This window comes from Thamnophis sirtalis, unplaced genomic scaffold (genome assembly GCF_051295495.1).
Source record: "Thamnophis sirtalis isolate CommonGarterSnake01/CBP01778 unplaced genomic scaffold, rThaSir2_p1.2 scaffold_1, whole genome shotgun sequence".
Lineage (NCBI taxonomy): Eukaryota > Metazoa > Chordata > Lepidosauria > Squamata > Natricidae > Thamnophis > Thamnophis sirtalis.
In genome coordinates, this window is record NW_028261381.1 from 107,790,458 (window position 1) to 107,862,546 (window position 72,089).

General features: G+C 40.5%; 2 protein-coding genes across 13 annotated transcripts in view; both read left to right on the forward strand.

Moving 5' to 3' along the window:
- The first annotated feature begins 863 nt into the window (after positions 1-863).
- TMEM229B (transmembrane protein 229B) lies at positions 864-57,254 on the forward strand. 11 transcript variants are annotated; one of them, XM_087721272.1, is made up of 4 exons: positions 864-1,130; positions 45,846-45,894; positions 48,264-48,339; positions 56,091-57,254. In XM_087721272.1, exons 2-4 carry the CDS (start codon positions 45,875-45,877, stop codon positions 56,619-56,621), a joined length of 627 nt encoding a protein of 208 aa, XP_087577398.1. In that variant the 5' UTR covers positions 864-1,130; positions 45,846-45,874; the 3' UTR covers positions 56,622-57,254. The 11 variants fall into 11 exon arrangements, with proteins under 11 accessions (XP_087577398.1, XP_087577412.1, XP_087577423.1 ...); XM_087721286.1 differs by having other exon boundaries at positions 864-1,071; XM_087721288.1 differs by lacking the exon at positions 864-1,130 and adding an exon at positions 1,314-1,331.
- A 13,417-nt stretch (positions 57,255-70,671) lies between these two features.
- Positions 70,672-72,089, forward strand: part of RAD51B (RAD51 paralog B) — a 346,004-nt gene continuing 344,586 nt past the window's right edge. The window contains exon 1 of one of the 2 annotated variants that reach the window (XM_087721346.1): positions 70,672-70,833. The gene's annotated coding sequence lies outside the window, so the exon portion shown is untranslated. The remainder of the gene's footprint in view (positions 70,834-72,089) is intronic. The other variant, XM_014072496.2, reaches the window with a different exon arrangement.

Sequence of the window (72,089 nt, forward strand, 5' to 3'; positions counted from 1 at the left end):
GGTGGCTCAGGGAGCCAAGAGGGGACTTCCCATCTCCCACCCCCATAACAGGTGCAGGTAATGAGCAGTCAGGTCTATTTCAACTACAAACCTAGGCCAGGTGGAGAAGGAAGGTCTGCTTTTCTTCCACTTTACCTCCTACAGCAGGGGTCCCCAAACTTGGCAACTTTTAAGACTTAAGAGATGAGTCTAAAAGTTGCCAAGTTTGAAGACCTCTTGGATCTAGCCTTAACTGTGATCTTTGATCTTCCATCAAGGGACATTTTTGAAATGTTGATTTTGAAATCAAGGAGCTACCAAGGGGGGAAAAAAACCACAAACCTGTCAACGTTGGCAGCCACGCTAATGTATATAAGTAGGAAGCAAACCCTACATTCACTAACACTGGTGGCGTTAATCAATGGGGTAATGAAAGGTCTGCAAGCATATAACCCAGCTCAAAGGAGCACCACAGTTCGGCCCTGAGCGACAGATATTCCCTTCCAACCGACACATCTCTTGACTTCAAGGAGTCACGGGGGACCCGGGGCCTGGGCCAACTGCCGAAGAAAACACACGGGCTGCGCGCAAATTGCCAGGAGGTAAATTATTCAAACCAGGAAGGGAACGCAGCCAACCAAGGACCTGGACGGAGTAACTCTTCACTTGCTACGGCTCCTCAGTCCAGAGCGCGGAGCACGCAGGCGGGCTGAGAGGGAAGGCAACGTCGGGGATGGGGGTCTGCGGCAGCGCAGGGATGGCGGAACCGAGTTGAGGGAGTCGGCCTGGCCTTCCCTCCCGCCCTTTGACTTCCCCTCCGCCCAGCCTGCGCCTCCAGGGCGCAGCAGCGAAAGGGTTAAGCGATCGAAGGGCTGCGGGCGAGGGAGGCGGCCGGCTGTCAGGAAGGAGCATGTGCAGTTTGCATTGCAACTGCATCCACGCTATGGGTCCTCTTCATTGGCACAGTTGATCTTCGGCCGCGGCGGCGGCGGCGCAAGAGCGGCTACAAAAGGAACAGCTGCCGGCTCGGATCCATCCATGGAGTTGAGGCGGATGAAGCGCTGCTGAGCGGATCCCAGCCGAGGCGCTGCGGTGAGCAGGCACCTGCGCCGGCCACCCCTCCTTGTGTCCCGCTGCCCAGCGTCACCCGGGTAGGTGCAGCCGCAGAGGCCTCCTCCTCCTCCTCCTCCCTGCAACGTGTGCGCGCAGATGCTCGGAGTCGGAGGACCAGGGCGACCGCGATGAGCGCGCTCGGGCTTCCGCCTTTGACCCGCTGCAACTCGCAGCCCAGGGGCAATTCCGCGGGGATCCGCTCGAGAGGAAGAGCGCTCAGCCCGTAACAAAGCGAGGAGGTGCTTAAAAGAGAAGCGGAAGGCAAACGGGCGGTTTTCCCCGGCTGCCCTTCTTTAGCCGGATCCTGTTCCTTAATCGCTCCCCAACCTCCCATCTTCCTGCCTCGGTTCCCGGCTTCCAATCCGCCACGCCCCCGACGGCCTGGGAAGGATGCTGAGCCGCTGCATCCTGTGTGGTGGGCTTGGCCTTGGAGCGGGCTCGGAGAAGTTCGGCCCGAGGCTTTCTTGGCGCACTTTCTCTCTCTTTTTTTGGCTCCCGCGGGAGCCCTGAACTCCCCCGCGCGTCCTCTGCGCTCACCGTGTGTAAGGGGGGGGGAGCGGGGAATCCTCTTGCTCGGACGCTGGCTTAGCTACTTGCGAGCTTCGAGTCACGCCTGGGTATTTCTCGCTTCTCTCCCTCCTCTAAAAGAGTCTGCTTGAACGCGGTGCCCTCCAGTTGTTTAGCATCCTTCCCAGGCGGCGTGGTCACCTCCCGCTGCTGTAGGAGTGTACTCCCAATTGCTAAATCCTCGGGCTTCCTCAGATTGTCTGCGCCTCTATTTTCACTGACATGTATTCGACTTCAGGTCCCCAAATTCTGAAGAGCCCCAAATAGGGAGTATGTGCCTTCTGGCTCTCAAGATTGTTACTTCTGATCCTACTCTTATTGCTTCAGCGTGAATTTTTTTTTTTAAATCATGTTTATAAAACTTCTTATTTGTTAAAAAAAAGCATTGGGCTCACTGATTTTCATGCCAGACACTGAGATGGACTGGCAACTGGTTAGTCCCATTTTGTAAATGGGAAGCCGAGGCTAGAAGAGAAGATAGGTGACTCTTGAAGCAAATCTAAGCATTGTTCTCTCTTAAAACTTACAGGCTTTTGCCAGGTTTTTTTCCTCAGTATATAGCTCACAGCTCACATGGTGTATGTCTCCTATCTAGGCTGCCCATTTCCTTGGTTGTCTCCTATCTATAAAGACACATGTTGCCCACATAATTCAGTTAGTGGTCTCCAACATGCCATTATATTTTTAATGGATTTTGGTGTTACAGAACATGGAGCCTGTCCTCTGAAATCAGTCATGGTCCTTCTTGTTAGATCCTACAGCAAGTTTTATTAGATTGTTCAGAAACATCTATGAGTCCTTGCATTTTTAGGGGAAACTTTTCCAACATGATCCCACCAAAGTGTTGGATTATGCCTGGCACTCCATAACCAGCATGCTTTGGTAAGCTCTCCAGAGATTATATGAATGATAGTGTCACATATCTTGGGTGCCAGTTATAAGGAGGCTGCTGAAGACAGAGCATTCTGTACATCCAGTGAGTAGAAATTCTTGCCCCGGGGGTGATATAAATTAAGTGCAGTTGGTATGGGTGTATCGTGATGTGTAAGATGATAGGTTTGATCTAACATCTTGCACATCATTGTAACAATGTATATTCATGTAATCAGTAACAATATTTAATTATGTAATCAACAGGATCATTGCATTGAATATTGTGTTTAGGGGATGTAAAAATATGCCAGTACTGATCACTGTAGAAATCATTAAATAATATATGACACAGTCTCTGTAAGCTGTGTTTTTTTAATCATTAGCAATATATCATATGATACCAAAAGCCAGGAAGTTTTTCCTCATTTGCTATGATCAGTAAAACAAAAGTATATCTTCCTTTTAAAAGTTTAAACTGAAAAATATTTTTGCGGACTAAAGTTGAGTTTAACCGAGAAGTGTTACTTTTTCTATTTTTCCCAGTTAATTAATTCTAAAGGGGAAAACATCACTAAATGTACATCAGCATCCCACAGAAAAATGTATTGTATTCCGTGACCAAGAATCTTGTGCTGAAACCCGTTGGACTGTATTGATTGAAACAGCCAAGGTTTTAAAATAGTGATGATAATTTCCAGCACTGGGGAATAAGCAGAACCTTGGACGAGAGACTGAATGTCCTTCCAGTTGAAGTAACCTTCTAACCCTATGAAATTGTTGCATTTTTGTGAGCCATTAACTTAATAAATGTCCAATTCCAAGAACAAGTTATCTAAGTAAACTGGAAAACTTAAGTACAACAAATTACTACAGCATGATAATTTAATTTTCTTCAGAAAAATTTATTTATGCAAAAAGAAGAAACTTAATTAGGCCTTCGTATTTTCTTATTTGAAGCATAATTGATTCTGTTCCTATTTCTCATGGAGATATTGCAACTGAACACCCAACCTTAGGAAATTATTTTAAGTCATATAACTTAATTTATGAGGTCTAAGTAGGCATAGACCTATACAAGACATATTGAAATCTTTGTTATAGCTAGGAAATGCAGAATTTTTTTAAAATTAATATGAAATTTATGGAATACTGGATTAAGTAGTTATTGCCATATTCTGTTCTTTTTCTTTTAATTATTTGTTTTTTCGCTCATGATTCTAAACAGAAGCATGATCGTATTTAGTCACCTACGCAAGAGCAATTTTGATATTATATTGTACTGTACTTCTTTGGAAAAACTATTGACGATCAATGTTGCTTGAAATGTAGAAAAAAAATCCTTAACTTTAGAAATCTGCATGCCACAAGGCAATATTTTTCTACACTGAAAAGGAAGAAAGTGATATGGAGACTGGGTTAATTGCACAGAATCTATGATGTAGTTCTTGCTTTTCACATATTTTAAATAATAAAAGGACTGGTTATTATGTATGATAGAACCAACAAGCAGAATGGGTAATTAAAAATGTATGTTTGAAACAGGGGAATTTGGGGAGAAAATTATTAGACTCCAGGAACTGAGTAGTGTATAAAACACATGTAGGAGCTTATCCAGTCAAGCTGAAGCTTTTTTAGCAGAAGGTATTAATATATTTTTAGTTTCATTCTGGCTGGAGAGCACCTACTTTAATTTCTAGGACTAGCTCTAAAACGTTAGGTTATAACCGTAGGAGTTGAGAAATAACACAGTTTGAACTTCTTAATGTTTACACCCAGAAGTGTCATATTGTTAGTACAACTCACTTCCTACTAGAAGTACACATGATGTAATCCTAGAAGTAGGAGAGTTTTATAATGGCTGAATTGCAGAACTTCAGAAGTCTGTTTATAGACACACAGTAAATGTATTTTAAAGTTAAAAATATCAGGGATTTTTGTTGTTGTTCTTTATTGACAAAAGCTGGATGGAGGAGCAAAGTAATAAAAATTATAGACCTTCTTGAAAATATTGCTATAAACCAGTGGATAAATACATATTAAAACAAACCTACACAAAAGGACAAACTATCTGTGATCATAAAGCAAGTCCTGCAATGGAATCTACTGGATTCTAATTCTAATGGAATCCAGTAGCATCAGGCACTTCATTCAATGCAAACTCACCAGTTTTCCCTTTGAACAATAAGGAAACAACTATCCTCCATGAAAGGAAATAGTTTTTAAACTACTGCATGGTGTTTGTAAAAAAATATGCTATTAGCTTTTCAGTCAACAAAATTTCATGGTATACAAACTTACTGGAGTGAGTTTTAGAAGGGAATCAACATTTAACATTTCCGTTTTCTGAGTCGGCATATCAACAGTTTTAATTTCTAGCCAAATGCAAACTTTCTCTCCTATTGCTACTAAGCTGCTCATTCAAATTAAGAAAAGGAATTTGGTAAATAAAATGCTGTGTGAGAGGGCATATATTCTTATTTCATTGTGTCAGATAGTATATCTGGGAAACAATATAGTATTCCAACTAGTGCACAGGAAGCATTTTTATTTACATCTCACCTGATAGGTACAGCTTTAAATCTTCCAAATCCTAGAAACTGAGACTTGGTGCAACTTCTTCTTTTCTTGCTTATGTTTTACATAATTCTGACCGACCTGTCCTTTAGTGTCTGTTTAAGTTTGGACTATGGATTTGAACTGTGACTTTGGCCCCCAGTCATCAGCAATTTTCTGTACTGTAATGAATGGGGCTTTTTAAATTGGAAAACTATAGCTTAAGTCTCATATTTTACCTATAAGGGCTTTCATAAAGAAATGTAAATCATTGGTGCCAACTTCAGGTTCCAGAAAAGTTTTGATAAAAAAATCTCTTCCCATTGGTTTTTCATTTTCTTCTTCTTTGAGAATATGTTGGAGTGCAGCTTCTGTCATAGAAGGTGCTATGTTGGGAAAAGCAGGTTAAGGGATAGGACATAACAATGAACCCAGCTACAACATCTTCTCCTATTTATATCAGAAATGGGAAGCTGGATAATTACTTGGTGGGAGTAGAACAGTACTTTTTGTCCACTTCTGGCTGATGGAAGCACTCCCTTCCAATCTTTTGTCATCCTGTCTCCTGCGTAATAGTTAGATATAGTAGTGCTCTGCTTGTGGTTCTTCAGAATTGACTAATAACACAGCCACTAGTACCGTAAGTGCTTTCATCTATGTCCTAGAAAAAGGCTGCACTGGAGTAGCAAGCTGAAATGATGCAATATTGAAGGACTAATCTTGTTTTCTCCTCCCTATGTTTCCTTCTGAAACATCACTGTAGAATTTGGAAGCTGACAGAAGAAAAGGAAAGGAATCCCAGGTAGAAATACTGCCTGTAATTCAGCTCCTTTTGTGATTCAATCTTTTTACCCTTGACCGTTGAGTTGTACCAAAGTGGGGCATAGGAAGGGTGGGAGAAGAACAGGAAGGCATCTAGACCTACTTTATCCGATGCAGTCAATATCTTTTTCCACCAGCTGTTGACATATTGGTGAGGGAACACAGCAAAACTAGAGGGCTCTACCAGGCTCTGCACATGCATGATTAGGAAAGCACCAATAGGTGGACCAAATGCAGTAGAGGCTAGATAGCAAATTGCATACAAATATATCCCACAAACTCAAGGATGAATGGACAGCACTTTAACTGAAAAGTATGGAAAGGCCCTTAATCTGTAGATGGTGGTTATAGAGGTAAATCATTTTTTGCAGGTCAATATATGGTGTCAGGATTCAGCCTTCAAGATAAAGGAAAATGGTAATTTCTTGTAACTTGTAAGAGGGCATAGGGAATGGGTGGGAAGGACTGGAGGAAGTGCTGCTATCAAGGCATTGTTCAGACATGAACTCAGTAAAAAAACTGATTTGTTGACTGAGATATTGAGCAAATATCTCACACAGGCCCATCCAGTGGTGGGTTGCTAACCAGTTTACTACTGGTTTGCTCGTGCTTATGCGCGCATGCAACGCTTCTATGCATGCACAGAAGCGTCCGGGCAGGTTGGTGGAGCCTCCTGCCACTGCCACTACCGGTTTGACCAAACTGGGCCGAACTGGGAGCAACCCACCTCTGGACCCGTCCCTAATTTGTAGGAAGTTAAACTGAGGGAGACAGGGAGCAAATGGAGACTTGCCAGAATCTGTTGTTATAACTATACTATAAAAATAGTTCTAGACTTAGGTGACATTGATTTCTTAGACTGGCCTATCTAATACGGCTGGCACAATTCTGTAAATGGAAAGTTTATTATTGTTCATTCTGTTGCTTAGCAAATAAACTTCTAGCCTGACAGAATAGTAGTTACCGGTAAAGCTATATGCTAGTACAAGCTTTGTGATACTTAAGTTAGTGATATCCTAACTTCGTTTCCAATTTTGAAAATCATTAGAATAATATTCTGGAAAGAAAAAGTTTTTCTTGTCATCAAACCTGGCTGGGTTGGTTCGAGGAAAGTGTGATTAATCCTACCCCCATGTCTGCCCAGCATTAATTAGGACAGATTATAAGACTAAGCTCTTGGCAAAATCTCAAAAGAAAAAATTGGCCTACTTTTTAAACAAATGACTTTTGTCACATCAGCTTTGTTTCATAGGTAAGCATGGAAAGAACATTTCCTATTATGGAACTGGAAAGGGTTATTTAGGCTACTAAATTTCCACCTTTCTCCTTCACTCAGAGCAGGAATCCAAAGTGAAGCTTTTTAGAAAGGTGGTTGCCTATTCCTCTGCTTGAACGTGTCCCCTGAAAGGAAGCCCATCACCTCTCTAACTAACATTGTCCATTGGTCTTCTTGTCTTCCTTTCAGAAATTATTTTGTAACATTCAAGTCTACTTTTTTGTAACTGAAATCTGTACTTGGCTGGATCGAGAAAGAACAGAGTACTATAAACCAAGCTAGTTATCCTATACCTATCCATTTTTCTTGTTTTTTTTCGCATTCCATTTGGTCTCTCTTAAATTTCATCCTATTATTTTAGCCTACTTAAAATTTCATCCTACAGGTAATCTTGCTTAACGACCATTCATTCAGCGACTGTTTGTAGTTGCAACATTGGTTCTGGAAGTTATGGCCGTTACAGCATCACCATAGTCATGTCATTGTGTTTCGAACACTTGCCAGCCAGTTTGCAATTACACCGTTGTAGCATCTCACTTCCACAATTTCTGACCTTCCCTGCTGATTTCCCATGAGAAAAATCAATGGGAAACTGTCAGGAAAAGTCACAAGTCACTTTCTTCCTCAAGAAGCAGAAGTAGGCTCCAGAGTACAGGGTGGCCAAAAGGGCAGAGATGGGTGGTGGAAGTTGAAGCAGAGTCAGTTTGAAGTTGGTGGAAGTTGAAGCAGAGCAGGAGATCATGACCATGGGATACTGCACCTGGTTGTAAATGTGGGCTGGTCACCAAGTGCCCAAATTTTGAATACCATTGTAGTGTTGGCCATTACCATTCGTTTAGGACCATCATAATTTTGAACAATTGCTGAACAGGTAGTTGTAACCCAGGGACTACTTGAAGCTAAGTTGCTTTGCAGAAATGGAAAGATAGTATTCTGCTATGCAGAGAAAAGGCTCTTTAGAAAAATTGTGATATATCAGATCAAACTAAATGGGGAATCTCATTTAGAATGAACCAAAGAATATACAGTTGATGCATCAGTATGATAAATCATATTTTATTAGCCCGGTAGAAAATATGTCTTTCTTCTACTATCAAATGGCATCTTGTGGTATGAGAAGGTAGTAATTCTAGTTGTAACATGTTAACATGTAGCTTCTTATCTGTGTGCCCATATCTGAGTTTGCCTATTCTAATTTATTACTTAAAAGGGAAGGGATTAAGTCTGCTGAGGAATTCTTATAAATGGAACTCTTGAAATGGAAAAAAAAGCCTATAAATTTTATTTTGAGACATTATAAATGTAGCATTACGACTACATAAAAGTAACAATGAAATGAAAAATAAAAACAAAATCCAAATAAACAGTTCTGAAATAAACGGCACTGTAATTGCCATCAAATTACAGATTCAACAGAAACTCTGGGGAAAAAGAAGACCATGAAGATGGAAAAAAGCATAAGCCTATTATTATCTTAAAGGGCAATGATATCATGCATAATTATCTCAAGAATCAAAATCCTATGTGCTTGGGGAGGGGCTAGTGTGAAGGTAACAGGTGCTTCACTGTGACCAGGTAGGCATTTAGTCCCTTTCCCTGCGTGTTCCAAGCTGAGGTGCCTGCAGAACCTCCTCAAAGGAACTCGGAATCTCAGCCCTTCAAGGATTCTGTCCTGAGGGGGAGAATTGCTCTTTTCCCAGGCTCGGGCGTGCAGCTGGTATATAAGATCTTCTGGAAAGATGACAGAGAGCATAAGAGGCCACGGAGAGACTGTCCTCACAGTTTTATAGCACTTAGCAATAGCAACCGCACTTAGGTTTATATACATCTTCATTGTGCTTTACATCATTCTCTGGATGATTTACAGAGTCAGCATATTGCCCTCAACAATCTGAGTCCCCATTTAACTAACCTGAGAAGGATGGAAGGCTGAGTCAACCTTGAGCTGGTGAAGATCAAACTCTCGGCAGCGGGCAGAGTCAGACTGCAATACTGCACTCTAACCACTGTGCCACCATGGCTCCTTCCTGGCTCCTACAAGGGCTAGGGATAACAGTAGAGTGGCAGGCTACTGTACACCCTCCCTCCCCACAAGGGCCATTTTGCCTTTTTTTCTGCCAGAGAGGAAGAAAACAATGCAGAGATTGTTGACCACTTGGCATGGAGTCTTAACAACCAGATAGCTGCCTATGTCAGTGGACAGTGGGTTTCCTATGAAGACTGATTTTCCTGTCTGGGTGAGACTCAAAGGATGGGATGGGTGGGATTGACATGAATGGAAAGGGAGTCCTTGACGAGGTGGGTGAGAGTAGCAGGAGAAGGGTCCTGTGTGTGGAATTGTGTTTGTGGGTGGAATGTGGAGATGGCCACCTAATGGCACCCAGAATTAGTGAAACTAAAATGCCTCGGCATGTCTGGCTTCCCATTCATGGGATGTATGGAATTCAGGGTGATGAGGGGTTCTTGGTGTTGGGAATTGAGTGGGCTATATTTGTGCTTTGAGGGGATGGATGGGCTGAAATATTATGGTGGTCAGAGATACAAAGAGATATGGTAGAAGACAGGGAGCTGGCCATTCTTGGGGAATGTGGGACTGATGTCTTATATCAATTTCAAGTTCTAGCTCCTCGGTATCCAACTCTACTCAGCAGATCTTCAGAAATTTAGTCTTTTGGCTTCTGCTTCTAATTGTCAGGTCAGTCTGAAATAAGGCTTCCTTCAATTGTGATTTAATTGTTGATGAAAGGGCTAACCTGTCTGAACTCCTTGACTTCATTTCAGGGTTGGCAGTGGAGTTCCCCAGACGTATGGTCTTGGGGGACGTGGAGCTGTCTTATTTCAGAGTGGGCTCTGAGGGCTCTTAGGAGTTCATGGTTCTATCCCAGATCTTCCAGAATCCGACACACATAACAATATTTGGGAATGACCTTGGAAGACAGGAGGAACATATGCCAGATGCTCCTCAGGTTATATTGGCTTTGTGTTACATAATATAGTCCTGTCCCTTCATAATTCAACTTCTAAAATCAGATTTGTATTATCATAAGAGATATATTTATCCATCAAAGCGTAGGTCTTCAAAGTCAGACCATTCAAATTATATTTTGTAGCTTTTCCAGCTCTTACCACTTTTCTAAGTGCCAGGAGGCACTTTTATTGATGATCGATATAATGGAAAACACTGTGCAGAATACACACAGTGTAAAAATAGAGACATTTCCTTCCAAGGGTATCTAGAAAAGTCACATCAAACCTTGGGAGGGGATGATGTAATATAACACCTGCATTTCTGTCTCTCTGAGTACTGAACAGAAGGTAGACTGTATAGACCATTCTGATAGAACAGTTTTCTATACTTATCTCTTCTGTACGCTGCAGTCACAGTATGGAATGAAATAACTTGAAAAACGTATTCCATTTTTCACACTGAGTGCTTGTTTGTAACAGTTGTAAATTAAAGTTCTTTTGAAACACATCTTAGCAAACTATTCTTAAAATAATTTGGTAGGAAAGAAAAGAACAGGACGACATTGTGCTGTGACTACTGCTATTGAATTAACTCCACTGCAGTAATTGGGAACTTTTCCTAATAAATCCTCTCCATGTGCAATTTTGTCTTCAGAGTCTGTATGAGAAACACATTTGAGTAAAGAACCTCATTTGTTAAGCACGTTCCGTATTGCACCTTATTCTCTATATATGGCATAAAACTTGAGAAACTGGTGATGTTAGCTGAGAGTTAAGAAAGGCTTCTTTCACTTTAGTCTGTTGCTTGTTCCGTGCAACCTAGTATCTATGATCAGAATCAAGGGTCTGATATACGTTTCCATATCAGTGAAGAGAAATGTTTAGCTAATAATTATATGATCTATATAATCTTCAAGGGATTTGAGCAATGCAACCTGTTAAGAAGCCAGAAACAAAAGGTTCAACTGATAAGTGAGTTGAGTAATGTGTTTCTTTAATCAAAACTTTTTCCGCTCTCTGTTGTACTGATAGTTAACTTAAAATATAGTGCATTGTATCTCAAGGCATTGCCTTTCTCATCGATGCAGCAGTATTGTGTCTGTTCTGCAGTTTTATGCAACTGCTTTGTGGAATGAAATAAAAAGCAACAAACACGTTTAATTTTTTTAAAAAAATTAATGATAGTTGATTTAAAACATATTTAAAGTTCGTACCCATTCATCTGCTGACTTGGCTAATAAAATGAGACCGACTAATAGTGTAGTCCATGGGAGTCTCAACCTTTAGACTTGCCTGGGCCACATGTGGTCCATGGGCCATGGGTTGGATACCACTTGTGTCCACCTAGACATTTTATCTCAGAAGTGGAGTAAATCCCATTAAGCTGAAGTGTGTATAAAATAGCAGGTCCAATTCCCCGCTCAGAATAAAACCATAAAACAGTAGGGGAACCTGGAACTGAATTGAAGTGTCCCAGTAAATCACCCATTGCCTTCTACGGAGTAGGTAACAGTTGGGAAATGTTAATCTGCTAAGTTGCTAAGCAACTACATCCTGACCTTAATTCCTATTGGATCACTGTGAGTTTAACTAGTGAATTAAATGTTCTGCTTTAAAATGTGATAGAGATGATGTGATAGTTTTTATACAACTGGATCCTTTTTTTCCTTGTTCATAAGAGATCCAGTGCCCTATTTTGCTCACTCAGTGATTTTGGAACAGCATATATATAATAGCTTCTATCATTGTAGATTAAATCTTCAAAGCAAACTGATCCTACTAACTGGAAGTTGCACAAGTTACGGGACTGGGGATTCTGAATGAATGTTAGAAAAAAGCTTCCTAATACAAATAGCAGTTTGACAGCAAAGCCCATTATCCAGATAATAGCAGGAGGTTTTTCTTCACTGGATGTGTTCAAGAAGCTAGATAGAGACCTCTCTGGCATGTTTTGGATTCTTGCATTGATCAGAGAATTGAACTCGGGTATAAATGCAATAGCAACAGCACTTAGACTTATGTGCTGCTCCATAGTACTTTCTAGCATACTCTAAATCAGAGGTCCCCAAACTTGGCAACTTTAAGACTTGTGGACTTCAGCTCCCAGAATTCTCCAGTCAGCATAGCTGGCTGGAGTATTCTGGGAGTTGAAAGTCCACAAGTCTCAAAGTTGCCAAGTTTGGGAACCCCTGCTCTAAATGGTTTACAAATATCAACGACCCCCACCCAGCAACCTGGGTCCTCATTTTACTGACCTCAGAAGGATGGAAGGCTGAGTCAACCTTGAGTCCCATCAGGGTCAGACTCAAGTTGTGAGCAGAGTTTGCCTGCAATACTGTATTCTACTGCACCACCAGGATCATGGCTCCTTTCTATTCTATGATTCCGATTTTAGGATTCAAGCTGGAGACCATACTAAGCATTCTTGGTTCTCAAGGCTCCAGCACTATTTCGGGAACCAAGGAGATAGCAGAACTGACACCTTAAAGCCCAAAGGCATCCTTCTTACTAAAATTCCTCCTCAGGTTTGGAAAGTTCTCAAGCAAGGCTGTCTTAAAGCACATCATTCCTAAGTGTGAGTGCAAAGAGAAACATTAAAAAAACACACAATAAGCAATGTCACATTCTTTTCTTTTTCTTTACTATATTCTTTTTTCTTTCTTTTCTTTTTATGCATTTTTTGCACTTTTTTCTTTTTATTCTTTTAGGGTTTTTTATTTTGTAGTTTTTAGCTTATTGAATACAGTTTTAATATGATTACTATGAAAAATGAAAAGCTTCTGACTGTTCAGACCTTTGGTCATCTGTGTAAATATTTGATGAGTTTTTCTAATAATAAAAAAATAAAGAATAGACAGTGCTTGGTCATATTGTGGCATCAGATTTTCTGCTCCAAAAGATGGGAGCAGATAGAACTTCTTGAACATTGTTTTTCGCATGCTCTGTTGTGCTCTTTGGTGTACCTTCAAAAGACATATTGCTGGAGTCAATCATTTTTCAGCAATTGTTAAATGTCATTTTATTTTAGAGATACGTACAAGGACTGCAACTTCCCAAACTCAGACAATGCTTCCACCCACCATTTTTTAAAACACTATTTTAACAGCGTCAAGGCATCCTTCTTCTTTTCAAAACACAGGAGAGGCGTCCAAGACCTTCAGGCTTAACCTCGTTATAATAGAGTGAGCAAACTTAACATATGTCTGACCGACCTCCAACATCAGAGAAGTTTGGTGCTGCAGAACTGCTTGCTTGTAAGCTCATCTTGTTTTCCATGGGTCAGATTGGGGCCTGTGGGTGAAAAGTTTAGAGCTGCAGTTGGAGGATTGCTGCATATGCCTATCTGGCACGTGGACCTATAGCTTCATTAATGGAGCTGCCTCTGTGCAATCATATGGCTGTTGGAGGTCTGCCTGGGGCCAGCAAATTGGATGACCTTGTTCTGATTGTTTAGCAACTGGACAATTCTCCAATTTATTCCTGGGCTTAATTCAAAGTGCCTTTAAGCTCTAAACCGGGGATGGACAATCCTTTTGTGTACTATATTAAAAAAAAGGATTGAAGCAGCCGCTGATAATGTGGCACCACGCTAAAGGACAGGGAAAAAACATTGGGTGCTTTTCTGTGGTTTGGGACTTGTTTTAAGATAAAATGGATGTATAAAATAGACTCAAAGCTTGACATTCCTGTTCTAAGCAGAACTGTTTGGAAAGTTCCTTGCTGAAAATAAATTTTATGCTGAATTTGGAGCTGGGCAAGGGGGTTCCATGTAGCAAATTGATTGTGGGTTGCCTACCTCTTCATTAAAATATTGGCATTCAGAATACTTTGAGGTGCCTTCTCTTTTTTAAGCATCTCTGAGAACTTTGCTTCACTTTATATACCTTACTCGGGAGAGCAATCACTTTTTTAAATATATTTTTTTAAAATTAATTTAAAACAAATACATCATCCTTCTTTACATGCTATAGAAAGTGTATCAGTTGGTTACAAAAAAAACACTTTCATGCATCTCTTCCACAGTCAACAAACACAGTTCATATTAACTTAAGTATTTTAACTCAAATATTTATACATGTCACCAACATTATATCTCCATTTTCATTTGACTATAATTGTTTAAACGTCCTTCATCATAAAATATACCAAAATTTAATACATAACCACATACCTGCCTTTCAATTACTATTTCTAAAATCCTCCACTAACACTAAATCCTTATGTCCTGTTCTAGCTAAACATCCATAATATTTAATAACAAAGTTTTCTAATCCTCCTTTCCAAATCACTGTTTAAAGTTTACATCCAGTTTCCTTATGTTATACCAATATCTATATATGCATTGTTATTCTTATCCCTCCTTTATTTGGTTATATCCTGTATCATAACATTTTCCCCCTAATAATCAAAACTTTACTTGTATCTAACTTAGTTCTTTTTTCTTTTTTATTATTATTATTATGTGGTTAATTTTTGGTGAGATTCACAGCCTTTGGGGCTGGTTGGTAGCTCAACAGCTTGAGTCCTAACCAAGGACCTAGGAACTGTTAAGGTAACGTCAGAGGATATAAGCTGTTCCAAGTAGGGTGTTTTTTTATAGAATCAGAATGTTCAAGTCTGATAAATTTAAAATTTCCAAATAGCGAGGTAGCTCTTTAGGTATTGCTCCAAGGGCTCCAATTACAATCGGGACAACACACGATTTCTTTTTCCACAGTCGCTCAATTTCAATTTGCAAGTACCGGTACTTTGTGATTTTTTCTTGCTATTTATCTTCAATTCGTGCATCTCCAGTTATTGCAATGTCGATGAACCATACTTTTCTCCATAGTGAGGGGGGAGGAGTATCCAGAATGGGTGTTGACTTTGTCCTCTCATGATTGGATGAGTCAGATAAGCTCTTTGGGTAACGCCCCCTGGCCAGCAGGACTACCTATTCTTCTGACTCATCTCCTCAAGGAAAAGTTGCACTACTCAGTAACTCCAGTAATTTACAAAGGAGTAAGGAAAATAAACTTGGATCCGGCGAATCCTGCCTCCCTTCATCGCACACAGCCTCCACCTGCAAGGACTGGACTGCCACAAGCCTCCTGGGGCGGCACGCTGCCCTGGCCACTGAGTGAGACGGAGTCACTCAGGGAGGACAATTGCCGGGCAGGCAGGAGGAGAGGGCAATATGCTTCCTAGAAGCAGCCCTTGATGCAGAGGCTAATCAGGAGCAGAAGCGCTCCTCTGCTCCCCTCGGGTTGAGCCACGAAGCTGGCTAAAATACCCTGGAACACCTGTGCTGGCAGCCGACAAGGTGAGAGCCGGAAAGGCTTAGAAAGAGCTGCGGAAGACAGGGGAGAGAGCTGCAGCCATGGCAAGCCTGCAAAGGCAAAAGCCATTTCCATGTGCTCCAGCAAGGAGGAGCCGTTTGAATTTGGAGCCGGGGCCATCTTGAAACCACATGGTCCAAGATGGCTGCCCCCAGCAGCTCAGAGGAGGCAGGCAGAGCCTCAACTCTCAGCCCTCCAGCCACAACCGGAGGCTTGTGGAGCCCTTGAAAGGTGAGAAACCATCGCAGAGGCATTAGCCAAGGGCGGGGGATGCAGCAAAGGGCCAACAGGAGGCTTGTTAAGGGAGTTAGAGGCAGGCGGTGGATCTCCCCCCCTACTTCCTAGATGAATCAAGACTGCACGAAACCCCCCCCCCAACCTGAGAACTCCTCACCTCCCAGAGGAGGATTCCCTTCGGCTTGGTGCTTCAGAAATCCTGCCTAAAAGCCCGTTCTCTCCCTTTCTAACTGCATAGTAACAGGAAAAGCCCCCCCCCCCTTAAGGACACTCTCCTTTAAGGAGGAGAAAGAGACTTGGCGAGAATGCCATCAGAAAAAGGCTTCCAGCAAGAGCTGCGTTTTTTTGGGGGGGCTAAGTCTCCTTCACCCTTAAGAAAATTCTCCTTGAGTAGGAGAAGGAGGGGGGAGGGGCGGGAAGTCCCTGAGTAGGAGGCAAAACAAAAGCTGTTTTTTGTGGCTAAGTTCTGAGGGCGGGGCGATGGCAATTGCCTTGCAAAACCATTTGGAAAGAAGGGGGGAGGGGCCCCACGTGGCCAAGCCAAGGAAGAGTATTCAGCCCCCAGGGAGAGACAGAAGAACCTCCAATCAGGTTAGAGATTACCCCCCTCCCCCAAGGCTTTCCAAGGGTGGGGGTGAATAGGCAAAGAGCAAATGCTATACAATACAATACTATGCAATACAATAGCAGAGGGGGCAGGAACCTTGTAGGTCTTCTAGCCCAACCCCTTGCCTAAGCAGAAATTCCTACACCATTTCAGACAAATGGCTATCATTACTAGTCAGCCCTGTAGCTCAATGGTTAACAGCTGACTCTGTAAACCACTTAGAGAGGGCTGAAAGCCCTATGAAGCAGTATATAATTCTAACTGCTATTGCTATTACCATCCAACAGCTGCTTAAAAATCTTCCACTGTTGGGGCATTCACAACGTCCGGAGGCAGGTTGTTCCACTGATTAATTGTCTAACTGTCAGGAAATTTCTCCCCAGTTCTAAGTTGCTTCTCTCCTTATTAGATTCCACCCATTACTTCTAATTCTGCACTCAGATGCCTTGGAGGATAATCAGGTTGCCTCTTCCCTGTGGCAACCCCTGAGATATTGGAACACTGCTATCACGTCTCCACTAGTCTTTCCTTTCAGTAAACTAGACCTGCCCAATTCCTGCAACCGTTCTTCATAGGCTTTAGCCTCCAGCCTGATCCCTCTGTTGCTCTTCTCTGCACTCTCCCTAGAACCCCCACATCCTTTCTACATCATGGTGACCAAATTGAATGCAGAATTCCAATCTGGCCTTTCCAAGGCCTTATAAGGGGGATGAACACTTCACGGGAGCTTGATTCTATTCCTCTGTTTATGCAGCCAAAAACTGTGTTAGGTTTTCTGGCAGCTATTGCACACCGCTGGCTCATATTAAAGGGTGGTCCACCAGGACTCCAAGATCCCCTTCACAGTTACTACTGTGGAGCAAGGTATTCTGTACCTGTGCACTTCACCTTCGTTGCCTAAAGGTAGAACCTTACCTCTTTGAATCCCATTTCCCTAGGTAGTGCCCAATGTTCAAGGGTACCAAGATCCTTCTGTATCTTTAGCCTGTATTCTGAAGTGCTGGCTATTCCTGCCAGCTTGGGGTCACCTGCTAACCTGATGACCCCCCCCCCATCAGCATTTAACAAACAGAGAGCTAACAGTCATTCTGGCTCCTTCTCATGACCGCTTGAGATAACAGCAGTTCTTAAAGAAACAGTACTACTATCATGGCATTTATTTTGCTATCCCAAATGTTAGCTTACACACCTAACACCCTCATTCAAATCACTGATGAAGATGTTGAAGAGTACTGGGCTCAACACTGAGCCTTGGGGGACTCACTGCACTCTTCCCTCCATGAAGAGGCAGTCCCATTGAGGAGTACAGGTGTGTGCACCAGTTACCAAGGCACCTGGTGTGACTAGGTCTAATCCTCAGTCTTCTACTTTATCTAGTAGTAGGTTATGGTCTACCTTATCAGGACTTGCTGAAGTCCAAGTTAACTATATCAATGGCATTCCTATGGTCCACTAGGGTTGTCACCGTAATCTAAGAAGATTTGTAGATTTAGATTTATTGAACATTTATAGGCCGCCCTTTTCCCTGAGGGGACTCAGGGCGGCTTACAACAATGGGGGAAGGGAGCGCAAAACAAGACATAAAAGAAACGTGAATAAAAAATTAACTATAAAACACAACATTCATTATGGCTAGTCTAGTATGATCTGTTTTTGACAAACCCATGTTGGCTTTGGGCTCTCGAGCCGGTTTTCTCACTTTCTGAAGGGGGGGAATCACATCAGCAATTCTATAGTGGTTCTCCGGTACTCCAGGAGCTCTGATAGATATAGTTTCAGTTGTTTGGAGATCTCATCCGCCAGCTCCTTCAGATCCCTGGGGTGTAACCCGGTCCTGGGAATTGGACCTTGCCTAAGATAGACAGGCTACCATTTCTTCCCTATCTCATCTTGGGTTCCTAATCTGAATTTGGGGTGCTGTTTTTGATAGGTTGGATAGTTTATCCCTGCTGGTAAAGACAGATGCCAAGCACGAGTTAAATAGTTCGGCTCTACCCCTGCTGCCTGTCACCTTCGGGCCACTTTCTCCCAGCAAGGGACCAATTGTTTCCTTAATCTTTCTTGGTTTTATCAGGCGGGAAGATGCCCCCCTTTTTGTATTTTATTTTATTATTATTATTGTTGTTGTGATTCTTGTTATTATTATTAATTTACCTTTGTGGCAGGCCTTTATTGTGAACCTTAGCTTCCCTCACTTCATCGTTACACACACTCTAGTGGCCGCCCATTAAACTCCATCGGTGTTTACATTCAGAATATCTCTGCGCTAATCCTAGCCATAGAATCATAGCACCCTTATGGCCGGGGGGAAAAAAGGGTCAGATAGGCTGGTCCCCATGCCAGAACCCACCACAAACTCAGAATGGGATGCCCGACTATGAGAGATCGCAGAAGCACCTCAGATAGCCTATGAATTTAGACAACTTTCGCTGAGGGCAGAACATATAGCAGGGGTGGGATACATCAGAGCCGACTGGCTCAGCCGGACCAAGGGGACAGTTTGGAGCGGAAGCTGCAGCCAGCAATCTTCAAGGAAATGGCAGAGTGCTTCGGACACCCGGAGATCGACTTATCCGCCACGCCCTCAACGCTCAGCTTCTGAGGGTCATCTCCAGGTACCAGACATGGGGGGGGGGCAGAAGGGGCGGACGATCTGCGAAGCCCCTGGACCAGGGGTTGTCGGTATGCCTTCCGCCCTTACCCCTGATCCCCAGGGTCATATGGGAAACCCTTCGGGAGGGGGCAGAAGGGGTTCTCTTGGCGCCTCTCTGGCCCCGGAGACTGTGGTTGCAGAGCTCCAGTCGCCTTCAACGGAGAGGCCATGGAGATTCCCCCTGGAGGGAATATCCCTTAACCAGGGGTCGCTGGAGCACCCAGACCGTCAATGGCTCCAGCTGACCGCTTAGCTCTTGGAACGGAGCATCCTGGGGAAAGACCCTCCCCCCCCCCAGGGTGATGCAGACTATCCAGACTGCCCGCACACCTTCCACAGAGCGTATATATGGCTCCATGTGGCAGGCCTCTGCCTCATGGTGTAATTCCCTGGGGCACAATACTAGCCAGGCCTCAGTGCCTCAGATTCTGGACCTCTTCCAGGCAGGCCGGGACAGAGGGTTAGCTTCTAACACAATTAGGAGACAGGTCCCAGACTTCTCGCCAGTTGTCCTGCGTGGCAGGAACCAGAGCTTGACTCACCTTCCTGTGGTCAGGCAATTCCTCAAGGGGACTTCCAACCCCAAACCGCACGCAGCGTTCAAGTACCATTCCTGGGACTTACACAGGGTAGGGGACGCTCCAATAGGCGCTCCATCTGAGCCTTTACGAACAGCTTCCCTTAAGTTCCTGATTCTCACAGTGGCCTTTCTGGTGGCCATCCCCCCTGCCAGGCAGATATATGAACTGCAAGCTCTCCACCGGGGAGGGTCTCTGCTTCCCCCACTAAGACAGAGTGGGGTTACGCCCTTCATCCCAAGGTGGGCTTCTGCTTCCATCAAACCCAGGAACTGATTTGCCCAACTTCTGTCCAGACGGGGGGGGGAAAGAAGGGGCTCACTCTGGGCATAAGGAGGGCCCTGAGGATTATCTCAGGAGAACCAGGCCAGTCAGGAAATCCGAAGCTCTGTTTGTTTCCTTCCAAATAGGGGCCTGGGTAACAGGGTGACTTCCACCACAATAGGTAGGTGGTTGCAAACCTGCGTTACCACTGCATACCAATCACAGGGCTTACAGACACCAATGATATCACAGCTCACTCCACGCAGAGCGCAGCCACATCCAGGGCCTGGGCCGCGCAGACAGCCCTGGCCGGAATCTGCAGGGCAGCCACGTGGGCTTCCCCCTCTCCCTTTGCTAGGAACCATAAACTGGACTCTTTTACCCCGCAGGGCAAAAGCCTCTTGGACGCAGGGCCTCTTGGACGCAGGGCGTTGCAGGTGGTTCACAGGGCGGAGCCCACGCCTCAACTGGCACAAGCGGGGGACATGGGGCCTCTGGGGTCTCCCTCCCTAGGGACGTGCAGGCTTTGGTACGTCCCATTCTGGATACTCCTCCCCCCTCACTATGGAGAAAGGGCGTTGGTACTTACCTGATACGCCTCTTCTCATAGTGGGGGGAGGAGTATCCAGTCCCTCCCTGACTATGTTTGTACGACTAAGTTTTATGTTCACAGTTTTATGAAGTTATATAAATATTGATGTTGAAGACGATAAAAGCTAAGAACTGAATTAAGAGTCTGGAGTGAATGGTGCAACGAGTCGGATGGAGCTCTTCGTCAAAAGAATGGGTAGTCCTGCTGGCCAGGGGGCGTTACCCAAAGAGCTTATCTGACTCATCCAATCATGAGAGGACAAAGTCAACACCCATTCTGGATACTCCTCCCCCCACTATGAGAAGAGGCGTATCAGGTAAGTACCAACGCCCTTTTTCTTTTCAACTATTGTTATGTCAGGTGTGCTGTGGGCCAAGTGCTTGTCAGTCTGAATTCTGAAGTCCCACAAGATCTTGACTTTCTCATTCTCTAAAACCTTCTGAACCTGATGTTCCCAGGGTGTTTGCTGTACTCAAATCCAAACTTTTGGCACAATTTCCAGTGAATGATCTAGCAACACAGTCATGGCGTTGTAGGTAGTCAGTTTGTGAAATTTTGCTGCACCCACTGATCAAGTGGTCGACTGTCTCGTCTTTCTCATTAGAGAGGCGACATTTGCTGTTGGTGGTAACATGTTGAATTTTTGCCTTCATGCAGTTTGTGGCTAAGGCTTGTTCTTGAGCTGCCAAAATAAAGCCTTCTGTTTCTTTTTTCAGTGCTCCTGATCTTAACCAATTCCAAGTTAGCTTTGGTCAGCTTTGCCTTCAATATTTTTCAAGTATTGGCTATGCATAGCTTTGTTTTTCCAATTTTCAGCTCGCTTCTCAATTACTTCTTTCATATATTCAGCTTTTGGCTTAGTTGTCTTTAAAAGGCCTCCTTTATTTACTTACTTAATCATTGGTTCTTCACTTTTCTGAATGTAATCATTCAAGCTGTGTTTTTCTTCTTCCAAGGTCTGTTTTACTTGTAGGAGTCCTCGACCACCCTCTGCTCTTGGTAGATATAATCGGTCATTATCACTTTTAGGGTGCAAAGTATTATTATTTATTTATTTATAAAATTTATAGGCCGCTCAATCCCGAAGGACTCCGGGCGGTTATTATTAACCTTTATGTATAATCCAAAGGGATTGCTAATCTTCCTTACATGGGTACCATTCAATATTCATATCCAATTATATTCATCATAACACTACACATTGTATACATTAGTAACATTATCAGTTATTTATTTAAGCTATATCTAGTATCAATAAATTTCGCTAAGTTTAACTAGTTTTAAATTATATTCTTCCATCTATCAACCTGTATCTTTCCAATAACAAAACAATCTCATATCTTCTGCCATTTTTGGTGCCAATCCTCTAATCATCTTCTTGATCAGCTTTGTATGGACTTCTCTTAGCAGCTCCTTGCTTGTAAGATCTCTCACATAATCTTGATGCCCTCTTTCTGTTTCCTTATTCAGCTTATCTTTGATTGTCAACATTGTTATCAATGCTTTTCCTAATAGAATTACTTTCTTTAAGTCCATAGATTCTTTAGTTTTATCTTCTTCTATATCTTGCCCTCTGGAATAGATTTCCTCTCCATTTAATTCCTCTTTCAGTATTCTATTCTTTCCATTTCCAGGAACAAACCAATTACCATAAATATCAGAGGTTTAATCTCTTTATATTCATTTTCCACTTCGTTTTTTTGAGTTTCAATCACCCAGTTTTGTATTTGGTAAACATCCTCAATTTTTTCATCATATTTTATTGTTATGTGCTCTAAGTATTCCAGTTTTTTCTCTATTCTTTCATATATATTTGATAATTTCTGTATTTCTGAAAGTATCTTTTGCAAATTTGAGACTTCTATTTTCTTTTGAAGTTGTGCAATTCTAACAAACACAGCTGCTCTAGCTTGGAAGGTTAATAAGATTAAAGCATAGATTCACAAAGAACGTTGTTTCCACTTTTTTTCTGATTAGAAATATACTTCAAAGGGACATCTGTGTGCTTCCCTTCTTATCACTCTCTGTAGCCAAGCAGTAAAACATTATGGTTCCAAGTCAAAACAATCCGTGAAGAAAAAAAGTGTTCCGTTTTGAATACACAAAACTCCAATCAACAAAAACCTCCCAGTCTCCGAGCAGCGATAACACTGTTAAAAAGTTTCCTTTTATATCTTTTTTGTATTTCAAGTTAGAAAAAAGAGTCCAATCTTTAAATGAATTAGAAAAATACACACAGCAATGAAAGAGGAAAACTTTACTCTATAGTTTACAGAGAATCATAAAGAAAAGGTAGAAGAAGAAAACTTAATCCATCCGTTTCAAAAGGCTTGCATAAATTTCATCTATGAAGCTAGCATTTAAAAAGTAAGATAACCACTGTCCAAAACCATTCCAAATTTAATTCCGCCGCTTGTTTCTTCTATTCTTCAATTTAAATTAATTTTTAAGTTTTTATAGGCAGGCTCTTTTTAAAACAGTAAAGGTTCCTCACCAGCTAGAAACACTTTCACTTTCCGTATGCTTCCATTTTGGAGCTGCCCCGACTTCATCAGCCTTGGCTGGATTTTTTGTCGCTGGCTTGAAGAACTTCTCTTGCTTCTTTCAGGGATTTTGCGATATCCCTAAGATCAGCAAGACGTATTCTTCCTGTTCACCATCTCTTCGGGACAGTTTAGATCCGTTTGGACCACCCAGTGGCAAAAGTATTGGCTGCGGTCTCAGAGCATCGAGACCCGCACGACCATATTGTCACGACATTGGCTCCTCCTCCCAGGAGAGCAATCACTTTCCAGATGCTAACAAGGTATAGTGGTTAAGCACAAAGTTGGATTTCTGTTATTTCAGTGTATTTGCTTTTGGAATTGAGTTTGTTATTGTTAGTACTTCAATTGTCATAAATGCTGCCTCAATGATAATTCGTATAGATGCCGTAGAAATGTTGGTGTAAATGAAAAGACTATTTGTCTTGTTTAAAAGAAAAATTATGCCGATTTATGCATAATACATAACAATTTGATTTGATTTTAAATAAAAATAAGGTAGAGATGCCATTTGGGTGGATACCAGGATGTAATTAACCTTGTTGCAGTACAAAATTTAACCATGGTTTGATTCATTGAAACAATAATTAAATTTTGGAAAAACACCATGACCATAGTATACAACATTCCCATTCTTCTCTCCATCATATAAGTATCCTCCCAGTTCCCCAATGTAATTTTGTGTAATTGCAGCAGTTCATTGGAGGAGAGATAGATCTAAGTAAGAGCCCCCTTGTCAGCTCAATTGTCTGTTGTTGAATTGAATGAAGCAAGTTTTCATCAGGTGCCCTCAAGAACCATAAAAGGAAAATTAGATGCCTGCTATTATTGTTAAATTAAAGCCTGAAGAACATAGATACTTTGGCAGCTGAATGAGAACATGAATAATTCACCTCCCACAAACTATGCCTCCCATGACTTTAGCTCCTGAAATACAGGCGGATTTATTTCCTAAGCCTTGGGGATTAAAGCTGTGCAGACTCTGATCACGTATAGACTCAGCAGCTGCTACGATTGGGATTTAAGAGAGTGAAGGATGAGCCCTCAATTGTCACGTTAATGGTGGTAGTCAAAGAAGTTTGGCATCAAGGGCAACCATTAAAGTTGGCTCACCCTAGATGAGTCATGTGAAGAGGTGTTTGGCTGATTGCACCAGGAAGTGTGGCAGGTTTGGGAGGGCAGCTACTGGAAAATTGTCTTGTAGATGTGCCAAAGAGCTCTTCTTGGGGGCCTAGAAAGAACAACACATTGTTTTCAGCGAGACTTTGTCAGTGTAAAAAAATAAGGTATTGACTCTGTCCGAGCCTTCATCTCAAGAAGCATAACTGCTTAAAGTATTGTTCAGCAAAATGAAAATATGCTACCCTGAGCAGTGATGTGCGGTGAGGTTCACGGCCGGTGAGGCAAGCGGGCAGGACCTCTATATTCTCCTCCCCCCACCCCTCCAATCTAGGCAGGGTCGAAAAGTCCCCTGGGCAGTCCTAAAGCCGGGCCAGATTGCTCAAGAGCCAGGAGCCCTTCTCCAGAGTTCAATGACACACGTTTCCAAGAGCGCTACACTGCGCCGCGCAGCCACCCTAGTTTCCAAGAGGACTGCTGGGGTAGGTGGTCAAATGTTGCGTCCTCCGGCATCCGTTCCAAGCCGCTCCGGAAAAAAAACCTGCCCGCCTCTTGCTTTGAAGGAGAGAAGGAGGAGGAGGGGAGCACCCGCTTGGGGAGGGGGGTAGGACAAGCTGTGGGGTTCATCTCCCCGCCACATAAGGATCGGAGGGCTCGCCTCGGAGCCCACCTCTCTGAGCGTGCGCACACTCGCTATAGCTGGGTGAGGGGGGCAGCGGGGGGAGTTAAGCCAAGCGTCTGAACACCTCCCCCACAAGAAATGAATCATCTCCCCCAGCCAGCCTCCGAAGCAGCCTCGCACACCAGAAGCACTGAGGAGGGGCAGCAGCGGCTGGCGTTGGCAGATCCCCCTGCCTGTGCCTGCCCTTGCGCGCCAGGATTTTCCTTGTGGCATTCTGCCTCCCCCCCACCGCCAGCCGGAATAGTGCACGCGCACGCGCCATCTACCCCCCACCCCCGCTGCACCTGAGGAGAGGGGGGAAAGCCAAGCAGAGCCCCCCCTTCCCACTCAAAGCCCCCTTAAAGCAGAGAACAAGCTGCTCTATGGTGGACAGGCACACCAGCACTTTAAAGTGCATGCTGCCTTGGCCCGCCATAGAGCGAAACATGTCCTGCTTTATGGCCAGGAGTGGGAGCCACGCTGGCACTTTAAAGTGCATGCCACCGCTCCACTGTATGGCTGGGTCCGGGGCAGCGGTATGCACTTTAAAGTGTGAGCGTGGCTCCTGCTTCCGGCGCTGAATGGCCGGAAGGCACGCCAGCACTTTAAAGTGCATGCCGCCTTGCCCCGCCATAGAGCGAAACATGTCCTGTTTTATGGCCGGGAGCGGGAGGCACGCTGGCACTTTAAAGTGCATGCTGCCACCCCAGCCATATGATGGGACCCACTGTATGGCTGGGTGCCAGTGTGATCCGCTCTATGGCGAGGCGTAGAAATAATAAAAAATAAAAAAGTGCCAGCAGAGGCGGATAAAACACACACACACACACACACACACACATTACTTATAATAAAACAAATTACAATTACTTACAAATAATTTTGAATTCCTCCCCCCTTCCCCCTCCCTCCGACCCACATACCTTCCAGCTGTGTCAACTCTCCTCTTGTCCGCCACGATGAAAATGTAAAAAGAAAAAGGCAAGAGCTGCTCTAGGCTAGCCAGGCTGGGATAGTTGCTGCTAGAGTCACCACGTGGATGACTCTGCTTAACTGTTTAAAAAAAGCCTCTAAACAAAGTGCCCTCTGCAGGAGGAGGCGGGATAATCACGTACCTCCTTTGCATAAGGAATTTTTCGCCTTTTAACCCTTGCTTAACTTTGAGCAAGGGTTAAAAGGCGAAAAATTCCTCATGCAAAGGAGGCCCATAGTTCTCTCACCTCCCCCTGCAGTTAGCACTAAGCAGACTCACAGTCATCCACTGTGACTCTTGAGTCTGGCAGCAACTACCTTAGTCTTTTTCCTTTTATTTTTTCTTTTCTTTTCCTCATGACACTGGTGAGGCCCCGCCTCCCCTGACTGCACGTCCCTGAACCCTGAGTAACTTGTTTTGTGAGAAAGGCAACTATATAAAATTTAAAAATGAATTAAAACATTCATATGAATTATATGGAGTCACTTACATGAGAAGTTGTCCATATCTTGATTGGCAACTGAGGATTTCAGACAGAATTTCTCTCCCTGTTTCTGTGGGAGACTTTTTAAGGTCAGGAGTGGGGTAGGCCAGCATGATTGGAGAAAAAATAAAATAAAAAGGGTAAATTGAACTTTGTTCTCCTTTACTATCTATCTAAGCACCTGTTAAGCAGTGTCTCTGCTGAATATTCTTCCTTCCTCCTTCTTTGTTTGCTCATTGCCAGCTATTGATTTATAGTGAAGCCTTTATCCAGATGGTTTGCACAGGTGATAACACTTCTTCCACCTCTGTTCAAACACCAATGTGTATCACAGAAAGTGCTCTGTAGAAGAATTCAAAGTAAGAATTTAATCCTAGGATGAGTCAGATTTTTTTTAAAAAAACACAGACTATTGACTACTCAGAAAAATTGCACTTTGGAGTGATAGGTATCCACTTTGTATTTTTAATTGGAAATCTGAGGTCCACAACTGAAACAGATACAATAAAGAGATCTTTCCCTTTTCCTTTCTTTTCCCCTTCCCTAAAATGGAAATTTGTTTGAAATGGTATAGAGTTTCCTGCCTAAGCAAGGGGTTGGACTAGAAGACCTCCAAAGGTCCCTTCCAATTCTTCTCTTCTCTTCCCTTCCCTTCCATCCCATCCCATCCCATCCCATTAATTTCCTATGTTTCCTAGGCATATTCTATTCGAAAATAATTTCAACGAGATCATCTTTTCTATAGCTGCCAGCTTTTAGACCTTGCTCTTATATTCTTCTTTATAATAAATGTACAACATTAAACATAATTAAAAAGATAAAGACAAATATGAACAAAAATCTTAAAAAAATAAAAAGTACTGAAAAGAAGACATAAATTGAAAGAACAATTGAAAGGAAAAAGAATAGAAATAGTTGTCGATTCACAACAGTTCATTTAATGACTTTAGTTACAATGGCACTGAAAAAAGTGACTCATGTCCATTTTCCATACTTATGACCATTGCAGCCTCCCCATGGTCACATGATGGACATTTGGATGCTTGACAAGTAGCTCACATTTATGACCATTGCAGTGTCCCAGAGTCATGTGATCCCTTTTTGTGACCTTCTGACAAGCAAAGTCAATGGGGAAATCAGATTCATTTAACAACCGTTTTACTAATTTAAAAACTGCAGTGATTCACTTAACAAAGGTGGTGAGAAGTCATAAAATGGGGCAAAACTCATTTAACAAATTTCTCACTTAACCACATAAATTTTGGGAAAAATGGCTTCTCCCTTCATCACATTTCTTCTCACAAATCTTCAAAATATTAACAAGTCCCTTTTGTAAATCCAATTTGGGAAAGTTATCCAGATTGCTCTTTTGGTTTGTTATTTTTATACCCCTTTTAATTATTAAGACATCAGATGGTTTCATTTGTATATCCAGTGTAACATCTTTTTCCTTATCATTTTTATAGCCTACTATTTTTAAATACACCTTGAAATCGGTCTCTCTCTTTTTCCTCTTCCATAATATCTTTTATGGAACACAGGCTATCTATAATGGCAAACACGCTAAACATTAACATCTGAATCCTTTGTACTCAAACATCCTTCCGTGAATAATGGCTGATGAAATCTCAGAAAGTGAATGTTTCTAAATCCTTCTAATTTCTCATAACACAAGAAAAATAAGCAAAGAAAATGTAAATAAATACAAGTGAAGCCATTACAAAGATCACAATTCAGGTTGTCTTGATGCCAAATTTCAGAAAATTTATATTCATAAGCAATGATTGGGTTTTGGAATAGTTTTCAGTTCATCTAATTGGCCATCTTCATGGGCTTCATTTCTATGTCCATTCAATATTATTTTCTGTCCTTAATTTCTGTTTTTGTTTCTATTTTATATATTTGGTTTGAACTATATTTAGCAGACTATCTAACCTACTTCACAGAGCAATACTTTGAGGAAATAATCACCCCATTTGTTTATTGATTATAAATGATCAGACTTAGCAAATTTGATTTTATTACATTAAAGTATGAAGGAACACTTTTAGAATGCATATCAGTTTCAAATTTGCTTCAATATAAACTTGTTCTTATGTACATTTTGCTAATATCCCTCATTTTTTCTTGTTATTTTATTACATTGCTAAGTAAGGTGTTTTGTTAAGTGAATCACATCAGATTTTATGGCCTCTTTGTCGTGGTTATTAAATGAAGTAGTACAATTGTGACATGGTTGTTAAGTGAATCTGGCTTCTCCCATTGTCTTTGCTTGTGGGAAGTTGGCTGGGAAGCTTTCAAATAATGATCACTTGACCCCAGGACATTGCAACCATTGTAAATAAATACTAGTTGCCAAGTACCTGATTTTGATCACATTGACATGGCAAAGCTGCAACAGTCATAAGCCCAAACTTCTGCTCAAGCAGGAGACTCTATACCATTCCAGGCAAGTGGCTGTCCAGTCTCTTCTTAAAAGCCTCCAGTAATGGAGTGCCCACAACTTTTGAAGGCAAGAGTTTCCACTGGTTAATTGCTCTCACTTTTATGTAATTACTCCTTCATTTTCAGTTGCTTCTCTCCTTGATGAGTTTCCATCCATTGTTTCTTGTCTTGCCTCTAGACCTGTGATGGCAAACCTATAGCACGCATGCCGAAAGTGGCACACAGAGCCATCTCTCTGGGCACGCAAGCCGTTGCCCGTTGCTCTTCCGGGTTCTGGAACGCTTGCCAGCTGGTCTTCATGTGCATGGGAGCACTAGAAACCGGAAGAGCAGCCTGCACACCGGGAGGATGATCTTCCGGTTTCCAGCATGTGTATGCACACTGGGTTGCTTGTCTTCGCACACGCATGCACGCCAGAAACTGGAAGACCAGGTGGCTGGTGTGCATGCGTGCGCCGGAAACTGGAATATCATCTTCCCATGGTGCGCATGCACACTGGGTGGCTGCTCTTCTGGTTTCCGGCATATGCAAATACTCCCGTTTTATCACTGTGCCAAAAAGGTTTGCCAACACTGCTCTAGGCTATGGTGTCTCTTTGTAATAGCCGCATTTTCTTTCCAGGTCCTGATAGACATTACATCTTAGCCACAAGGCTACAGCCACAGAAAGTTTTACAGGAAATTAGTCATTGTAAGACAATGTTTTTGTTTTCTATAAGGTTGAAATTTAAAACTTTGCCCTATGGAAAGAGAATCTGGCACCTGGATGCTGGATAACTTTAGTAACCTTGTACTGAATGGGAAGCCAATAATGAATGAGCCTGAGAGGAACTTTGTGCTAGTTGTTTTTTCTTATCTTTAAGATTTTATCTTAACATTCGGTTAAATAAAAGTTTTAATGATAGGAGGAAAAACCTCTTCATGCTTCAAAATGCTCACTCCAGAGTGGAGACTAATGTGAAAGTAGAAAGCTTTTTTTTCTACCTAGCATAATTATCCATTGTTACTTTTTTTGCTGGGGCTGTGATGCATGAATCATATCTGTATGGTTTGGGTTTTTCTTCTCAAATTGGCTAGTCATTCATCACAGAATTGAGATGCCATTCCTCTCTAGACAGCTCTTGAGGTTGCATTTTATCATCACTCCAGCATTGTTGGAAAACTTGTGACTCTCTCCCTTCATTCTTCCTGCCTCTCTAATGGAGAGGTGTCTGGAACATCAGGACGAGCAAGCGATACGTGTGATGTTCTGGGCCTATGTCATTATTTGTGAATTTAATATGTTTGTGCCTGTGTGTGTGCCTGTTTGTGTGTGTATATGTGTGTGGGCACAGAGTGGAACAATGCCTGATGACATCCTAGACCAGTGATGGCAAACCTTTTCGGCACCGAGTGGCCAAACTGGAACGCACATGCATTGGGGCGTGCTGCAGTACCGGAAACCCGAAAACCAGCTGGCTGGTGTGCGCATGCTTGCTTTTTGGCCATTTTCCGGGCCATTTTCAGACCATTGTTTGGGCTTGGAAAATGGCCCTCAAACACCCTGAAAATAGCCCTAAAAAGCCCCCCAAACAGCCTGGAAAACAGCCTTTATTGGGGCCATTTTCAGATTGTGAAGACCAGCTGGCCAGCACGCAGGAGGAGCAGCTTGCGGTGGCACACGTGCCCACAGAGAAGGCTCTGTGCGCCACCTCTGGCACTCGTGCCATACATTTGCCATTCCGGTCCTAGACTTTTAATATTCTTCTTAAAATGTGCAACCCCCTTTTAAAGTTACAGTACTTGGTATGTTTTCCTTTTCAAATACTGGAGCTCTTATAGCTGATTACTAGCCAACTCTCATGATTCAGTCTTGCAGAGAAATTATCAAGCCTCACTCATGCTGGGAATGAGGAAGATAAGATCACTTGGATCACTTACATTAGAAATATTTTAACTATAATACAGTGGGAAACAACGGAATTTGGTATTCACCAAATGTTTAATATTTATCTGAGAAAATAATTAAAATATAATTCCTTGAGCATTGCATGGTAGTTCAATCATTTAAGCTGTCCCAGCAAATAAAGGTAGTCCTCAACCTATGAACCTTTGCTTACTAACACTTGAAGTTACCTATGACCGATCCTCACACTAATGACTGTCACAGAGTATCTATGGTCATTTGATCAAAATTTGGACTCTTGGTAACTGGCATGTATTTACAATGGCTGCAGTATTATGAGGTCATATCTTTGCCATTCATGACCATCTTCTGACAAAGACAATGGGACAGCCATGTGATTCACTTAATGAATGTGGAAACAAAGGTTGTAAATCAGGTGCAACTCACTTAATGACTGTGTTGCTTACATGATGGATGGTCCCAGTTGTGTTGTAAGTTAGGGGGATACCTGTATAAAGGTTTTAAAACATATTTTTATAAGGATTGGTGTTAATTCTCTGCACAATGAATAATACAATATTCTTTAAAACGTTTTGCAAGAAGAAAACACTCCTCTTGTTGAAACTCCTGAATGTAAATATGTACTGAACTGACATAAAAGTACCAAGATATTTGGCAGTTGAGTGAGGTACACTTGGTAGATTACACTAGACACAGTGCATACATGCACTCAAAAAAACTGATGAAACTTAAAGAACATGCAGTAAGAAATACCTTCTTACTGTGGGTATTTGCAGAAAAATAGCAGTTTACACTGTGAGTAGCTATTACAGGCGAAGAAAAAATAGGGAGAGGGATTTTCAGTTTGTTGAGTGAAACAGTAGTGTTAAAATAGCAAAGAACAAGGGGTAGATTTTTAAAATTCCCTGGGAAAACTTAAGTGTCCCAGCTTTGGCTGAGATTTGAATAGAGTTAACATTAGCTTGTTAGAACTGATAATGTTTTATTGAAAGAGGAAAATAATTTAACTGTCAAGCTATTCACAACTTCTTAAAAGTTTCATGGAGGGTGTTGACTACTTCAGTTTCACAGTAAGAGTTTAAAAATCAGAATAGGAACATCATCACAGTTCACAGCTACAGTATATATATATTTTTAAGTATTTTATTAGGATTTATAGGCCGCCCTTTTCCCTGAGGGGACTCAGGGCGGCTTACAATCATAGGGAAGGGGGTGAAATGCAAAAACAAACAATATGTGAATAAAATAAAATGATAAAAACACAACTTGCATTCAACACTCAACACTCGGGCGGGGTGAAATTGGAAACCTATCCCCAGGCCTGTTGGGATAGCCAGGTCTTAAGGGCTGTGCGGAAGGCCTGGACGGTGGTGAGGGTGCGTATCTCGACAGGGAGGTCGTTCCACAGGGTCGGAGCTGCAACAGAAAAGGCTCTCCTCCGTGTAGTCGCCAGTCGGCATTGACTGGCGGATGGAATTCGGAGGAGGCCCAGTCTGTGCGATCTAATCGGTCGAAGGGAGGTAATCGGCAGAAGGCGGTCTCTCAAGTACTCAGATCCACTACCATGGAGTGCTTTGAAGGTGGTCATCAACACCCTGAAGCGCACCCGGAGATCAACAGATAGCCAGTGCAGCTCGCGGAGGATGGGTGTTATGTGGGCGAACCGCGGTGCGCCCACTATCACTCGCGCGGCCGCATTCTGACCAATCATCTTGACATCAGTTCCTGGGAAAACCTGGAAAAGATAACCAAGCAGTGGATTTGTGAGCACTTAGAAATGAGTAAGGTGATTAGTGGTAGCCAGCATGACCAATTCTGCTCCCCATGATACAAAAAAGATGCCGAGACCCTAGAAACTCTGCAGAAAAGAGCAACAAAGATGATAAAGGATCTGAAGGTCAAACCATATGATGAGTGGCTAAGGGAACTAGATATGCTTAGGGGACTGCAGGCTAAAACATATGAAGAAAGGTTGCAGGAACTAGGTATGTCTACTTTAATGAAAAGAAGGAGTAGGGGAGACATGATAGCAGTGTTCCAATATCTCAGGGGTTGCTACAAAGAAGAGGGAGTCAAACTATTCTCCAAAGCACCCGAGGGCAGGATAAGAAGCAATGGGTGGGAACTAATCAAGGAGAGAAGCAACTAAGGAGAAATTTCCTGACAGAATAATTAATCAGTGGAACAATTTGCCTCCAGAAGTTGTGAATGCTCCAACACTGGACATTTTTAAGAAGATGTTGGATAAACATTTGTCCGAAGTGGTGTAGGATTTCCTGCCTAGGCAGGTGGTTGGACTAGATGACCTCCAAGGTACCTTCCAAGGTCTTATCCTAACGAAGAGAAGGCTTGGGAGTGACATGATAACTGTCTTTTAATACTTGAAGAGCTGTCAAAGGGAAGAAAGGATTGATTTGTTCTCCAAAGTATCTGAAGGCAGGACAAGAAACAATGGCTGGAAGCGAGAAACGGAGCGATCTGGAACAAAGGAGAACCTTTCTGATAGTGAGAACAGTTGGTCAGTGGAACAGCTTGCCTCCTGGAGTTGTAGATGCTCCATTACTGGTGGTTTTCAAGAAAAGATTGGACAACCGTTTGTCCGTGATGGAATAAGGACTCCTACCTTGGGCAGAGGGATGGACTAGAAGACTTCCAAAGTTCTTTCCAGCCATATAGTTATATGATCCTATGTTCAGAAGAGGTAGTTTTCAGTGTAAACAAAGCCATTGACAGAGAATTGGCAGCAGCCTAAGCTATTTTTAGGGAATTGCAAAAATAGAACTGAAAATACATAGAGGGCAGGGAAGTGGTGCCTTCCTTGAAAAGTCAATGAATCTGAAGAAAATAAGAACCAGAAAGAGAACTGGAGAAAAGGGAGCAAAAGAAGAAGCTTAACAATGCTCCGTATGAAGTCCTAAACATCATTAGCAAATTGTTTTCAGTTCTTACCTTGGCTAGGAGAAAGGCAAATAACTACATAGAAACCTAACAGTTTTGCTTATACAGGTAGTCCTCAACTTACATCCACAATTGAGCCCAAAATTTATGTGGCATTTGTTAAGTGACTTTTGCCCCATTTTATGACTTTGTTAAGTGAATATTGCACTTGTTAAATTAGTATCACAGTGGTTAATTGGTTTCCCCATTGATTTTGCTTGTCAGAAGGTTGCCAGAGGGGAATCACATGACCTTGGGACACTGCAAGCGTCATAAATGTGAGTCAGTTGCCAAGTGTCTGAACGTAAATCATGTGACGGAGGGGATGCTGCAATGGTCATAAGTGTGAAAAATCATAAGTCACTTTTTTCAGTGCCGTTGTAACTTTGAATGGTCACTAAGTGAACTGTTGTAAGTGGAAGACTAGCTGTATTTCTCTCTTCAAAAACAGATCTCCAAGGTCTTTCTTAAATCTTCAAGGCAATAGATTTGTAAAGGTGCTAATATTGTGATTAAATCATTAGAGTTGAAGTCTCTGAAATCCTTAGCATGCTTGGAAAAGGAACTGGCGAAGGATATCAAGAGGTGCTTAACTAAATGGGATGGTGCATCTCGGAAAATTATAAGAGAAAGGAAGTAGAAGCCCAGAAGAAAACTGGACCTAGAAATGTGGATTGGCCCCAAAGAAAACATAGTGGACCATGACAGATAAACATTGTGACAGAAAATCCTTATTAGAATCACATTATTAGAATCACAAAGTCTATTGCAGTGTTTCTCAACCTTGGCAACTTGAAGATGTTTGGACTTCAAGTCCCAGAATTCCCCAGCCAGCGAATGCTGGCTGGGGAATTCTGGGACTTGAAGTCCAGACATCTTCAAGTTGCCAAGGTTGAGAAACACTGGTCTATTGATTGATTGATTATGCACCATGAAGTCATTATTGTCTCTCAGCGACAAGTTCATCTCCCTGATGATCTGTCCTGGCGCCACTACGAGGGATGTACAACAGGGAATAAAGGAAGAAAATGACACTCTAAGCATCTCTATCATTTTTTTTGTTCTGTGATTGGGAATATTTAGATGGATATTTTAATGGCACATTCAATTTCCCCTTCATTTTGGCCATCAGTTTGGTAATGGACAGTTTATGGCTTCATCTCCCTTTGGTCTTCTGCATCAGGAACAAAAAATGGCAGGTTAATATTAAGCTGCAAAAGATAATAAGCAGGAAGAATAAAAAAGAACAACTCTTGGTTGGAAGAGAACAGCTGAAAACTGTCACTTTGAATTTTAACAGCACAATTAGAAATAATCAGTGGGTGATTCTCAGTTTCTGTGAGTTAATATAGCGCGACTTTTTCTTTTCAAAGAAGCCAAATATCTATCCCTTTCCCCTCCCTCTCCAAATATTGTTCTGCTGTCTTTGCAAATGCACTGAGATGAAATTTAACACCAGGGTTGGCTAAAGGACCTTGATAAAACTGTGGCGAGTACTTCCAGACAACTGGTTCAAATATCTGTCACCAAGTATCTTAACAGGCGAGTTGGTGAGTCCTGAGGCTTCCAGTCAGTTCTGTTGTAAGCAAACTTGCACTAATGACCTGCTCATGCTTGGTGCTGCAGCAAATGCAAATGGGGTGTTACTCCTGTGAAGCAACAGCAATACCCAAAAATACTCTCTTATGTCACTTACGAGAAAGCAAACAAGGAAGGCATCAAATTGCCGATCAGCCCTGAAGTATGAGTGCTGGTTGTGAATCACTTTGTATTAGGAAGATGTATCATTCCGAAGAACTAGCCTTTGAGTCCAAGCCTTTTTCTTCTTACCGCACTGTAACATTTTTATACGTGAAAATGAATGGCCCAGGAAAAAGAGATGTATGGGGAAATCCACAGTGCTGTAAAGATCTTGGAATTACATTTTCATAGGTTAATTTTACTGCTTGAATGAAACATACAGACCCATTGTAATTATTTCAGATGTGGAAATTTACTTTGGGTAGGGATCATTCCTATGCATGACACAGGAAAATTGTCCCCTTTTTGTTCTCCATATAAATGGTCTGGGGCTGACACATGGAATAGCTGAAACTATAGGAATATAACTGAACCAAGTACGACTGCACACAGTCTTGAGGGATTATGAAGTCCACATCTATCTATATACGGAGGAGAAGAAGGCACAGAAGGTTTACTACTTACAGTGGGAAAACGTTGGGAGGTGATCCAGGTTTCTAAAGCAGGAAGGCAGATGCTCAGTTTTTTATTGGCCCATCTGCTCTCTTTTGCTTCTGTTTGGTGATATATCAAGAAAACCAACAATCACGGGCAACCTTCTGGTATGCTCATCTGTTTATGCACTGATTGGACAGAGAGAGATGGGGATACCACAAGTAAGTTGTAAGATGGCACGTCCATAGATTAGAAAATCTTGGGTAGAATCAAAATAACAAAATGTGAATTGGTACTTTTAACTTTGTGGATACTTAGACTGTCCTTATTCTAAACTGGCTGATGTTTCTTATATATCTTCAGAATATAGAAAGGTACCCGAGAACCCAATTTCTCTCTTTGATTTCTGCTCTGTGTTGGGATGTGCGAGGGCTAAAGCTTGCAAGGCTGGGGGAAAAAGAGACTAGAAACAATCATTAGCAAAGAAGAGTCCAGGTAACCTCCACATCAAATGTAGAGAAATGAGCAGGAAAAGTCTCCACCTAAGGACAGAAGAAGGAGGTATGTAAATGGAGATCCTAATTGATTCTTCAGTGGATGATCTTTATTATTAGGGCTTGTCTTATCTGCAACAGAAGCAACATCTATCCAAACTATATCCTTAGTTCTTTGCTACTATATTCTTAAGAGGTTTCAGTTTCTAGATAAAAATTTACAGCTGAATCATAGGTTAATCTGTGCTGTCCCACTCTCTCTCACACACAGCAGTGGTTTAGTGGTTTATTAATATTCTCCACCTATTTCCTTCCCCCAAACCCCAGAACTGTCCCAATTAAGTTCAGCCAAAAGCAGACCAAGGCTAGTCCACATGGCATTTAAAAGTTTCCCAAACAAGATAAACCCACTAGGCAAAATGAAATCTACAACACAAGAGGATTCACAAGACAAGAAACATCCAGAGTTCACAAGGCACAATCCCAGTCAATTCAGGGCAGGGATCACAACAACCAGGAAACAGACAGGTGGAAAATGAACACATTGTTCCCAGCATTGCCTCCATCCATCTGCTGTGCTAAATAGCGAGGTTCACATGCAGCCCGTCAAGAGGGACAAGGCTGCCTCCTCACGAGTAATCAGGTTGACCCCCCTCTGCTCCTGCCTTTTCTGTGTTCTACATGTTCTGGGATTAGGTGCAGAAGGCAGTTCCTCATCACTGACCGGCTGCAGCTGTGTGCTTTCCTTACCTGAAGCTCCAGGGCTGTCCCATTGCAGCTGTGCTTCAGCTAAATCCCCCTGTGATAGCTACTCAGAGCCATTGACCAACAGTATTCAGAGGGATGTGGATTACAAAAGGGAAAAAGTTAGATACAAAAAAGGGACTCTAAATGTGCTAGAAGTGTATTTCCACTTCTGGTCTAGCTGTCCCAGCTTGGGTATTGGTGGCTGAGTCATTGATAACTCTGATCTTGAGTTGCTGATTATAAACATCAAGGCTATTTCTTAAAAAAGCCCATGGTGGCACAGTGGTGAGAATGCAAGTTTGTGGGCAAACTCTGGCCACATCCTGGAGTTCAATCCTGATCGGGCTCAAAAGTTGACTTGAGCCTTCCATCCTTCCAAGATCAGTAAAATGAAGACCCAGATCATTGGAGGTAATATATTGACATTGTAAACCATCCAGAGAGTGTTGTACAGCTGTATGGGGTGGTATATAATTCTAAGTGCTATTGCTAATAAGCCCTCAGTCACTCATGACTTGATTGTAGATGAGCAAATAGACCTAGTAGGTATCAGGTTTCATCTAGACCTGGCTGGATGATGGTAGTGATGTTACCCACTTGGAGATTTTCCTCCAGTGGGTTTTACATCTTTTAGCAACCTCAACTTCAAGTCCCAGGGGGAGAGAGAATAATGATTTTGAAAGACATTTTACTATAATGGCCTTGTCTGAATTTTGTGAGTTAGAGGCTGGAGAAATACACCGGAGAGAGGAACAACCTGAAGAGTCAGAAGGCAATCAGACATCAGCAGCCACTGCAGGAGACATTGAACCTGAGAAATCTTATTCTAATAAGCATGGATCTGATCCTCTATCAGGGCATCCTAGCCCAAACCATCAGCTATGAAGGGCTGAGCAAAAGTTCTCAGCATGTCTCGCTGAAAAGATGGAAACGCAATACGTCTTAATAGGCAACACGGCATCTTAAACTACATAGAGAAATCCTCAGGTTTTTGTTCCTCTACCGGAAACAACTCTCTAACTTCAGATCTGTGTGACTCTCTTGCTTCTTGCCTTGCATCTGGACCTTCAACTTGACATTTGGGCAGGCTTGTGGAGTTCTGTAATGCTTGAACCCTGGACTTTTGCAAGTAATCTCCTACTCTGCTTTTCTCCTGCTGATGACTCAGATTTCAAGGCAAATCATAGTGCTCTGGCTGATTACTCATTTGATTATCAGCTGTTATCAGAAAGTTTATAGCCCAAACTTGGAATTGCCTAGCTATCTATTTTGAGTTGATTGATAAAGTACAATCCATTGGTAAGATTATTGGATCTTATCACCAGATTGTTGCATTCTTTTATGGCCTGCTGTCGAGTGACTTCAGTCTCATGACTGCAATCTAGGTAGGATCAGAAGTTCATGGCCACAATGGAAATAATGGGGCTTCTCTCAAATAGTCTCGGAGTCAACCCTTTGCTGGGGTCATTTTGATCCAGAGGAGAATGATCACTACCATCTTAACAAGTCTCCATGAGATGATTGGATAGACAGATTTGGTCTTCTCCCAAGCACTGGAATAAGGTAAAATCAGAGCTGAAAGATAAGGTGTAGGTTGCATCGAAAAAGATAGATGTGCTATCAGATTTTTGTTTCTGCTTTTATTTTAGGTGCAAGATTTTTCTTTCTTTCATTGTTTTATTATGTTTGGGTTCATATACCTGTTGTGAATCACTTAGAGTTTATTTCTTTGATTCTTTCATTATTTTTATTACATTTAAAACATTTGCGTAGCTGCCCATCTTCAAATCAAATGGGTGCTCACCAGATGTACAATCCAGACAGTGCTGGGTTTCAAAAATTTTTGGAACCTCTTCTGTAGGTGTGGCCTGCTTTCCAGGTCCACTGGTGGAACCTCTTCTAACCGGTTCGGTAGATTTGACGAACCGGTTCTACCGAATAGGTGTGAACTGGTAGGAACCCACCTCTGAATCCAGAGGTGGTATTCAGACAGTTCTGGAGAACCGGTAACGGAAATTTTAAGTAGTTTGGAGAATTGGCAAATAGGCTGGGCCCGCCTCTGCTGCTTTCCAGCTGATCTTTTTTTGTTGCCCTGAACAGGAGAACAGAACTGGAAAGCAGGTTAGTGGGGTGGGGAGGGAATGGGGATTTTGCAGTAACCTTCCCCTGCTATGCCCACAAAGCTACGCCCACAGAACCAGTAATAAAAATTAATCTCACCACTGGTACAATTCTAAGAGCTGCGCTTCTAATATGTGTGGCCATACAATTATTGCAATGAATGAATGAATGTGTAATATATGCATATATTTATCCTATGTGGGGATTTTGTAGTCCTCACATAATTTCATGTGATCCTCAGTTTAATTCTAGTCTTCTGTACAAGTTTGAACCTCTAGTGAGTCTTGCATATCCTTTTCTTGTAGCTGGGGTGTCAAAGGAAATTGGTGTTTTGATCATTTTTTACTCTGACTCCACCCTTGTGGTCCCTGAGAAAATACGGCAATTGCTAGGAAAAATAGCCCACTCACAGTCTCTTTCACGAAGAGGTTCTTTTCTGAAATGTTCCTTCTTGTCTAGTACATGAATAATTTGCAGCATCAAATTATCATTCAAAGATTATTATTGCCTTACCCCAAGTATTGATGTAATGCATAAAGTTCTGGTAATAGTCAACAACTTTGCAGATTTTCTGCCAAAAGGATTTTCTAATTCTGGAAATACCAGGGATTGAACTGGGACCTTTTGCATGCAAAGCATAAGACACTGAGCTATGGTCTTCCTCATTCTTTTACTCATTATCTTCCTTTTAGAAATTCCAAAAATAGCAGAAGAGTAATCAGATTTCTATAAACATTTTAAAAATATATCCAATAATCAAATGCAACTGGATTTTGCTGTCTGTTGACTAAAAGCTATATGCGGTTGCATTTTATTATCAAATGCAGTTTGGGTGTACTCATTTTCCTAGTTTTAGCTGGCATAAAAAAACAAATAATGAACGGACAGACTATTTTTATTTTTATTATCCAATAAAATGTGAATTATCTAATAAACAATTCATAGACAAATAACATTGAGAACACTAATAAACGTTTGTTCCATTCCTAATTTCTAATATACTGATTGCTCAGAGAGACAATGTAAATTTGCAGAATCATATGAACATTTCAAACAGCTTATCTTGATTTCATAAAGTACTAGCCGATAACCCGGGTATTTATTTATAGGGGGAAAATGTCCCAACCAAAGGTAATATCTAATGTTGGCTTTTCCCCCTTACCAGAGGGAGCCCCCTTGTGGAGGACTGTGAAGCCGTTACCATGGCAACTGCGCTGCACAGTAGAAGCCATTTTACGGCAGTACAGTAGAAATCATTTTAAGGCAAAACAGGCTGTATCTTAACAGAACTCATATACCAAGTGGTTTTAGGGCTGTCTTACCCCCATAATATTTTTCTCCAGAGGGTAAGTCATGTATGTACCAAGTTTGGTTTCAATTGCTCAAGGCGTTCCAGAGTTATACTGGAACACACACACACACACACACACACACGTGTGTGTATGTGTGTGTATTATAATGATAGTATTTTTTAAAAAATGCTAAATTAAAAAAAAATAGTCAATCAGTTTTGAGTTGAAAGCAAATGTGATTCTTTCAACAAGGGGAAGAGGATGAACATAAGAGGAATCAAGGCAGTTGCTTTACATTTCACTATATGGAATATCTTGTATTCTTCTGACATCCATAGTTCTGAAGGTAACCCGTTCTTACTGTGACATTAGCTACTAAAATGTGAGCCATTTGACAGTACTACATTCTATTTGAATTTGTTAATAATTGTAAGTATTTTTATAAGATTTTATTCCTTTGTTTCCTTTTATTGAAGACACAAGCTATGGTATAGTTCCACTAGTGCAGGAATGCAGATGTCTTCCAAATATTGGCTTTGGCAGCAAAAGTAGTCTAGCTATTGCTAACCTATTTCCTAGGTAATATACAAAGTCCTTGGAATAAGTTGGAATTGACTGTGTCCTAAAAAAAACAAAGGCAAAAGCCATTCCACCTACCCATAAAACATTTTAAAGCCAAACCAACCCAGAAACAGTAATTTTGCAATTGTAATGTTCAATGTTGTTTTAATGAAATGAAAGGAGAAAGAGATGCTGGATTACAATTGCAAATATCTAGTTTTTGTTCCATTTTCTACAAGTCTGATTAAGTGTAGAAAGCAGTTGCTGCTAGGCTCAGGAGGGAGGAGACTCCCAAGCTTGAAAACTACTCCCTTCCTACTGTAAGACTAATTCAAATTATTATTTTTTTGCACTTTATTTTAATTTCTGAAGCATAAGAAGACATTGGAAAACTACACTGATAGTCTTTCCCCTTACTTGTAGTTTGTTGTAAGGAGCAACAGGAGGTTACTGGTAATCAACTGGGCATTGTATATGTATGTGTATGTGTATGTGTATGTGTATGTGTAGCCATCAGCTAGCCATACCCTTACTGGGATTTGAACCTGTGCTCCCAGTAAGGGTATGGCTAGCTGATGAGAGCTAAATAGCTTGAAATAGATCTATACTAGTCTCCCTTTATTTATTTATCAGCACAAATACAACAAATGTAACAAAGGCAACAGTAAAAATATTGGGTTTCTGTCGTGATGGACTCTTGTGACGAGCCACTAGACAGATAATGGAAGCAGTTAGCTTCCTCCCATAATTGGGGCATACCAGGGGTTGTGACACTATATATATATATATATATATATATATATATATATATATATATATATATATATATATATATATATATATATATATATATATATATATACATGTATGTATGTATGTATGTATGATGTATGTATGTATGTATGTTATATTTATGCTGATAAATAAGGGGTTGTGACTTTAAATATATATATGTATGTATGTATGATGTATGTATGTATGTATGTTATATTTATGCTGATAAATAAGGGGTTGTGACTTTATATATATATATATATATATAAAGTCACAACCCCTTATTTATCAGCATAAATATAACATACATACATACATACATCATACATACATACATATATATATTTAAAGTCACAACCCCTTATTTATCAGCATAAATATAACATACATACATACATACATCATACATACATACATACATACATACATACATACATGTATGTATGTATGTATATGTATATATATATATATATATATATATATATATATATAATATATATATATATATATATAATATAATATAATATAATATTATATATATATATATATATATATATATATATATATATATATATATATATATATATATATATATATATATATATATATATATATATATATATATATATATATATATATATATATATATATATCTGCCTAGTATGCCTAGTATGCAATATAGCCCAGGTTCAAATCCCAGTAAGGGTATGGCTAGCTGATGAGAGCTAAATAGCTTGAAATAGATCTATACTAGTCTCCCTTTATTTATTTATCAGCACAAATATATAAAAAAACACAAATATAACAAAGGCAACAGTAAAAATATTGGGTTTCTGTCGTGATGGACTCTTGTGACGAGCCGAATGACAGATGATGGAAGCAGTTAGCTTCCTCCCATAATTGGGGCTTACCAGGGGTTGTAAAAATCTTATATATATATATATATATTCATTCTGCCTGCACATAAGTTGCATTCAAAACTCACTGAAATGAATTAAGTAAGACCAGCCATAGAGCCGTTTAAAATTAATTCAGAATAACATTGAAGGGCATTTTCTTGGAGTAGGCACAGATAAGACATCCACCATAACTGATCATCAGTCACTTCAGCCTGGCAATGTAAGTTTAATTATATTTAACATAGCACAATTGTATTTCATAGTATGACTGCAGCTATATCTATTGCTCCTTCTTCTTATATATGATAAATGCAGAAATAATTTGATCAGGAACATGGTTAAATTAAATTCACTCCAACGATGTATGTTTTATTGGGAGAGTTAGTGGTGTTAAATGTGCCCTACTCTTAAGATGCCATATCACATGTCATATTATCTAGCGGAGAGCCAGTCTACAATAAGATTCAAAAGCTAGGATGAAAGTCAAGGTCACATTTCACAAAGCAGTCTACTAAGTGGATTTGCTCTTGTTACTTTTTTGTCTTGTAATTAGGAGAGACATAGATGCTACTGAAAAACGATGTGGTCTGCAGTTTCAGAGAATAGGCACCATCCCTTCTGGACACCATCAGTCATGGTTGATGCATGTGGTTTTATTTTTTTTAAATGGAATCAAATCAGAAATGTGTGCGTGTATGTGTGAATGTGTGCGTGTGTGCGTGTGTGTATCTTTGTGTGCGTATGCGGGTATGTGTGTGCGTGCAGTGGTGGGTTCCTACTGGTTCGGACCTGTTCAGGTAGTGATTTGCCGGCCTGAGTCACTGGAATCAGCAGCAAACCAACTGCTCCTGAACCAGTTCCTCGGGCGCCAGCAGTGCTGGTGCCATCATGTTTTTCAGTTCTGCACATGCACAGAACAATTTTAATTACACTGCACATGCGCACACCTGAGCGAACCGGCAGTACTGCCTGCCGGAACCCACCTGTGTGTGTGTGCGTGCACACATAGATAGATAGAGAGAGAGACAGAGACAGAGACAGAGAATATGAGAGAGAGAGAGACAGGTAGATATTCTCAAAAAGGCAGGAGGAAAGAGAAAGCAGGGATTGGTCAGTAGGCTCTTGACTAACATGCATTCAGCAAATGTCGTAGGTTGAGGATAATAATAGCTCAACAAACCTTACTAAATCTTAGTAAGTATTTAGTAACTGCTTAGTAACTACTATTGAGCTATTTTTACTATGTAAAAATTCTTGGTTTGTTCAGAGCACCCTCCTTAGATTCATCTCTCTTGCAACCATATTAATGGAGCTCTTTTTGTCCACAGTTTTCACAACTTATTAGGATACTAAGATTTTGTCAAGGGGAATGTAAAATAAAATTAAGAGAAGAATTAGTAGCAGAGACAAAATAATGTGTGGTTTTTAACATTGTATGACTGAGTTTCAAATAGAATTGGGTACAAATAATGAACGTGCAGTTGATAAAATGCACAAACTCTTATTAAAAATTGAAGAAAAACAAGTGAAAGAATGGATAATAAAATGGGCTAAAGTTTTTGGTTATAATACAGGATACAGATGGAACAGTGGAAAAATATGCGGCTGAAAGAATTGAAACACTGTGCTATAATCTTAAAGATAATTTTTATAAATGGATACACTATGGGTATACAGGTAGTCCTCAACGTTTAACAACAATTCAAAGTTATGACTGACCTCAAAAAGAGTAATTATGACCTAGATCGAAGGTACTGATGATTGTTGTCCCCCCGCAATCATGTGACCGAACTTCAGACACTCAGCAACATGGTCACATTTATGGCTATTTGCAGCATCCTGCAGTCATGTGACTACGTTTTACATCCGTTTTACCAAAAACTTGCACTTATTTTCCGCTAAACCATGCCCATAGTGTTCACATGGTTCACTTAATGACCATTGTGTTCACTTAATGACTGCTGCAGCCACTTTATGACCACCACGTTCAATTAATCTTTGCCATAAAAAGGCTCGTAAAATTGGCCAACCCTTTTTATGACCATTACAACATACAACCATAATGATCAGACTCCATTATGGTTGGACGTTGAGGAGTACCCATATATCAGCAGAGTATGTTTTGTGGATATGTAAAATGTTAGAAAATTCTGGATTCAAATACATACACTGCTTCAGAGCATTTCAAAGACTAACATACAATTAATTTTGGGATTGATAGGAAAACAGTTGTAAAAAAGTTATTTTGTTTTTGCGCATGATAATTTAAGCAAGATTATTATATGCACAAGATGGAAAGATTTGGCAGTACCCACACTGGAAGAATGGTTGGTGAAGACAATAAAAGTTGTTGAGATGGCTAAATTGACTTCTTTGATCAGAGAAAAGACAATATTTATTTTTCTTGTTGAATGGAAACCCGTTACAGACTTTTGCTTGAGTCAGAAAAAGTGAAGTTATGTTTTATGGTTTTAATGATTAGAAAGGAAAGTTCAGTGGTGGGTTTTCACATTTTTTACTACTGGTTCGCTCCTGTGCTCTTGTGTCTGTGCACTCTCATGCGCTCAGGCGTGCGTGATGCTTCTGTGCATGCACAGAAGTGTCCGGGTGGGTGGGTGGAGTCTCCTACTGCTGCTACTACCAGTTTACCTGATCTGGGCCCAACATTGGAGCAACCCGCCTCTGGGAAAGTTTATAGAAAAAAAGAGCGTTAGGTTGTAACCATGGAGTAAGAGGTAATTTTTAATTGTACTTATAAAAAAATTGGAAGCTGCTTCTCTGTAACTTTTTTCATTTCAAATTTTCTTCTACTTTTATCCACTTGCTCAAACCATTAGCTTTCTCTTTGATTTCCTTACTTTTTTCCACTTTATATTATAAGTAAATGTATATATTTTAAATATAAATAAAAGGTTTTCCAGGTCCACATCTGGTAACCTAGCTAATTTAAGACAGTTATTTGATACTGGAATAACCATCCTACCAGTGGCTGCTTTTAAAAGGTGAGCTTGAAAAGCCATTACCTTTATATGGGAAGAGATAAGTCACATTGTCTCTCTTAGTGTACTCCCAGCTACTAAAGTCAAAAGCTTGTACTAAACAAGGAACACTAAGTGGCCTTTTATGACATACAGTACAATCCACAGATAGTGGAAGAGCTAATTTTTGTGCTGGCAGCAGTTTTAAATTGATCCAATTCCTTGGTGTGTCCTGGATGCTCCCAAGAGGTTTGTTTACAGCTCATTTTGATATGAGCATTTAGAGATTTATTTACTTTCCCCAGGATCTTACTTCACTTTTTAATTTTATTTTTTAGGAATTGTTTGTGGCCAGACATGCCCATGTATGTGGAGGAATCTCGGCAGGTGAGCTGTGAAATTGCTAATGTAACAATTATTTGTGTGACATTTGAGCTACCAAAAGGTCATGCGCTGCATTTTCAAGATTTTTTTTATATGTTTTATTATCTTTATACTCTGATCCTGTCTCCTGCTTTGGAGTAGTACCTACTGGTAGGTAGCTTCTGCTTACCTACCCTACGGTTGCCTTCCAATAGCCACCAATGTTTCCAAGAAAGAGGGCTTTCATTTCTGGTGAAAGATAAAACAAAAAGTGAAATAATTAATGGGCCACCTCCTAGTCAAACAGCAACAAGATGTGTGGCTAGAGGAATAAACTCTTCTCTTCATGGCCACCTCTTTCAAGAGATAGATCAATACCACAAGAAACACATGAAATCTAATGTTATTTTTTAAAACAGGAAATATAAATGTAATTCTTTACATTTTGAAATGCAAATATTCAATTTTGAAGAAGAGAAATCACACAACCATTCAGGTTATGTGGGAAGAGCACACTGATTAAAAAAGAAAATGCAACAGGCAACAAAATACTCTGAATAGACCACAAATTGGTAGACAACTGCTACTAATAGGATTTATCCATCCCACAGTCCCAGTAAAGAGGCAGGCAGTTACTGTGAAATATTGCCAAGAAAACTCCAGGGATCTGTTCAGGCAGTCACTAGGTCTCAACACTGACACAAAGGCACCGGAAATATTTAGATCCATGCTATAATAGGATTCAAGGCTAACCTTAAAATATACCTTCATAACTTTTAGACAGGGTTAATGAATCTTAGATTTAAGCAGATCAAAAACTCAATATAAATTCCTCATTAGATGTGCTAACTATTTCTACCGAAATAAAATATTCATTTAATAAATGCCCTCTTCCCTCCTGCTTTTCTATTTATCTGAACTTTTCCATAGATTCCTGGACATGTATGAGATGGCACAGCCCACTTATTTTCCAGCGTCTTTCCAAAAGCATATAGCTCATTTTAAAAGAGACAAAACTGTTTTTTTTTTAAATCTTCGGGAAAGGGAGAGGTTGGCGGGAATCTATGTGATGTATTGCATCTGTTTCTCATGAGAACCGATTCTGCTAAGGACACATACAGTATTGAGAAAGTCTGTTGGCTGGCAAGAGAACCACACCCATGATGGTCTTACGAAGTCATTCACTAATGGACACAGAAAAACCACATATCTATCTTTATGCCTAACTGAAGGGGGGGAGGGAGTATAAAAAGTTCAAGCTACATTAAGTAAGACTCCAGAACTTGTCAGGCCTCACCTTGAACGAAACCACTTTTGGTACCAGCCTTGGTGCCAGCATGAAGAAAGTCCTCAATTAGACCTCAATTAGGATGTGAAGATTCTCTCTCACATCTCCAGATAAGATATACACTCAGTGAAAAGATACCTTACAGCAGAGGTCCCCAACCCCCAGTCCATGGACTGACACCGGTTCACAGCATGCCAGCAACCAGGCCATGCAAACAAGCGAAATTCCATCTTTGGGTGCAGGTGGCATGCAAAACCACATCTCCCCCCACCCAATTCATGGAAAAACCTTTCTTCACGGAATTGATCACAGGTGTCCAAAAGCTTGGGGGCCACTGCCTTATAGGAGTAAGCACTGCCTTATAGGAGTAAGTAGATAGTTTAGTAGATAGAAGAGCTGTTCTTACAAGCATCTTGGCCCATATGATTTGGCAGACAAATATCTTGGCTATGTTATTTAGCCAAGGTATTTGTCTGCCAATACAATGAAATTGATCCTTATCTTAAAGTACATAGTGCTAGCGTTTCTGTAATGTTAATATTAATTAGTTTTAAAATGGTCATTTCTTCACTGTCTCTTTTCTGAAATGTACTCCAATAGTTTTGATTAACGAGAAAGTTCTGGGTGTAACTGTCCAACTTCTAGATTTCTCCATACATATTGTCTTTTTTGTGTCTCTTACAATCTGTCAGCCTCCCAAGTAGACCAGACAGGAAACACGACAAGATGAGTTAATTCCACTTTATTGAAAGACCACATTATCAGCAACTTTCAAGTCTGATAGTACAGATCTCCCACTATTTCTTTTACTGCCTGATAAGTTAGAGCAAATTCTTTCTAAGTTTCTTTTTATGTGTATTACTAAGTGGTGGGCCCTTCCCACTTTTATTTTAATTAGTTGTTAATTTATAAAATACATTTATATGGCTGTCCAACTCACATAGGGTTACTTTGGGTGATTTACGTCCTCTGATTATTCCCTAGGCAGCATCTCTTCTCCCCACCCTGCAAGGTCATTTTCACATTACATTATATAATCAGTTACTTCCTCTGTTACTGAATGTGCTATCCTTATGTTTGAGTTACAACTTTTTATTTCCCACAGTCTTCTTTCTTTAGTAAACTTCAAACAAAATGAAACAGCCATGTGGTTCAATGAACGGGAGAAACCCAGCAAAATGGTAATTGGCTGATGACGGTGAAACTTGGACATTGATCCTGTCTTGTCTTTGCTTAATCATTTGACTCATTTGATCTTCTTTTATAATTTGTTTTTATCCTATATATCCTCTTATGCAGGATGGCTTGGCAGTTTGACAGGGACTGACTGACTGACAGCTTAAAACTAAAGGTTAATGTAGGTCAGATAATTTAAAGAAAGAAAAAGAAAAGCTGAAAGCTAGATCAAAGGGGTATAAGATGGATCTAACCTTTTTAATCATTATGGGCATATTTGTCCTGTTGAGAACATGTAATTCTAGAGAAATTAGGCAATTAGAAAATGCTCATTTACTAAAAGGCAAATTGGTGAGGATACATCTCATCACGAGTCTCATCAACTCCAAGGTGATTTTTGTATTTTCAACTTAGCTTTGAAGGGGACAAACCTTCCCAAACAAAATGGTGGATTGATGCTATCCACCATTTTTTATTTTCCAACAACGCCTGTAAACACACATATGGGGCATTCTTTGAAATAATGAGAATGCTTATCCATTGCAATTTTGTTCTTCTTTAAAAAGAAAACAAAATGGTCTTGAAAAGAAGGTTATGGGACAAGGAATGTGGACAAGGGAAAAGTCTGTGGACATACTGAGGTCTGTAGATATTACTTTAAAGGTCCTAATTTAAAATAAACTCCAAGCTGGAAACAGCTCACTAGGTTTTCTCAAACCTGATCTTTACAGTTCAAATAAAGCAGAGTTATTGAAGCAGTTTCAAATAGATTAGAAACCTTCGCTGTAAGAATTTTCACTTTCTGCCTGAGACTAAGATCTAAGCGCATAGCCATATTAAACTGGTGGGGGAGTTGCGTGCTACGATTTATGTGGGGTTTGGATTGCATCTTAATTATATCATGTAAGCTGAATGATAATGCTGCAAATGAATTGTGGAAAGTGATACTTATGTGTTACTCTTGTCCAAATCTCATTTTAAAAATAGTAAGGGAAAAAGCTTTCTTTTTTTGCTATGTGCCTTTGTTAGACTAGATGGAAACAGTCATAAAGCAGAGCTGGGAGGCTCGTTGAGGCGAAAGCCAAAGTTTTCTCCCTATTTCACAGCAGGCCAGATGTTATCTAGGAAAAGTGTTTCAGAGAGGTAGCTAGCTATCAGATCATCTCCCTTAGAAACTCCATCAAAGGCACAGCAATGAACTAAATATTCTTGCAAGCAGAGTAATGGCTCAAATAAACATCCAAACAATTCTTATTGTTAGGGAAGCACTCTAGATATATTCTAAGAACTCTACAGCTTTTCCTCTGTCACCCTGTGACCTATCTAAATCTGACTTTCATTCCCACCCCCCTTCCCTCCTGCCCTTCCAGCTACATCAATAAACTAGCATTTCTAAATCTTGGCAGTTTGAAGATGTGTGGACTTCAACTCTCAGAATTCCCTAGCCAGCCATGCCTATCCCCGACAAGAAAGCCTGTCCCTGAAACCCATCCCTAGGTAGATTTTTTTAAAGTAAAAAAGGGATATAAAGCAATATTTCTGAGTCTCCTCCCACAGAAATGACCTATTTTTCCTTGCCAAGCATTCACTGAGTCTCTCTAGAGAGAAAATCCTCTAATCTTCAATCCGAAGTTGATAAAAGATGAGAGGTTGCCTTCTGCCCATCCACATGTTCAACACTCAGCCTTTTATTGGTGGGATTAGAAATGTCAGATAAGGGAAAGGAGATGCTACACCAGGTAGGGTCTTGGCACGTCCAAATGTTTTCCAGGAAGTGCTAGTAGAAAAGAGCAGTGACCCGGGGTGAAATTCAGCAGGTTCTGGAGAACCAGTAGCGGAAATTTTGAGTAGTTCAGAGAACTTGCAAATACCGCCTCTGGCTGGCCCCAGAGTGTGGTGAGAATGGAGGTTTTGCAGTATCCTTCCCTTGCCACGCCCATCAAGCCACACCCACAGAACCGGTAGTAAAAAAAAAATGAATTTCACAACTGACAGTGACCTCAGTCAAAGCAAGCTGTACCTAGTGCCCTAGTTGCTTATTTAAAGTGTGGAGAGGGGGCTGGGATGGGACCAAGAACGGAGAAGATAGTTTCTTGACTTACTTCACTGAGAAATGGAAGATTCGACAATGGCTAGTCAGTCTGGTGAAGTGATTAAGGAATCAGGCTAGAAACCAGGAGACTGTGAGTTCTAGTCCCACCTTAGGCATGAAACCAACTGGACCTTGGCCTAGTCACTTTCTCTCACCTCTAGGAAGAATCTTGTCAAGAAACCTGCAAGGACTTTTTCAGACATGATTGAATGGAAGGTGCGGGAGAGGTAAAAGCGATGCAAGACGCTGCCAGGGAAGAGAACCCTAATAAGCAAGAAAGAATCCTAATTAAAGAGAAAGGTTAACTTGCTATACAGATAAATCTACAAACATATTCTCTTCTGTTTATACTATTCCGGGTTTCCTATGGGGGCATTTTTGCCTTTTCCCAGCCCTGCTGAAGCCTGAAGAGTACTTCCGGGGGTTGGGGGAAGGCGAAACTGCCTCCTTTTTTGCAAAAAATGGCCCATTTCTTTTGCAAAAATGGGATGTGGGGGTGGGGTTTCGGGAGGCCAAAAGACACACCAACATTTCCACGCTCTTTTATGAGGGAGAAAGGTGCATCTTATACTCCGAAAAATACGGTGTATATATAGTGAGGATATCTAAAGTGCCTCCTTCAGCAATTTGCATTCTTCAGCAAAGGACCTGTGATATATCCCATCACACAAAAAGTATAAATTGATTTGTCTGTGAGACATGGTTACTTCTGTCTCACTTTAGTAGCAGGTGCTAGGTGAAAAGCCTTGTGCAGGAGGTTGGATTGGCACCAGTTGACTGAACGTTTAATAGGCAATAGAATAGGCAATATTTGGCTGTGCTGTTTACAGCATTAGTCTTGCTTTCACACTGGTTACAAAGAAGGTTCCATGCCTTTTTTATTTTGCTTCAGAGATGATATTCTATTACTGTAATCTTGTTTTAAGCTACATATTGCTGTGGAGTTTTGGTAAGTAGAAAAGCATTTTGAGCATATTCTATAACATCCTTCTTCCACATGGAACTCTCTAGATGTGTTGGGCTACCTAATCCCACAGTTCCAGTTAGCATAGCCTTTGGTATTTTCCCCATCTTTCTCTTGGTTCATATTTTGTATTTTTTGTATTATACACATCATTTGTTCCATGCATATTTTCAAGAAGAGTTTTGCAATATTTGTGCAGCTGCCTGTTGAACAGAGGAAAAAAAAGAACCTTACCGATGGAGTAGAATAAAACATGCTGTGGCTTGTCCTGAATGTCATAAAAGTCACCAAGAACTTATACCTTTTGGCACAGCCGGACATGAAGATATAAACACTGCTTCCTGCACTCTTACTTTTAAATATGCTCTTACCTACTTCAGTCCCAAGTCAGCAAAATTCTTTTATGACTTCATCAATGACAATTTCACAAGCTTCAAAAAGGCTGGGCAAGATCCAGCTTAGGGAGCAGGGGATAATGTGCCACATTCAGGAGGCCTAAAGCTGGATTTCTGGCCTGAAAATGTCTCTTTGGGGGGGTTGTTGTTGTTTTAATTACTACTATAGAATAGGCAAAGGCAGAATGTCAACAGCATTGTCTTAATCGGACATGGAGAACCCTTTGATACCAAGTAGGTACTATCATTGCCTTTCTATGTAAGCATGCCCCATAGAGGTAACAAATGTTCTTCTCCTGAGGTGAAATGAAGAGGTCCTAGCGCAACGGACAAAAATAAATACAAAAGTGAATATTTTGATTCAGCAGATCATTAAGCTAGTCTTCCTGGCTCCATTCGTCGTCTTTCTTCCCAGCACCAGCCCTGCTATGTCTCATCTTCCTGGAAGGATAGGTTTCCCTGGGGGATGGGAAAACCCTGTTTTCTCTCACAGAGGCTTCTGACATAAAACACAAATCTATTTGGGCAAAACATTTCAGTCCTGTGCTTTGCTATAAAAGCTTTCCGAGTGGTTCTCCAGAATGAATTTTTAAAAAAATCCTCGCTCTGAAATGTGCAATCTGAGAGATGCAAAAAAGAAAAAAAAGAAGTGAGAGAGAGAAAACAGTAAACCTGAACCCAGCCACTGCTACAAAATCCTAATAAAGACACTGGGATGGAAAAAAGTCCAGGTAGAGGAGAAGTCCACACCATTGGTCCCTCAGCAATGCTGATGCTATGGCCTTGCCTCTTAGCTCTCTCTCTTTCTGCTCTGCAGCCTGATGAAAAGCCACATTGATGGTGGGATAGTCCTTGGCTCCCCAAGGACAGATGGAGTTAGTTGGCATGATGCAATAGCTAGAGGGCTGGGTTGGAAGACCACCCCAGCTACCATTGACAATATGGCATTTTTCACTGCGTAGAATGTCTTCTACCCCCATATGATTCCCTTTCCCTGTTGGTATTGGAGCCTGCCAGTGGCCAGCACAGCTAGCAGCAGATTTGGACAGTGAAAAGGTTGGGGAGGAACATGGGCCAGTCCTGGAGTCTGGGGAAGGCTCTGATGAGGGCTCTGTGTTGAAGGCAAAAAGGGGGCAAGAGCCAATGCCAGTTATCAGCTGCCTTCAGAGTCAGACATCAGTGAGGCAGATGAACAGTTGGAGCCTGTTCCTAGTGTGCGCATGCACAGAATTGCCAGACGAAGGGAGCAGCTAAAGAACAGGGCTTGACTTGAGAGTAAGGCCACAAGTGGACGATGATTGGCCCCTCCCCGAGGAAATAAAAGAGGAGCGAAAGGGGAGTGGGGTTTGCAGGAGACAATTAGTTCACTTAATTGGTTTGTGACACTCTGAGATTCCTTGCCAATTTTTGCAGATATCAGCCTATCAGCTCTCCAAGCCAGATAAGGCCTGTGACTGTAAATCCTCCCTTGAAGGACTTTGCTGGATGTGAATGAGCAGAATTCACAGTAAAATAACAAAAGAGGTTTTTGTCAGGACAAGGAGTCCATCTGTTACTTCCTGCTCCGCCCTCAGGTGCTTTGGAGAACAGGTTGACCCCATCTTATCTGTGACAGCCCCTCAAACATTGAAAGCTGCTATCACATCAACCCCAGTCCTTCATTAGTCTAGACATGCCCAATTCCTGAAATCATTCTTTGTGTTCTATCTTCCAGCCCTCCAGTTTTGTCTGTTGCTCCATCAATAGCAGAGCACTATGTATTTCAGTGTTACTGAAGGGTTTGCTAAATATTTTTATTTTGGAGTTAATACAAAGTCTTGATTTGAGCAAGAATACACTTAGGACAAAGTATATTCAGAGGTTCTCACCAGTTCTGGAGAACTGGTAGTGGAAATTTTCAGTAGTTTGGAGAACCAGTAAATACCACCTCTGATTGTCCCCACCTCCATCTATTGTCTGCTTCCCGAATCCCAGCTAATTGGGAGGAAATGGGGATTTTGCAGTAACTTTCCCCTAAGTTGGTAGAAAATGAAGATTTTACAGTATCCTTCCCCTGCCATGCCCTCCAAGCCACGCCCACAGAACCAGTAGTAAAAAAATTTGAATCCCACCACTGAGTATATTGGACCTGAAATGAATCTTTGCACTGTATCTATATATTTGTATATGATTGTGAGTTGAAGTTGAGGATAGTGGCTGATGAACATAGGCATAGATGGGAGGGATTTAATTTGGTCAAAACTGCTTGAAATCTATTTTACTGTTGAGATTCTATGTTTCCACCAGGCCGTCTACAAGGCAGACAGTATCACTGGAGCCAAGTGTTCACCGATAGTCCTTGACTTACAACAGTCCATTTAATGACTATTCAAAAATTACAACGGTACTGAAAAAAGTGACTTATGACCACTTTTCACACTTAACAACTGTTGCAGCATCCCCATGGTCACATGATCAAAATTCAGACGCTTCTCAACTGACTCATATTTACGAGGGTTGCAGTGTCCCGGAGTCATGTGATCACCTTTGGCAACATTCTGACAAGCAAAATCAATGGGGAAGCCAGATTCACTTAACAACTAGCTGGGTTTCCAACTGAACATCTGCAGTGATTTGCTTAACAACTGTTTCAAGGAAGGTCATAAAATGGAGCAAAACTCACATAACAAATGTCTCATTTAGCAACAGATACGTTGGGCACAGTTGTGCTTGTACTTTGAGGGCTACCTGTACTATGTTTCGTTTTTTCAGTGTCATCTTGTTGCAAATTCTTCCTCCTCATTCTTGATATCAAATCAACTTAAACATTATATTGGAATAAGAATTTGAAACACGAGAGAGGAAATAGGAGTATTTTAAGGGCAAAGGGTGAGCAAATATGGACCTCAATTATCTAGCCAAATTATCATTTTGATATATCTGTGCTCACCTATTATTTTTGTTGCCCTCTCACAGTTTTAAAACATGTATGATACCTAGGTCATTTTCGCTACTTTTCTATTCTTTGGTATTTCACCTGTCTTTCTTTCATTTCCAGTCCTCTGTTAAGCTTTCTATTTGGATTAGAGCTGTACAAATCTCTTGGCTAAGCAGTCTGATGAATCAATATGTTACACCTTAAACTGGCTTGTTTGGTTTTGGCTTATGTGTTGTATGAGTCCAAACACTGTTATTCTGTATCCCGCAGAGAGGATAAAAGTCTCTGAACTGCGTACAGATTGGCAATGCATTAAATTATATTTTGGTTCTAAATGTAAATTAAACATTTGGCTATGGAACTGGAGCAGACATGTATGAGTGTTAGTGATTCCTTAAAACATACATTTTTCTATACAATGTGTAGTGTTATGATGAGTATAATTGGATATGAATATTGAATGGTACCCATGTAAGGAAGATTAGCAATCCCTTTGGATTATACATAAAAGTTAATAATAATAATAATTAAAAAAAACTTAGAAACAATTAACGTTTTGATTATTAGGGAGGAAATGTTATGATACAGGATATAGTCAAATAAAGGAGGGATAAGAGTAACAACGTATATATAGATATGGGTATAACATAAGGAAACTGGATGTAAACTTTAAACAGTGATTTGGAAAGAAGGATTAGAAAACTTTGTTATTAAATATTATGGATGTTTAGCTAGAATAGGACATAAGGATTTAGTGTTAGTGGAGGATTTTAGAAATAGTAATTGAAAGGCCAGTATGTGGTTATGTATTAAATTTTGGTATATTTTATGATGAAGGACACTTAAACAATTACAGTCAAATGAAAATGGAGATATAATGATGGTGACATGTATAAATATTTGAGTTAAAATACTTAAGTTAATATGAATTATGTTTTTTGACTGTGGAAGAGATGCACGAAAGTCTTTTTGTAACAAACTGATACACTTTCTATAGCATGTAAAGAAGGATGATGTATTTGTTTTAAATGAAAAATTTTAAAAAATTAAAAAACCATACATTTTTCTAGGGTTGCGCACCTACTGTGGGAGCCCAGAAAAAGATGCTGTTTCTAGGAAGGCAACAGTACCTGTAGTGATTACTCAGAAGTCCTTTTGAGTATTTAGACCTGAAGTACAGCTCATTTCTAAATTTAAACCCAAAGCAGGTACTCCTCCCATTTCCTAATTGTTGCCAGTTGCCTCCAGTTTTTATTCTATACTTTAGTCAGCAATTTTAGGCTCTGGACACATTTGGGCTACCTATTGCAATGATACATATTGTGTACATCAAGATCTGGCTCCGGTAAGATTAATGGCTTTCTCTCTGTGTGTCTATTTCCTTGCAGAGTTCCTGCTGGGGACTGTGTGGCAGGATGGCAGCTGCAGAACCTTTGACTGCTTTCTCCCGTTGGTACCTATATGCCATTCATGGCTACTTCTGCGAGGTGATGTTCACAGCTGCTTGGGAGTTTGTAGTCAACTTTAACTGGAAGTTCCCAGGTGTCACCAGTGTATGGGCACTCTTCATCTATGGGACATCCATCCTCATTGTAGAAAAGATGTATCTGTACCTGAAGGATAAGTGTAACATACTAGTGCGCTGCCTGATTTACACTCTATGGACGTATCTTTGGGAGTTCACAACTGGCTTCATTCTGCGCCAGTTTAATGCCTGCCCATGGGACTATTCACAGTTTGACTTGAACTTCATGGGCCTCATAACCCTGGAGTATGCCATCCCATGGTTCTGTGCAGCATTTATCATGGAACAGCTAGTCATCAGGAACACCCTGCGTTTGCGTTTTGATGAGAATGCTGAACCAGGTGTACCCACGTCTGTTGCAACCTTGGCCAATGGTCATGTGAAAACTAACTGAATTGTACTTTAGACTACACTAAGACTAAGCAATCTCTCCTGCCCCTTCATTAGAGACTTGGGATGATGGCCTCAACAGCAAAACTCCTGTTTCCTTTATGATAAACAAACCTCCTTGGTTTGGAGGTATGCATGAAAAAGTGGAATCAGTAGGTTTTCTATGAATTTTATTCTCTTTCTCTCTCTTGGTTCCTTTTTTTTTAAAAAAACCTGCAAGTATCATTGTCAACTACCTGTTGACTAGATAGTTTGACTTATAACTTACTCAGAAAACAGTTCTGTGATCAGTACTTTATTCTATCTGGGTTAGAAAAAACAAAAGGCTGGCCCAAATTGTTCAAATAACATTAGTAGGCACAGATCTCCCCAGTTGACTTAGTGATTGGCTTATATTTCATTCAGGTGCTTGCTTGCAACCAATACCTCCCATGGGACCTGAGATGCTGCAGAGTCAAGGAAAAACCAATTCCTATTGAAAAAGCCCAACAAAATGGCAGACTACTATGGAGATAGAACTTGCCCTGTTGTGTGCTTTTCTTAAAGCTTTTTTAAGTTGCACCACAGTGTATATTATTATGGTGCTGGACATCCTGCTGACTTTCTATAAAATTATTACTTTTTGAATCACCCATTCTGACGCTCACTAGAGAGTTTGTTTGCCACTCTCATGTACCTATTTTTTAAATAAAGAACTATTTTGCTGGATAAAGTCAATCATTGCTGTACAACCTGCATTATAGATATGTAGGCAAAAGTAGGAGAAAAATGGCTAAAAGTCATCCCTACCTCCTCCTCCTCCTTCTCCTCACACTTTCTGGTGGAACTCAACAGGAGGGCTGATTCTTGCTAACTTTCATTGTGACTGTTTACACATCATCCAAATCTTCTCTGGCTTCCTCTATGGGGAATTTTCTAGTCTCAGAAATCCAAGTGTCTAAAAAAATGGACTACTGACATCACATTGAAATCTTTCTTTGATGCCTGGATTCATTGGGAGTTGGAATCCTGCAGGACAGACTCTTGAAAGGCCCGTGGTCTTTTTTGTATTGATCTTCTCAGCGCTGGTGTTCTCAATGTACAAATGGCACAATTAGCAGTGCGGCAGTATCTCTTTATAAAGCTATTTATGAGCAACTGTTGATGGTATATCACTGTTGGCTGGGGAGGAATTTTGAAGGATCAGCCTTCAAGATGGTCCAAGTGAGTGGAAAAAATAACCCCAAAGGGCTGCAGATATTCTGAAGTCTGGGACCAAAGTGAATGTCCCAAGAGAAATATGGGATAGGAAGGGGCGGTTAAAGAAGAAATAGCCATGAACAAGAAGGGATTCTTTCTGCAACCAGCAAAAGAATCTGTTCTTTAGGTGCATAGAATGAAAGAGAAATTTAAAAAAGGGAAGGAAGTCACTTGAACTAAATACATCCAATAGCTTTAAGAAGATATGCTATCACTAGGCTTCTTGGACCAGGAAGAAGTCCAGATATCATTTGCATAGAATGGAGTACACTGAGACAGAATTGCACCAGCAATGGAATGGGCTTGTACTTTTGTGGTGGCAACACTTCTTTTATTTAAAATGAGGCTGTCTTCTTGTTTGGTAAACAACTGTTAATTTTTAACTACCTGGCAGTTATTGTATTTCGGATCTCCTTGCCTGATAGGTTAGGACCACCGTTTGAGGAACTCTCTGCCCCCAGTTTCCACTGCCAGGGAACTCTGGGATTTCTACTTGTAACCCACCTGATGGCAATAGATTTGGTAAGGTTGAGTTCTGTTCTAGGAACAACAAAATGGGCAAGCTGCTACCCTGAGTAAAAGCTGGGTGGTCTTGATTAAGAACGAAGCTAATATTAACTTGATTGATATATTCAGAGTGTGATTATTTTATTTCTTTACATTTCCCCACAGACCTGATATCCATTGCTGGTAGTGGATGAACAGGAATATTAGCAGTGGAAGTATTCCCAGGTCTACCCTACTGTATTTATTCTCCTGACACATTTAACAGGATTAAACTTTGTAATTTATATATACACCTTCTTATAATTCTTCCTTTTTTATTTTTATTCGCTTTTGATCGAAACTATGTTTCAGGGAAAGGAGGGACCATGAAGAGGAGAAACCTCTATTATTAGCCCTGTAACAGTGGCTATCTATACTAAAAAAAAAAATAAGAAGGTGGAGTGAATCATATTTGTTTTACACCTGGCAGGAAATGGGCTACACTTGCACTTTCTGTAACCATCATCTGTGACGCCTTGGAAAAGGCTAAAGACCTTCAGTCTTGCCATTACTTGAAGATATGAATTCTTGGTTCACTTGAACTCCTTGAAATCATGCTACAGGGGTTAGTAAATTGATGAGAATGATGTTATCCATTCAGTCGTGTCTGTCTCTTGCATTACAAATGCACTAAATGAAGGTTAAAGGTAGTAAAATTACTGACTACAAAGGAGTTGGATTTTTTGCTGGTAATACCATTTCCTTGCATTTGACGATGCTGTAATATAATTCCATATTCTTTAGAGATTAGAGACTATAATCTGATTCTAAATGACCTGATGTTTCAGAGTGGGTGAATAATTATGACATTCTGCAAACCTGTTGCATTTTCCTCTGTCACATCAGCACCTTCTAAAACTTACTTTATGTCATTTTCTTTGTGCACAAGTGTATCCATGCACAAACACAGAAAATCTGTATGCCAGAAACTAGGCTGAGCTATAATTATTAATATTGTTGGTGCAGAAATCTTGAACCTGGTGTGTTTGAGATGCATTGGACAAATCCCCAGGCAGTATGTCTGGAGGCACCAGGTCAGGGAATATTCAACATCCATCAGATAATTCATTGATTGGGTAAATTTCCTTTAATTCAATGCCAAATTCTCTCCAGGTTATCCTATTAGCCAGACTGTGCAAATCTCATTTCTGGTCTGGAGAAAATCAACTTACTGTCAGCCAGAGATTTTTCATTTTTTATTTTATTTGTTACTTTTCTTTTTTTCTCAGTTCAAATGGATGTGAGGGTGGTGGGAAAAGAACCAAACTACTGATGTTTTATTACTGAATTATAGATGGCAGTTATATTATTGATAATAATCGCCAAAAGGCAGTGGAGGATGCACTGGCATCTGAAATGCATAATAATGAAATAACGCACTTAAATTTTTGCTTGTATGCGTATCCTCCTCCATAAATTAAAATTGCCTGTTTAAATTCACCAGCAATAAAAAAAAAAACTTGTGGTTTGTTCATTTTGCCCTCTGTCACTTATAAAATGGCTTGTGATTTAAACTCTGAAAAATTGAGATGGACAGAGAATGTCTGTAGGTGATGAACTTTCTTATGCACACCCCAAATTCAAAAGCATGTCATCTTTTAAAAGGATAGAGGACCCAACAGTCTATTTAGTATCCATATTTTGTTAGACAGCTGTCCTGCCCTGTCCCATCCTGTCATATCAGTCTTTTCAAATGAGCTTCATTCACATGTCCTGAATTTAACTTAGATAAATTCCTGGTCATCACAGAAGGCTCTAAAAAACTGGAATAATCACAAAAGCTCCAGCATCATGTTTTAGTTTGGCATTGGGCACCATATAAAAAAGGCACATTTTGTCTAAAATGTGTTGGGCCTGGACCCAAGCTCAGAGGGGCTTCTAGCAGTGTGAAAAATGATTCTACCATGTCATAATCCAAGAGTCTTTCCTAATCTAAGGCTCACAATCTAAGGTCTCTGACAGATGTTCCAGATGCTGTATTCAAAAAAAGTGACTCTGGTTGGTAGATTAGATTTATATTTAATTAAAATTAAGTTAAAATATTTGAACCCAGTGACCATGGCAACTTGAATTTCATAACTTTCCCCTTGACCACATTAAAAAGTATAATTTTTGATCCACCCAAGATTTCAGGAGCTTCCTATAGCTCTGAATTAGAGATATTCTATTTTGGAGACATTTTGTTGTTCCAGCATGACTTAACTTTTAGTTTACATACCTTTTACTGTAAGTAGGGGAAGCTTTTTCTGAATATATCAGCATGAAGATGATTCAGACTTTTTTCAGAAGTTTTCTTTTCAGAGTGCTTCCTAATATGCAGAGAAGTGAACAGAAGACAACAGAAAATATATTAACGCAAATCAAATGAAACAACAAGCATTTTGCTCTCTGATTTGTCAAAATATGCAAAATGAACCATGTTATATTTCACTAGAATAAAATATTTTCAAAATTGCTTTCATTCTGCTGACCTGTTTGGAACATTGCAGAATAATCAAACTTCCTCCATACCTTTTAAAAAAAGAATGCCAGCCAAGCATAATGTATTAAAATACATTTTATATATATACATTTTATCTAATCACGTGACTATGGGGATGCTACAGAAGTCGTAAGTGTGAAAAACGGTCATAAGTCACTTTTTTCAGTGCCATTGTAACTTTGAGCAGTCACTAAATGAAGTATTGTAAGTCGAGGACTACCTATATATTTTGATTGCCTTCTAATGGCAATTCTAATGGCTTTCTGGAGTTTTGCAGCCCAATATGCAAATTAAATGACCAGCATTTTTGTAGGTGTGGAGCAAGAAATGGAGGCAAGGATTACCCCAGAAGGCATCCTGTGCATACCAGCATTGTTTCTGTTTTTGACTGTTCCTAAGGATTCTATTGTCAGCGTTCCAAGTATCATGCAGAATTAAATCAGAGTTCAAGGCAAAACGATCCTTAAAGTTCCAATTTAATAAGTCAGACATCTTGGCACATCTGTGGAATCCCAATTTTGGAAGTTACTTAGGATTCCCACCCAGTTGAAAGTTCATGAACTTGTCCCCACACCCACAAATCCAATCTTCTTCTTTTTTTATATAGATTTTTTTTATTACATAGACAACATAATCACATAACAATAGAAAAAGAAAGGCAGAGGGGAAAAAACAAAACAAAAAACAAAAAAAACACACACACACACACAAAGAAAACAAAGCCCATCATCCCATGCAGTATGTCATTTAATTACATATGATGATGGTCTTTTTTATTATCCTAGGTTATTGTGGTGTTTATTAAATATATAACAGAGAGATATGGGGTGTGTGTATGGGGGGAAACGTAGTAGGGATGGATTGCTACAGGCAGGGGAATAAGAAACGATACGAAATTATAATCTATTAAATGAAACAACGAATGTATAAGAATGATAAAGGTTAAACACCTGTAATTAAATGACAATCTTCTTCTTCCACGCTGGCATCTCCACCCAGCTGGTTCCGGTCAGGTGCAGAGGTGCGGAGACAAAAGATGACCTTCCACAATTCTACTCCTTTCTATTTCCCCCTCCCAACTACTACACTAATAAACAGCATAATGAAATAAGAGCGAGTGTGCCAGGCCAAAGATCCTAAAAGGGATATAACTGCAGGCCTGCAGTTGAGATCAGCACGACAGCAATAAGTAGTAATATAATCACCATGTGAAACGTTCAGGTAAACGTCTGTTTAAAATTGCGAGCAATTCACAAAGATGATTGCCATGAAAAATACGGCATGCTTATATTTTCTTTTTTTTTCTTTTTTATGATAGCAATAAGATCTAGGCTTATATATGTCCTCATACCGCTTCACAGCACTCTCTAGGTAGTTTACAATGTTGAAGCATTTTTTGCATATTTGCCCCAACAACCTGGCTTCTCATTTTACCAACCTTGGAAGGATGGAAGGCTGAGTCAATCTTGTGAGCCCCATCGGGTTCAAACTCCAGGTTGCAAATGGTGGTCAAATAATTGCAGTTCATTTTTGGCGTTAAATATGAACAAGTTGCCAAGTGCCAGAAATGCAGTTATGTAACTGTGGGGGTGGGGGAGGGCAATCATTTACAAGAGCCAGAGGTCATAAAACATCTACTCTGTTAGATGAAAGACATGAGAAGATCATTAAATGGCAGATTATAAAAGGGCTTAAATGGCAATTTTAAAAGGGCTGGCTCTCCATCTTACAATGGCTGGCAAGCCACTCCCACCCAGTCACATGGCCGGCAAGCCACTCCCACAAAGCAGGCCACACCTACAGAAGAGGTTCTAAAAAAATTTGAAACCCACCACTGGTATGAATAATGAGTTTACAATGGGGTTACTTTTGTGGGTTTGTTATCACATTTGGATTTAATATCCATACGTTTGTTAATATTTCAATACAAGAATCAATATAGTCTAAAGATGTAACTGTAGCTTTAAATTATATATAAAAATCCTGGACCTTATCACTTTATGAAGAACTTTGGACTTATTGAGCATAGGGTGCAACCATAAAGATTAATTATCAGAAGAATAATCAGTAGAAAGGCGATCCAAAATAAAACACTGCATCAACTGTAGACAGAGATTAAATTATATTTATGATAACATATAAGGACTCAAGTGTAAATATGAAAAATCATACATCGACAAATTACATCACATTCAATACATATTATTTATTGTGGCATATAGACTTTGGCTATGTGATATAGTGGAAGTCATGAAGAGCAGAACAAGACAGAGAATTCTAGACCTGGCAATGACATTAACAAGTTTGTAAAAACTTCCTGGGAAATCCATTGAAGAAAACTCAAGTCTTGGCATGAAGATGTTTGACAAGACAGTGGACATCCAGAAAAATAAAGTTAAAACCAAATTAATGCTGAATGCAAACAAAACATTAATTCTTAAATGATCAATACCTATAATCGCTGCTATCTGAATACTTGGTCATTGGAATGCTATACCATAGCATATTCATTTGTATTTATTTAAATAGCACTGTCTATGTAGATGGATCTTTTTAAAAAGAAGGCTTGTCATCAGTGGTGGGTTGTCAATTCTTTTACTATCGGTTCGGGCACGCTCCCGTGCCGCTTGTGTGTGCGACGCTTCTGTGCATGCACAGAATGGAGTATTCTGTGCATTCACAGAAGTGTCCGGGCAGGTGGGCAGAGCCCCTCGCCACTGCTACTACTGGTTCACCCGATCCGGGCCGAACTGGGAGCAACCCACCACTGCTTGTCATGCTCTATCATAAAGTGGTTAAAAGTAACAAGGGAAAGGAAGTGGAGGTCATTTTGTTCATTGTTTTTCTGCTCATCACACCTTTCAAAAACTACATTTCTGGGAAAAGGGCAGGGAAGGTAATCAAAATGAGCAAGAGGTTGGAACAACTCCAAGCTGTTATATAAACATTAAACAATGATGAATAAAGAAGTTCTACAATGGAGGTATATAAAGTTATGTAAGCTATGGAGAAAATCAATAGGGAAGCATTTTCCCCTTCCTCTTTCCAGTAGAACAGAGATCATTCACACAACCTGAACAATGAAGGAGTCAAGCTAGATAAATGCAAAGCATTTAGACAGCACAGAGATCAATTGTGGAATTTTCCAAAGAGCAGATTTCATACAGAGGACTCCAGAAAGATGAACCGATATATTAATGGGAAATTCAAGGATTATCATTTGTAGGGACAAAAGAACCAGGTTGACCACCAGATAGTGACAAAGAATTAAGAGTTCTCAGAATTTCTCTAGTTGTTTATTTAAGCTTTATTAAGCTTAAAAAATAGAATTAGAATTATTGACAAGATAATTACTCTATGTATTATTATACCTAAACGAATAAACTAAATAGCTTTATAACTTTACACATTGAGGGAATCACAGGAGGAAGTGATTTTGGCTATTTAGGAAACAGAATATTGGATAAGATGGGTCATCGCAACTCTTATGTGATTAGCAGAATAAGAGTTGGAAGGGACTTTGGAGGTCTTCTACTCCAACTCTCTGCGGGGTGGCTGATGAGATACTTTTTTATCTTATGAATGAAGACCCTCTGATATCTTGTAAGTAGTTTTCAACCTGTTTGAGCTCACAATTTCGGCTGTGACTGCGACGGTCATAAAGCAGGTCACTATGTGAGCAGATCTGATTTTACGACTTTTGCAGCAATTAAGCAAATGTGGCAGTGGTTAAGTGAATGTGGTGCCCATTAAGTGAATGCCATAGTTGTTAAAGGGACATCATGGTTGTTAAACAAGCCCATTGGGTGGTTTTTTGCCAGAACAGGAACTAAAATCTGGTTTCTGGCAAAACGTTGTAAATCGTAGTCATGTGACTTATTGGTCATAAGTATAGGCTCATTGCCAAGTGCCCAAAATGTGGTCCTGTGACCGCTGGGAAAACAGGCAGACATCAGAACTTTGAATCTGGGTTGTAAGTTCCATTTTGGGGTTCCATCATCATAAATTCAAATGGTCAGTAAGTCGCTAATCATAAGTCGAGGACAACTTGACTGCCCTAAATGTGCTTCTTAGGATAAGGGGATGAAAGCAGTGTTGGCCTGGGTTCTTCTTTCACTTGCCATCTGCTGAGTAGAGCACGTACTTTCTGTCAAGGACACCTCCAGTAGTTTGTTCCTTCGTGGAGATAAATGCCATGCTTACAATTTATTGGTACTGTTTGCAAGGCCAGCAAAAATCCCATTTTCTTGCAGCGGTAGGATTCTAAAACTGCTTGTTCCCTGTCATGCAATTTTTTTTGCAAAGGTACTTACAGGTAAATAAAGATCCACGTCTAGACCTGAAGGAAGCAAGTGTAATTAACTTGTGTTTTAAAAGTGGCCGGATTATAAATAAATATGTATAAATAAATAATAGATTGAAATGTAGCTTGATTCATTGGGTCATTATGAAACAAATGCAGGCTAATGGATTGCATTTATTTTAGTTTTCCTATTTCCAATATGTGTGACTATTTTTCTGCCAAGAAAAGGCATCCAAAACGATGCAAAGCATAATAAACGAAAACACAGGACAATGTACCTTGAAAAGAAATCCATAAAACAGTACAGAAATAATACTGAAAAACCTAGGGTAGCTGGAAAAACCAATAGTCAGCAAATGCAGAGGACAGAGTAGGTAATCCTGGATCGATTTTGGATGAAAACAGATGGGGAAAATGCTTTCCTGTGGCTTTGTGTAGATATTAAACAAACCAGGGGCCAAGATAAAAGCTGTGGGCTAAATCTTGTATTACCCAACACCAGTCCTCCATCCTAAAGTGGGGGGTCCCAGGCAGACTTTAAAAGTGGACCATATCCTAAGTGTTATGACATGAATTGTTGAACCCGAGTCATCTTTGTGCAAGTGGTGTCATAGTTTGCATACTGACCTGAGATTATAAAAGATACCTGCTGCACTTAATTTGCTTCTTCAGTGACAATGTTGAATAATTGAGTATGTATGGCTAAATCTGTTCATGAGGATAGCATCTCCTCAAGTAAAAGATGAATGTCACTTGCTTATAGAGATGACTCATTCCCTGAAAGTGTCTGGTCCAAAGTGGTATTCATTTTATTAGTCCTCATCCAAACTACTCCAGATTTCAAGTACTGATTTAGTAATCTCAACGTCCCACCATTATACAAATTTCCTAGGTGTCTCACTAAGCCAGTCTTGGTCCCAAACTAAAATAAACAAACACCAAGATTTACCAGCACACTAAAGATATGATGATGAAAACGGTTCACCGACAAAAGGGCGAACGTCAAAACCGCGCCCGACTAAACTGTGGTGATAAAACCGTGTGTTATAAAGCACTCCGACAAATGATTGCTGAATCGCGCCAACAACAGCACGGAGACAGAAGCGCACTGTAAAACTAAAACTAAACCTAATCCCTAACGCTAAGCGTAACGCTAAATGTAATGCTAAACCTAACCCTTAACCTAACCCTAAACCTAATCCTAAACCTAACCCTAAAGCTAACCCTAAACCTTAACCTAACCCTAAACCTAACCCTAAATCTAACCCTAACCCTAACCCTAAACCTAACCCTAAAGCTAACCCTAAACCTAACCCTTACCTTAAGTGAAATCGGCTTTCTGTCTCTGCGCTATTGTAAAGCGCCCTTCTGTCTCTGCGCTGTTTTCTCCACGTTGTTGTCGCCACGTTGATGACGTCGTGGTTTTAGCAACGCGGTTTAGTCGGGCGCCGTTTTGACGTTCGCCCTTTTGTCGGGTCACGGATGAAAATACAGGTAGTCTTCAATTTATGGCAATTGAGCCCAAAATTTCTGTTTTAAAGTACATTTGCTAAGTGAGCATTGCCCTAGTTTATGACTTTTCTTGTCACAGTTGTTAAGTGAATCACTGTAGTTGATACATTAGCTACCCAGTTGTTAAATGAACCTAGGTTCTCCTTGATTTTGCTTGTGGGAGGGTCACAAAAGCTGATCACATGACTTTGGGACACAGCAACGGTTATAAATATGAACCAGTTGCCAAGCATCTGAATTTTGATCACGTGATCATGGGAATGTTGGAAAGGTCGTAACTGTGAAAAACGGTCATATGTCACACTTTTCAGTGCCATTGTAACTTTGAACTGTCACTAAATGAACTGTTGTAAACAAAGGACTACCTGTATGCAATTACTCTCCAATCTTCACCTCAATGGAATACACTTAGGCAACAATCAGGCTCACCCTGCCCTACCCTTAGTAGAAGAGCCCACCAGAGTTGGATCATTCAGTTATGTGCACCCAAAAGCCCAATAGATGAGAAAATAATTTTGGTGACATCACAGATAACTTCCACTTTATTATCTGACCAGTTGCTTGAATTGCATATTCTGCTTTCTTTGTAAGGAAAAATGCTCATTTCTATAGTAGTAGTGGCATTTGGTCCAGTGGGTTGATCCTAGGAAGATGTTTGTTCTGGACTGTATAAAAACTGAAATATTTCTAGCTCCATTTTAGATTAACAACCCAGCTTCACTGGCGTCTTGTGTTAAAGGACTCAGTAACAAATGACAGGGAAAATTTTTCCTTGAATCTGGGAAACTGCTACCATTCAAACTGGACAAAACTAGCTTAGATATATCAAGAAATTTGACCTGGTAAAAACAGGCCTTATAAATAAATAAATCATACAAACACTTCTAATGTTTTCTGCATATAATACTCTCTCTCTCTCTCTCTCTCTCCCTCCCTCCCTCCCTCCCTCCCCTCCCTCTCCCTCTCTCTCTGTATATATATATATATGGCAAATACCACGCACTCATTACAAAATCTCCAGAACCGTAAAGACTACAAATTTGAACTTTGCCATGTTCGTTCCTCTTGGCTGCTAGGTGTTCGCTAAGAAAGGATTTTTCGAAATGACCATCAGATCATTAGTATTTGTTATACAGTAATTAATACACTCTGATGGTAAGGAATTCTACTCCCCCTCCCCACCTGAAAAGAACTCTGTTCCAACTGTCAATTGCCTCACATTCTGTTATCTCAGTTGAAACTGGCAGATGTTCCACTTCTTCATTCAGGAGTGGTCTGGGGCTCCTTACAGTACTAAACATCGGTACTCACCAAAATGTCTACGCCTTCCACCTATAGAACTGCTTCTGGACTCAAGGTTGTGGGAGCGATATTCTCTTATGTGTTTCAATCACCAATCACCAATTAGCCAACTGATTGTGAACTGTATTTCTCCTGCATAGCCTGATCACATAGCTTCATTGAAAACAGTGGTGGGTTGCAGGCAGTATGCCTCGGTACGGGCATACTGGAGCCTGCCCGGAGCACCAGATACCGTTCCAGTATGGTGCTCCGGAGGGCCCACCCGCCTGCCTGAGCTCCTTACTGGTCTTTTAAGTCTAAGCAGCTGGAGCATCGCGGAGGCTCGCGGAGGTCCATGTGGACACTGCCAGGCCACCCACCACTGATTGCAAAGTATGGGTATCCAGCTAGTCTATTTATATAATTAGTTCACAAGTTTACATATAGCAGTAATAGCAATAGCAGTAGACTTATATACCGCTTCATAGGCCTTTCAGGCCTCTCTAAGCGGTTTACAGAGAGTCAGCATATTGCCCCCAACAATCTGGGTCCTCATTTTACCCACCTCGGAAGGATGGAAGGCTGAGTCAACCCTGAGCCGGTGAGATTTGAACCGCTGACCTGCTGATCTAGCAGTAGCCTGCAGTGCTGCTTTTTAACCACTGCGCCACCTTGGCTCTTCCTCAATATCATTGTGGAAGAGAGATTTAGGACTAACTAGACAACCCATGATCCTCTGAGTCATTTTTACAGAGGTATTTCCTTGCCTAAACAGAGAAACAGAATGACCAAGGACAAAGACGCAGTGGAAGTAGGAATGACTTCCAACTTCCTTCCAGTTTGAATGTAGGTGGTGATCCTGGGGCAGTCAAAGGAGATACTGGTCCTCTGGATCTCTGGAGGGCTAAAGTGAGACCTGTCTGTCGAACTGTCTGATAGCTCCGAAGTAACCACAAGTTTGCCAAATTTAAATTCCCAGGAGTCATGGGTTCTGGATTTTGGACACCTTTAAATTATCCCATATTAGATACCTTGGTTCAAAAATTGTTGTCCTATGTTGCACTGTTTCTCCCAGTTAAAGGTTATAGTCATGACAGTTTAGTAGTATATAGGTAGAAAGCAGCAAAGAGCTCAATTTTATTTTTGTTTGAATGACCCTTCATTCTATGTGGTGTTTGAGAGAAAGCCATACTACATGCATTCCAAAATGGTCAATCACAAATACTGGAAAGAATAAACAATTCATTATTAAACCAATTTAGTTAGTAATTTGGTATATATATATATACAGAGTATGTGATGGCACCTTTCTGATCTTTGTTCATTGGTGGAATCAATTGTTTCATGAATTTTAATATACTATTAAGCTATCATAGTTTATCTATGTGCTACTGCCCTCTGCTGGCCATATTTCATAGCACTTCAGGTTAGATTTTTTTTAGGTTTATTAATTTATCAAAATATAAAATACATAAATAAAAATGAAAATAAGGGTAAAATAAGGAAGGGAAAAGGGAAGATAGAAAAAGTATAGGGGTGAAAGAAAAAAAGTGTTGATTTCCAACTCCTTTGGTGCAATAGAGTAAGGTAATAACATAAAATCTCAATTTCTCTTATAACAACAAATTATTTAATCAGAAAACCCAAAATCAAAGCTTTCATTTTTATACCACCTCAGGCACAAAGTCCAAAGTCCAAAATTGTGTTCTTTTCTTTAATCGAAGCAATCAATTTAGCTATCACTAACTCCATCAACTTCTGCAGCCATTCATTCATTGTGGAAATCACAATCTCCTCCCATTTTTGCACGTACTAACATGCTTAATTTGCTTACTGGAGTTGAATACACTGTACCTTAAACTTAACCAAACCTTAAACTAACCAAAGAGGCTGCCTTTTTTCAACTATGTTAATCCATAACAACCCCCACACCTAATTTAAATGAACAGTTGACTTTAGAGTAGAGTAGAGTAGAGTAGAATAGAATAGAGCTGGAAGGAACTTTGGAGGTCTTCCAGTTCAGCCCCCTGCTCAAGCTTAAATATACTATTTGAGGTAAGTGGCTGTCTAGTCTCTTCTTAAAAAGCTCCGGTGATAAGAGTACCCATGATTTCTGAAAGCAAGCTATTCCACTGGTTAATTGACCTCGCTGTTAGAAAGTTTCTCCTTAATTCCAGGTTGCTTCTCTCTTTGGTTAGTTTCCAACCATTGTTTCTTGTTCTGCCTTCTGGTGCTTTGTAGAATAATTTTGCGGCAGCCTCTCAAATACTGGAATACTGTTATGTCTTCCCTAATTCTTTTTTTCTTTAGACTAACTAGCCAAACCCAAATCCTGCAGCCGTTCTTCATGTTTTATTCTCCAGGCCTTTGGTAATCTTAGTTGCTCTTCTCTGAACTTTTTCCAAGGCCTCATCATCTTAATGTGTGAACATGGTATTTCTAGTTTAGTTTTCATCCTATATGGCAATAAAATGATCTCTGCATTATTTTCGTATGAACTCTCATTTGTAACATAACTACAGCAAAAATAAACGTTCTCTTTCTATATACACACACACACACATTTCTATACACAAACACACACATATCATCTACCCACACATTTTTATAATAAAGAACAGCACGTGCAGAAACAAACTGTATTTAAGGTACTTTCTCCTTTCCTAAAGATCCAGAAAACACGTAACTTTTAAGACGAGTCTTCCACCAAAACCGAACTATAATTCCCAGAATCCCTTTCATCGCGGAAGACTTGTTGTGATGAAGAGCTAGTGTCGGAGGCCAATCATAACTCGAGTTGCACTTTCGTGGAAGTTTCCTGGAGAGAAGTGGGAAGCTTTGAAAAGAGTCCAGGTTAGGATGGGTGATTTGGTTTGGTTTGGGGTTGGGCGGGGTAAGGCGTTCTCCCGACGGGGGCATAATTATTATTATTTTTCTGCAGCGGAGGGAGACCGCTCTTTTGTCCCGCCATGATTGAGACAGGAAAACCCGCGCGCTTTAAGGTCTAGGTTGCTATTTGGTGCTGGACTTTTATTTCAGGTCGTTTGTGCAAACATGGATGCATCGTGGTCTCGCGGAGTCTGCGGGGCGGGCGTGGGGTAGCTGCCTCTCCGGGCTGCATATACCCAGCCCCTGAATGCTTCTCGGTGCCCCTCGGTGTTGGACTACCCTGCCACTCTTGCTGTTTAGCGCTTGGATGATGGGTCTTCCTCCTTGCTTCTCTGCTTTTGCTCAGATCTATTTCTATCCTGGTGAAAGTTAAGCCTTCCAAAACACGGAGAGAGTTGCTGCGCAGCCCCAGGAACGATCTCCCAGTGACAACCTTGTGCAATTGCTGTGTCACTTGATCACAGGCCGTGGTCTGTCCCGCAGAAGTCTGCTTTTACTAGGGGAAAAAAATTAGCTTAATGACAACAAGAACTTTAAGAGAGTTGGGGTGGGGGTGGAATGTGAGTGGGAAGAAGAGTTGATGGAGCTGAATATAGTTAGGCGTTGAAGAAAATTGAAGTAATTCAATGATAGTGATTAATAAGAGATTCAAGAAGGATAAAGGATATAACTTTTCCAATAGAATATAATTAAACTGGAAAGTTCTGCAATATTTGGGTGGTCATGAACTTGAATGGTTAGATGGGAGCATGAAGATCCATATTCCATAACAATAAACAATAACTATGTTGCTTTACAAATTGGGACAATGTACCCCTGAATATTAATTGCTTGAGAATATATGCAGGATAGTAATATTAACTATTATTTTGAGTTCATCAAGGGATGGACTAGATGCATCAGATGTTCTGTTTTTTTTCCCTGTGAGTCTTTCAATTCATGTGTTGGCTGATGATGGAGATAATTCTTTTTTAAAAAAATATTACTTGTTTTAATTATTTTTTTACAATTTTCTTCTGTACAACATTTCTATATTGGTGTACATACCATTGTATATGCATTTCTGATGATCTCATCTCTTCCAAATTGGCTTCTAAAATAAAGCCAGGCTGTCAAACTCACGTCCCATGTCATGCGCTGGTCACTCCTGGTTTAGGCAAGGGGGAAAAAGTCCCAATATGTCGTGATATCACCATGATGACATGATTTTGACACCCCTG

Coding starts and splice junctions, on each gene's coding strand:
- TMEM229B (XM_087721266.1), top strand. CDS start 2,566: ATGATAGTGTCACATATCTTGGGTGCCAGTTATAAGGAGGCTGCTGAA. Junction 2,636..45,845: donor CAGAGCATTCTGTACATCCA/GTGAGTAGAAAT, acceptor TTTATTTTTTAG/GAATTGTTTGTGGCCAGACA. Junction 45,895..48,263: donor ATGTGGAGGAATCTCGGCAG/GTGAGCTGTGAA, acceptor TATTTCCCACAG/TCTTCTTTCTTTAGTAAACT.